The 72,089-nt window shown below is 35.0% G+C and overlaps 3 protein-coding genes and 2 pseudogenes across 4 annotated transcripts; 3 read left to right on the top strand and 2 right to left on the bottom strand.

The window, feature by feature from the left end:
• Positions 1-17,332: 17,332 nt before the first annotated feature.
• Positions 17,333-23,078, top strand: LOC143532278 (alpha-1,3-mannosyl-glycoprotein 2-beta-N-acetylglucosaminyltransferase-like). Its single transcript, XM_077027369.1, has 18 exons — positions 17,333-17,646; positions 17,749-17,799; positions 18,370-18,457; positions 18,562-18,624; positions 18,760-18,794; positions 18,882-18,958; positions 19,629-19,674; positions 19,744-19,806; positions 19,914-19,980; positions 20,051-20,119; positions 21,121-21,190; positions 21,804-21,865; positions 21,941-22,030; positions 22,120-22,214; positions 22,288-22,350; positions 22,444-22,482; positions 22,576-22,746; positions 22,821-23,078. The coding sequence occupies exons 1-18, from the start codon at positions 17,578-17,580 to the stop codon at positions 22,932-22,934; spliced, it is 1,332 nt and encodes a 443-aa protein (XP_076883484.1). The 5' UTR covers positions 17,333-17,577; the 3' UTR covers positions 22,935-23,078.
• A 172-nt stretch (positions 23,079-23,250) lies between these two features.
• LOC143532279 (protein EXORDIUM-like 5 pseudogene) lies at positions 23,251-24,725 on the top strand (annotated as a pseudogene).
• Positions 24,726-33,227: 8,502 nt separating this feature from the next.
• LOC143532265 (uncharacterized) lies at positions 33,228-35,997 on the bottom strand (annotated as a pseudogene). Its single transcript, XR_013135147.1, has 5 exons — positions 35,703-35,997; positions 35,417-35,600; positions 33,869-34,076; positions 33,570-33,761; positions 33,228-33,489 (listed from the first exon to the last, which is right to left on the bottom strand). The product of XR_013135147.1 is annotated as an uncharacterized LOC143532265 (transcript).
• Positions 35,998-50,338: 14,341 nt separating this feature from the next.
• LOC143532280 (DEAD-box ATP-dependent RNA helicase 53, mitochondrial-like) lies at positions 50,339-53,691 on the top strand. The gene is made up of 7 exons (XM_077027370.1): positions 50,339-50,774; positions 50,918-51,045; positions 51,604-52,015; positions 52,109-52,207; positions 52,283-52,507; positions 52,591-52,752; positions 53,278-53,691. The coding sequence occupies exons 1-7, from the start codon at positions 50,412-50,414 to the stop codon at positions 53,587-53,589; spliced, it is 1,701 nt and encodes a 566-aa protein (XP_076883485.1). The 5' UTR covers positions 50,339-50,411; the 3' UTR covers positions 53,590-53,691.
• Positions 53,692-55,728: 2,037 nt separating this feature from the next.
• Positions 55,729-59,181, bottom strand: LOC143532281 (protein NLP2-like). The gene is made up of 4 exons (XM_077027371.1): positions 57,818-59,181; positions 57,641-57,688; positions 56,721-57,567; positions 55,729-56,615 (listed from the first exon to the last, which is right to left on the bottom strand). The coding sequence occupies exons 1-4, from the start codon at positions 58,466-58,468 to the stop codon at positions 56,008-56,010; spliced, it is 2,154 nt and encodes a 717-aa protein (XP_076883486.1). The 5' UTR covers positions 58,469-59,181; the 3' UTR covers positions 55,729-56,007.
• Between the last annotated feature and the right edge of the window lie 12,908 nt (positions 59,182-72,089).

A 72,089-nucleotide genomic window follows, 5' to 3' on the forward strand; every position in this document is an offset into this window, starting at 1 on the left:
CGAATAGGTAAAAACAGCAACATACGTGTATAAAATATAATAATAAATAAATATTTGTGTATATAAACGATTATTTGTGCTTATGTGTATAAATACCTGCATGTATTTTACTATGATTAATACATAAGGATATTATTCTTATCACTAACAATTGTGCAGGAATATGTCAAGATCTACTGATCGCTTACCTAATACCCTACCAACAGGGCCTGAGGAGGAGGAGGAGGATCCGGAAGAGGAAACTGAGGAGGAATCAGAGGAAATGGAAGAAGGTGCAGATGCAGTAATTCCTCACGAGGTACCCTCAGATCAACCCGACTTATCGGGTTACCGTTGTGACACCTACCCCCCTAGGGAATCCCCTAGGAATGTTGCAGGACAGGGAGCTACTAGTGTTTATCATTCACCTGTTAGAGCACCCAGATCCCCTACTCCACCTGTACAGCATACACCAGTACCCCCACCCACTATTAGAAACCGTCAGACCGCTCGCATTTCAGTGCGTCCACCTGAGCACACCTCTCCCCCACCTCGATCTACGTACTATAGGGGAGAAACATCACGTGTCCAGGTCACTGAGATACCTATTCCTACTTGGGGTTTACCCGCCCCGGTACCCGAGCCACCTCGTCATTCTGATTCAGCATGGTTTTGTTTAGCAACTGATCAGCTTTTAGAACAATCACATTCGATAAATAACCTAAACCAGCATAGACATGATATGCAAGATCACATGCGGTACATGCAACAAGAAATCAGAATTGTGCAAAGATCCAGTGCTCACAGCCACGGGCGTCAGGATCGAGCAATGATACTACTGGGGGTATGCTTAGCGGTTAATGCGGCCCTAGTGGCTGCTGTTGTTTGGTTGTGGCTTCATGTTACAAAGAATGGATAGGACATAGTAGTCTAGTCTTATGTATATAGTCTTTTGATATCCCAGACAGCATTTTGTTACAGCGTGTTGGGCTGACTTGGGAGTTGTTTGTGGTTTAGTACTATTTCAAGCACTGGCCCTTATCGGGTTAAGTTTACATGTCACTTAGTGACAAATTTTGATACGCATATACAAGCGCTGCCCTATACCAGGTTAAGCCTATGCGCTAATTTTGGGATGCATATGTACAGTAATGATTATAATTAATACAAACGTGTTTTCTTTGGCATAGTTATGTGTTGTGAAATTGTAATATTGTAAAGTTGTGTTGATCATAGTGAAACGATATTGATTATTTTATAGAATGGCCCCGAAGAAAACAAACCATTTGTCTGAGGCGGAAGTGGCCGCAATGATTGCTCGTCAACTACAAGCAGTGATACCAACAATTGTAACACAAGTCACTGCAGGCATACGTGCTAACAATACTGTTAATCAACCTACGAGCACCACCACGGCCACTGTTAATACACCTCCGCCGGACACTAATGTAGCCCCGGGTGTTACTACCCCGGTGAATACTGATAATGTCATAAATAATAATAACACTCTCCCAACTATGAATGTCACTGGGAACCCAGAACCTGTTGTGCACCCTGATAATATCCCGAACCCTGTACCGGTTGTTAACACAACTAATAATGATAATACTCTCCCAACTATGAATGTCACTGGGAACCCAGAACCTGTTGTGCACCCTGATAATATCCCGAACCCTGTACCGGTTGTTAACACAACTAATAATGATAATACTCGGGCCAATACCGATAATAACAATAATAATAACCGAGAACCCCCGCGTCAGGAGTACTCATACAAACAATTTACATCATGTAAGCCGATTGAGTTTAAGGGTATTGAAGGACCTAGCGGGCTGGTCAAATGGATAGAAAAGACCGAATCAGTAATTAATATCAGTGAGTGTCCACCGAACCGCGTGGTCAAATTTGCTACCAGTATGTTTTCAGACCAAGCGCTGATGTGGTGGAACACGGTAGTCCAAATAAGGGGACAAGATGCTATTAATCGTATGTCATGGACTGAATTAAAAACCCTCATGCTAGAGCATTTTTGTCATAAAAGCGAGATTCAGAGGTTGGAACACGAGTTATGGAATCTGGAAATGAAAGGAGCAGACCATGTGGGATACACAAATCATTTTAACGAACTGTCCCGCTTAGTTCCATGATTAGTTACACCGGAAGCGAAGCGAATTGAACGTTATATCTGGGGACTGACCCGTGCTGTGAGAAGTATAGTGAATTCAGTTGCCCACCCGACATTAGAAAGTGCTGTATCTCAAACGGGTGTCGTTACTTTTGATCTGATGAGAAGTGGAGTGATAAGGATGCCAGGTGAAACAACAAGTTTAAAACGAACTGATTATGGGACAAGAATGCAAGGAAACCCTCAAAACAAGCGGGCTCGTCCGAATACCCGAAGTTATGCCATGACCAGTTCTAATGTAAAACAAGAGACCTATAAAGGGACGTTACCGAAGTGCAGAAGATGTAACTTTCATCATGTGGGTGATTGCAAACCGATCATTTGTCAAAAGTGTGGAAGAACGGGACACTATGCCCCCAACTGTAGAACCCCCACCAACACTGTTAACCGTCCACCGCAATCAACTCAACTCCCTCGACCTCAACCAACCCGCCCACAACTCAACCAACAAACCCCACCTACCACGAACCTCCGTGCCTGCTATGAATGTGGCAGTGCGGAACACTTTCGGAGATACTGCCCCAATTTGAACCCGGGTACAGTGAGAAGGCAGAACCAAGCACAAGCATCAACCTCCAACGCAGCTAGGGGACGCGCGTTTGTATTAGGACCGGGTGAAGCGCGTCATGATCCGAATGTGGTGACAGGTACATTCTTAGTTTCGGGTCAGTATGCTTCAGTTTTGTTTGATACGGGCGCCGATAGAAGTTTCGTATCTGTTAATTTCTTACCTTTAGAAAATATGCCGGTTAGTGAACTAACAAAACCATATACTATAGAACTCGCTAACGGTAAGTCTATACTTGTTAACCGAATAGCCTGAAACTGTTCCCTTATCCTAAACGACCACCCATTCCTTATTGATTTACTTCCAGTGGAATTGGGAAGTTTCGATGTTATAGTCGGTATGGACTGGATATCTAAGTATAAAGCTGAAATTGTCTGTAAGAATAAGACCGTTAGGATACCTCTTCCGAATGATGAGGCGGTGATTGTTCAAGGTGAGAAATCTGGTACAGTACTGCCTCTCATATCTCAACTTAAGGCATTGAGATATTTACGCCAAGGTTGTACTTTATACTTGGCGAGTGTAACAGTTAAGGAACCCGAGGAAAAACGAATGGAAGACATCCCAGTGGTACACGAGTATTCAGATGTATTCCCCGATGAGTTGCCTGGTTTACCACCGACCCGACAAGTTGAATTCCGTATTGACTTGATACCGGGAGCAGCACCCATTGCTAAGGCACCTTATCGACTTGCACCTTCTGAAATGCAAGAACTGTCCAACCAGTTACAAGAATTACTGGACAGGGGTTTTATTCGCCCTAGTTACTCACCGTGGGGAGCACCAGTGTTATTTGTAAAGAAGAAAGATGGGAGTTTTCGAATGTGTATTGATTACCGGGAATTGAATAAAGTGACTATAAAGAATAGATACCCCTTACCTCGAATTGATGACTTGTTTGATCAGCTCCAAGGTGCGAAGTATTTTTCAAAAATCGATCTTAGATCTGGTTATCATCAAGTAAGAATTCAGGAAGAAGACGTACCAAAAACAGCCTTCCGAACTCGGTATGGTCACTATGAATTTTTGGTTATACCGTTTGGGTTGACAAATGCACCTGCAGTGTTTATGGACCTCATGAACCGAGTTTGCAAACCTTACCTTGACAAGTTCGTGATAGTGTTTATCGATGACATTTTGATATATTCGAGAAGTAAGGAGGAACACGAACAACATTTGCGGGAAATCTTAAAATTATTGAGGCAAGAGAAGTTATACGCAAAGTTGTCCAAATGTGAGTTTTGGCTACAAGAAGTACAGTTTTTGGGACACATTGTGAACCATCAAGGGATCCAAGTAGACCCAAGTAAAATTGAGGCCATTAAGAATTGGCAAGTGCCTAAGTCACCAAGAGAAATTCGTCAATTCTTAGGACTAGCCGGGTATTATAGAAGATTCATTGAAAACTTTTCAAGTATTGCACAACCTCTAACCCTCCTAACTCAAAAAGATCGAGCATATGAATGGGGAGAAGAACAAGAAATGGCCTTCCAAACGTTAAAACAGAAGTTATGTGAGGCTCCAATATTAAGCCTTCAAGATGGAACTGATGAATTGGTGGTATATTGTGACGCATCTCGTAAAGGTTTAGGATGCGTACTGATGCAAAGAAAGAAAGTAATAGCATATGCTTCCCGACAATTAAAAGTACATGAAAAGAATTATACGACCCATGATTTGGAATTGGGAGCAGTTATATTTGCATTGAAGATTTGGAGACATTACTTGTATGGCACTAAATGTACCATCTATACTGATCACAAAAGCCTACAACACATATTCGATCAGAAAGAGCTAAATATGAGACAAAGGAGATGGGTAGAACTGTTAAATGATTATGATTGTGAGATTAAATACCATCCGGGTAAGGCCAACGTAGTAGCCGATGCTTTAAGCCGAAAAGACAGAATCAGACCATTAAGGGTACGAGCACTCGGAATGATTGTTCAAAGTAGCCTAACCGAACAAGTTTGCGTTGCACAATATGAGGCCTTGAAGGCAGATCAGCTAGAAAAAGAAGAACTACATGGAAATGAAAGGAATTTTGAGAAGAAAATTGATGAAGTATATTATTACAAAAACCGGGTCTGGATTCCAACACTTCATAAACTCCGAAAGTTGATTCTTGATGAAGCACACAAATCCAAATATTCTATTCATCCAGGTACTGATAAGATGTATAAGGATGTTAAAGAATTTTACTGGTGGCCTGGTATGAAAAAGGATATAGCCGTGTATGTAAGTAAATGTGCAACATGTGCAAGGGTAAAGGCGGAATATCAAAAACCTTCGGGAATGTTACAACAACCCGAAATCCCACAATGGAAATGAGAACAAATTACCATGGACTTTGTGACACACCTTCCTAAAACCTCTCGAGGACACAACGCAATTTGGGTAATTATGGACCGGTTAACCAAATCCGCACACTTTATTCCCATCCGTAACAACTACACCACCGAAAAACTCGCTCAAATTTACATCGATGAAATAGTATCTCGACACGGAATACCTCTTTCGATTATTTCCGATCGAGACAGTCACTTTACTTCACATTTCTGGCAAGCAGTACAAGAAGCCTTGGGAACCCGAATCGACCTAAGTACGGCTTACCATCCCCAAACTGATGGTCAATCCGAACGAACCATCCAAACCTTAGAAGATTTACTTCGTGCTTGTGTACTGGACTTCAAAGGGAATTGGGATCAACACCTCCCGCTCATTGAATTCTCTTACAATAACAGTTATCACAGTAGTATACAAGCAGCACCTTATGAAGCTCTATACGGGCGAAAATGTAGATCACCACTATGTTGGACAGAAGTGGGTGATACTCAAATTTCAAGATCCAATTTAATTCAGGAAACCACCGATAAGATTCACCAGGTTAAACAAAAATTGAAAGCAGCCCGTGACCGACAAAAGAGTTATGCCGATGTTCGCAGAAAACCGTTATCTTTTGAAATAGGTGATAAGGTATTTTTAAAAGTATCGCCGTGGAAGGGTGTTATAAGATTTGGAAAGACTGGTAAACTAGCCCCGAGATACATCGGACCTTTTGAGATTGTCGCAAAAATTGGTCCCGTAGCTTACCGATTAAAACTACCCTTAGAACTGAGCACTATTCACGACGTGTTTCATGTATCGAATCTGAAAAAGTGTTTGACTGATGAAACGACAATAGTACCACTGGAAGATGTTCAGATCAACGAAAAGCTCAACTTCGTAGAGGAACCGGTAGAAATTGTAGACAGGAAAACCAAACAGTTACGACACAACAAAATTTCATTGGTAAAAGTTCGATGGAATTCAAAACAAGGACCCGAATATACTTGGGAGCGAAAGAACGAATTCCGAAAGAAATACCCACACCTGTTCCCTAAAAAGAAAACCGATGACACATTAAATTTCGAGGATGAAATTTCTTAACGGGGGGAGAATGTGACATTCACGATAAAACGAGGTACACCATATTCATTACGTAACAAGTAAACGATAAATCGGTTAATTCGTAGTGCTTAAACGAGTAACCGACCGATACTAATTAGGACCCGTATACATACTGAGGGGTCATATACGAGTTATATATATGTTATAGAGGCTAACATATTGATATTTAGGCCCCAGTACGTTTAAAACTCTTTATACGAAAAAGGTTTCGTTTATCGATACGCTATAAGCTTAAACGCAATCGTTAATATCAAAACAAGCATTGTAGCATCCGTTAAGCCGAAAAAGATTTATAAAACACTTATATGACATGTTCTAAGCAATCCGTGAAAATATTTTGGAATTTTACAACGAGTCAGTACGTTTTTCATATTTTACAAAAATAAGCTGAAAAACACTCGTTTTTGCGCTATTTCTCACACCCGAATTAATTTTCTTGCGAAAAACAGAACCCGAACTAAATTTGAAGTGGGCTTTTCATGTTTGGGCTTGTATAACCAGATTAATGGCCCAAAACAGCCCATTAAGGGCCATTCCTTGATTTCCGATCGCCAGCCCACCCTACACCACATTCTTTTTATATAACTTACTCCTTAAGTTTATTTATTCATTCTAACTCATGAAATTTTGAAGTCCAAGCAGCTCCAACTTCTGCTCTATCAACTCTCCTTCAAAACTCTAGGTATTTTGATCATTTCATCATTTTTAACTTGATTTCATTAAGTTTAATAACATAAAAACATGTTTTAATTGTTAAAAATCATAGTTAACCATGTAAAACTCTTTAAAATCATCCAAAAATATATTTTGATGCTAATAACAGTTTCAAACCAGAAATATAATCTTTTTTGGCCATAAACACGGATTAAGGGGTTGAAACGGCATTTTTACGGTTAGAAAGTTCGGTTTGAACCCAAAACCAAAACCCTAATTATCAAGGCTGTTACATGGATGATTTATGCTTGGTTTGATGTTATATGATATGTAGATATACTGAGTTTGCAACCCGAGACCCGGAGAATTGTTTAAGCTAGCAAAACTCACCGAAAACCAACAAGGTAAACCCGTAACACTCGTTTAGGGGCTGTTTAGTATTAGGTTGTGACGTGCTTGTTGTTAGCTTGTGAAAACTTGCAGGGACATTAGGGATCATATTAATGAGTCCCTGTTCAAATTTGGTAATTTTTCGATAAACGGAGAATATTTGGTGAATTTATTTCCGTTTATGAGCGTTTATTTGGGAAAAATAGCTAAACATATTGAAAAATTATGAAACTTGGTTTTGGAGTTTAATATGTGATGGCAAGATCACTGGTAAATTTTGGGAATCATTGGAAATGCCTAAGTATGGTTTGTACAATCATGGTTTAACCGAATTTTAACAGCCGAAAAACGCACAAAAAGGCATTTTGTCAAAAGAGTTAGGTTTTGGAGATTTTTCAGGGGCTATGTAATAACATTGAGGCCATTTGTAAAAATTATCGGATTTTTCGGAGGTCGTTTGATATAAACGGGCCATTTATTACACGATTATAACCTATTAAATGAATTTTTATAAATAAATAATTAATCATAAAATTTCTGAAAATATTTTTATAAAATTCTCCATGTCTTAATGTATTTTTACAAAAATTTACATAATTTATATATAAGTACATATTTAGTTATGATTAATCAAAGATTTAAATTATAATTGTTTTAACGAAACCGGCAGTTTTGTGTTTAACGGACTGACTGGTATGTCAAAATGTCAAAAGTGGTCAAATATCATATTTTTGAATGATATTGATAAAAACGAACTTTTTACGAAAATTCCGGACAAATCGGGTGGATTGTGCGCGTTTTGTATAATCAAACCCGTGTGAAAACGGAAACGAACCCTGCGATCAAACCAGACACCGAAACCTTAAAATTCTTTCATAAATCAAATTATTTTATCAATCAATATATTTACTTAAGTTTATGTGATCTTACCTAATCCCGAAACGTATAAACGATCAACTGGGCTAGGCTCGGGAAACGGTGAAACTGAGCCAAATCCAGTTTTAAACATTTCATAGTATACAACGTCACAATCTAAGACTATGGTCATGTTCTGGGCCTAAAAGCTATACCCAGATTATCTATACAGCCCGACTTAGCTTGAACACTGTACTAGTAATAACAATACGATACCGTTTATAGGAATCAGGCTATAAACGAGGCATCTGACTTATTGATACGTAAATTCCGTGCGAACTACGATAAGGTGAGTTTCACGACCCCCACTTTCTAAACTGTTTTACGAACTTTTGGGGTGAAAAGCATGTTTACATATACTGATATACTTGAAAACGTGTGATGATGTGGATTATCTAAGTACTAACACTTGACAAGTCCCCACAAACACAAGTGATTAACTTCGTGCCGGTGACGTGTGGATAGTACTATCGGTTTGACAAACCCAACTGACAGAGCCGGAGGGGTATGCCGGAACATATGTAAACCCAGTTGCACATTGTCATTATATTTTTACATACTGCTATGTGGTGTTAGACATAGTACATACTTGGGGCAAAGTGGCTGTTAAATGCCAACGGGAGTGCATGGGCAGTGGAGGCCATGTGTTTTAGCTCGTTTCGGTTTCACTTGTGGCTTAGTATAATATATCATACACACACATATATACATACACACTGTAAACTTTACGAACTCGTGTACTGATTTCATTGACACTCGTGAAACTTGAAACTCACCAACTAGACGTAGTTGACCCGTTTTAACATGCTTTTCAGGTAAAGCGAAAGTGGAATGATTTGCTTACATGCTTGGTGTTAGAAAGAAAGTTGAATAGCTGTGAATAGACGCTGATATAATACTGAATAAGAAGCTCGTAAACCGGTTATGTGATTCTCATCTAGTTTGTAAACTTAGTACCCACCCATGTAATATGATGTAAATTAGTTTATGAATTTCTTTATAAACAATGTTGTTGATACCAGTGTTATTTGTTACATTCCCGTATTACGCTTCCGCAACTACCTAGTCGGGGTGTGACATAATGAAACTACATGGACGAAGATCACAAATTTGAAACTATCGGACGAAAACCGCAGATTTGGACAAGCCATTGGGATGGAAACCGATGTTTAATGTAACCCATTTAACCCAAAACAAATCTGATTATTTTCTTAAATGACATTCACACTAAATAATTACTTACTTAAAATAACTTAAACCCATTGTGTTTGTAAGAGCATTCTTAATGGGTTATTCATCTCTATCTTTAACATGAAACTAAAACACACAATTTCTTAAAACTATACATCATTTTCTAAAAACCTCATCCATCCATTCTTCATTCTCATCTTTATATTCTTTTTTTATTATTTTTTCTTTTTGTTCCATTTATAATTTTAACTAATAACTATTTTGTACTATTATCATTTTCAATATAAGTTGATTCTAATATATTTTTATAATAGGGTAGTTGGAAATGGAGTGTTGTGACAATGCTATAAATTTGGGGGCTTTCTATACCATTTCACTAAAATTTGGAAATAAAATTTGGAGATAGGTAATGGGTTGGAGTGGTTATTTAGATGATTTTTTAAAAGTAAATTACTATTTCGGTAGGTACAAGTTTGGTTCGTTAACGCAACGAGATCTTGTTGGGTAGCGGTTCATTATGGTACCTACAGTTACTATAGAAAAATTTATATTCGCTATAATTTAAAATACTAAAAGTACAAACTTACATAACATTAGCAAAAACAAAACACACACAATGGCGTATTCAAGTTTTTTGTAAAAAAAACTTAACGAACGTAATTGACGTACATAAGGTAGTTGTTAGGGAAATGCTTAAGATACAAAAGACTCCTTCAATAATTTAAAATACAAAAGTGTTTTATTTTTTGTCAACCCAATAATGATCGTATAGAAAGTTATCCTGTTGACTCATGACTTGAATCTTAAATCGTCTAGCCACACTGAAAACGGGATTGGTGGTATTGGAAGAGCTGAGAAAATACTAACCCATTGTCTTTCCTTACGGACCCTGATGTGGTGTAAAATATACAAATATTATATAGATATTGCCTACACTTTTAAGTTGTTTGGAGTAAATTTTGATTTAAATTACACAAGTTTTCGTTTAAATGTTTCATGTGACAATGAATTTGGTTATTCTTAATTTTATTTAAGCTATATAATATACTATTATTTTTAATGATAGTTCAAAATTTTAAATTAATAATAATATGACTAGTAAACAGGTGTTTGGGTTCACAACAACTTCAGTTGGAAAAGTTTAACTTATGGCTCAGTTATTTTATTTGTGAAGGAAATATGTAGAAGTCCCGTGGAGTTGAGCTCGAGACAAACCGCCAATCACTTGTTATAATAAATTATTATATGGGCTAAGGTCACAAAAGTATAAAGAAAAAAAGAATCTAATTTGGCTCTCGTTTAATTCAAGACAAATGGGTCGTAGGTTCTGTTTTGTTGGAGCTTAAAAAAACCCTACGTGCCCATTAATATAATTAGAAGAGAAGGGATTTAATACCCTAGGAGATTTTTCTGGGTGGAAAGAAAGACAGAACACAATTTTGTTCGGTGTGCACCTCCTGTACACAAGCTTGCTAGACACAAAGTCAAACAATTATACATTAATTAATTCTTGGTGGTGCATATTTGGGAACAAGGTGCAGCTCACGTGAAATCGAAGAAGAATATTATTGTTATAAATTTCACGAGGTGGGGTTTTTGGTGCAAACAAGGTCAACTTTATTTTAATATTTTGATGAACCATAATCTCTATTTTACTTTTGTTTCGTACCTTATTATGAGTAGCTAAATACTTTACACTACCTAGGTTTTGGTTGAGTACTATGTTATATTAATTGTTTGACGAACTACTAATGATTATTGGTTGATTTAGTATTATGGTAAAGTTTTTAATTGGTTTGTTCACAATATTGTTGAGTGATTAAATATAGTTTATTACTTTAATATTTATTCCACTTGTGTTTAATAGTTTTTGGTGATTGTTAGACGCATGATTAGGTTGTCTACTTTGTGTTTTCAACTTGTTTGCGGTTTATGGTCGAAATAACCGTAGGAATAATTATTGAAAGTTTATTAGATTTTATTGTTCTTTCACTAAAGAGACCGGGAGGTGATTTAGTGTTGTGTTATCTTTGTCTTTTGTGGGTTTGGGTAATAATTGCACGGGAGTGAGTTATCCTAGGTCTCTTAAGATTATTGTGATACAGGTTGTGTTCAAGTTAATTAAAAATACCCTCTTTATATTAATATATATTGTATTCGAAGAGACCGGGAGGTGATTTGGGTTTTCGGGTACCATAATATTATTAGGCAAGGTGAGACCAGGAGGTGATCCAAACCTTTAACAATTGAGCTTCACATGTCATTAGAGTTCTAAGGTGTCGTTGGTGAGGCCGGGAGGCGATCTAGCGTATTTTAGTGGTCTTTAATGTCATATTTTTAAGATATTGTTTTTCAACCAAGTCAAGTTCGTTAACTATTAGTTTAACCAGTGGGATTCCCTTACCTAGGTAGTCGTTTCTCATATTTGTTTTAAAACTCAATTTTTATAAAGTTTAATTTTTAGTTAATTTTAATTAGTTACGTTTTATTAGTTTAATTAATATAAAGAATTCTAAAAATCAAAAGAAAGTCTAGGTTAGTAATCATTTAAGTTTAATAATTAGAGTTTACCCATAGTGTCCAAGGTTCGATATCCGTTCTTACTTGCTAGCTACATTGCGTTCGGTACACTTGCCGATTGTGTGTGGTTTTTTTAGGTAAATTCGGTAAAACTTGGTTTTTAATATTATAACCGTGTTTCAGCACATCAACCCATATTCCGAGTGACATATTCTGCATGCCAGCTGTAAGGACCATTTAGAGAGTGTTCTGGACATTTGATAGAAGGACTTGGAAGATGCCGGCTGATGGGACAGGAGGGAAAGGCAATTCAGTAATGTCCTCCGTGAGGGTATCAAAGGTAAGGACAATATTTGTGCCGACAACCCAACACTCGCAAACAGTGAAGTATAGGTTGGTGCCACAAACGGTGCCAGGTGAGAAGTAGAAAGCGTGTTTTGCATAATTAGGATTGGTGTCATAGGGGATGTTTCGCCAACCTTCGCAAGTTCCTGGAGTACATACTGGCTTTAATAACAGCTGGTGTTTGTATTATATGAAGAATGTTGTAGTCATTTGCGGGACCTTTGTATAACCCACCGCACTTGCAGCGCCGGAGTAATACCCGTGACCAGCATCTATGGACAGAAGGATGTGCGCAATAGTTGTTGGGTTCCAGAGGACCATCTCACTGGTTTCGTTGAAGCAAACACACAATATACCATCCAAGTGTGCTAGTATTTCTACACCCATGAGGCCATTCTGGAACGGGAATGAAATTATTGTCTGTGGACCATAAGTGTTGTGTTCTAGGTTTATCGAATAAGTTGAGTAGTTGAAATCATGTATTAAAATAGTTCTGTGCTCTGCTGCAATACGCGAGCGGGAGTAGTGAGCGGCCTCAAACTATGGTGTTGATATCATGCCACGCCATTGCCTGCACACAGACCTACATTTAAAAACTTCGATGGCATCCAAGCGTGTTAGTATGTAGAACATTATGATGTCGAGAGATAAGCAGGCGATATTATTCCTGGCTGTAGTGGTGCAAGAAAGGAACATAGATGTTGGAGGAAAGTGAGGATAATAACTTATATAGTGTAGGAAATGTTGAAGTTCAATGCATGCATAAATAAGTGTTAATTGGTGACTTCATGGAGTGTGAGTTTCATTTCATCAATATAAAATGATGAGTTATTTTATTTATTATGACTTTAAGGGATGAACTTAAATACATAGGAACGTGCGAATTAAAAACAGTAAGCCCTCCATTAAGAGCAAATGGAAAATAAGTGTGAATTATGTATTCTCTTATTATCCATTTTTTTAAATACTAAAAATATGGCACCTTTTGTGTCATATCATTTGTTTGATCCATATAATCAGAAACTCGTGGTTGTTCGTTGTTACTCTTTACTTTTATTTTTTTTTGAGAAAATCTTTGAAGTCAATTTTCTTGTAATAAAACCCCTAAACTCTAAACATGTAAACACATAAAGGCCACCTTTAAAGAAAAAAAAACAAAATCGAACTATTAAAGAGTCCAAAGTTACAAGAAATAAAAAGAAACAAACACATACTGCATCAATAAACACAAACTACATCAACAACTGTCTAAAACGGGAAGTTAATAAAATTGAGCTGACTCCATTTCTCTCACTCCAAGCCGGTAATGTGCTAATTTGATTTTAATAGCTTGACGGAATCGAATCTAATTGTTGTTACAATCAAATAAGCAGTGTAAACAATATTCAAATAGCACTATACAACTTTAATGTCAATAATCACTTTAGACTCCCTATCTTCTAAAACTTATAACAGTATTACATGCAATTAAATATGCATAATAGTAACAACGCATATAATCAAAGTTCACAAATTTATAGACAAACAAAGTCTAATTAAAATTAAAACACAATATAACAAACAAAAAAATCAGTAATATTCATATGATAACAGACTATAAAAACCATTTGAATCAAAATGTCAAAAAACAAGCAAGAGTTCCATTTCAATAACACATCATAAATATACAAGATGCAAGTACGTAATACAAAACACACCCAAACTTTTTTTTCCGTTGAGCCCAAAGGAAAAGATACAACTTTAATGTCATTAATCGCTTTAAACTCCCTATCTTCTAAAACTTCTAAAAGTATTAGATGAAATTAAATATGCATAATAGTAACAACGCATATAATCAAAGTCCACAAATTTATAGACAAACAAAGTCTAAAAATCAAAACAAAATATAACAAACAAAAAAAAATCAGTAGTCCGTTAAGCTAACTGAAGGTTTTCATACATTAATATTTTCTTTATGTATTACATATCTATAGTTAATTATTGATATGAAATTCTTGAAGTTTCTGGTACTAAAAGGAAGGCACGGTGCTTCAAAGATGAGGAGTTTTTTATAAGTTCAGTGCCATCAAATCAAGTAGGTTATCATTCCCTTAAATATTATATTCAACACTTTCGATGTAAACACCACTCATTAGGTTATCTATGAATTTGCTTTCCAACTATTAATTTTCTGCACCGATGTATTCTATATTGTAATTTGATTCTTATATATCCTTTTCTCGATGTCAGCATTTTGAGGCAGGCCTCTATGTCAGAAATAATCAAGGCGGCTTTGCTTCCAACATGTATACTCTTATATGCTAATTGCTTATGTCATTAGTTATTGGGCAAGCCGGTAGTTGATGTAAACCAACAAAATGAATTTTACAAATTTCCAACACTATCAAAAGTGTGGTTAGTTTAGTCCGAGCTTTCACAATATTCAACCATTATATAGCATCTTCTTCCTTAGCCCAAATCGCCTAAACATTTCATTATCACATTCTTCGAACCTAGAGAAATAGTGTATAGAGAGCATGATAAGTAGAGAAAAGGAGAGTTGTTATTCATTGGTATCTATGTATGTATATCTAATACAAGCACAAGAAGCCACTATATATAGGCTAACAAAGTTAATAGAAACATGAGAGTTATGAACGTGAATAGTCACCATAATAATAATAACATATTTAAACCATAACCTTTTGTTTTCTAAAGGATTGAAGAGTAATCTCACAAAAAGTGAAGCTTCATAATGTTGTACTAAAAGTTTTAAGAATTGATGTATACATTGACAAATTACTTTTCTTGCCCTATTATGAAATGTCGGTTCGCATGCAATTATGAAAAGACGCTTGTGCCCATCACTCTTCCTTTATATATAATATAGATATAAATAATAAACGAAGACGCATAAGCAAAATTTAATGAACACTTGAAAAATGTAACGTGCAGATTGCATAGTAACACACGAGTTAGACTAACAATAATAACAACTTCTTTCCCTTATTACTTCTAGGATGAATAAAAAGTCACCGAATTTCAAAATATTTTTGAAAATAAATATATAGATTAGTTTACCTAGCAAACATGACATCAAAATTGGCAAACTATGATTTCCTCAGCATAAACTAAACCATCTCTTATTACCACTTAAAAGTATAAGTTGGTTGTGGCTCAATGATAGAGCATTCACTTTACAAGTGAGAGGTAGGGGATCAAACCTCACTACCACCAACTTATATGGGAGATATGAGGGATGACCCTGGCTTGCCAGGGTTCGAGTCCTGATCTCACCCGGTTTTACCGGCTCCTCGCTGTCGTGCCGTTTGGCGGGCGTGGGGGTCGGGTTTTATCCGGTGAATCCCTCAACAGGTGGACCGCTAGGGGCTCCGTCCGTCCGGACTAGTGGCCGGCTCGGGCTACCTTTAGCCATTGAGGGCCGCGTACGGGGTACCCGGCGTTACTTAGTTGGTCATTCAAAAAAAAATTAGCACTCAAAAGTAATATGGAAATTAGAATTATATGTATCGTGAAGACGTCATTCATGTCACAAGCATTTGTTTGTGAAGACTCCATGCCATGCCTTTTTTGTTAGGCGTCATGGATGGAGAGCGCCACCACATTAACACTTCTATCAAAGAAAATGATGGGTCCACTCCACTAACAACCAATTGTATTAATTATATAAATCAATAAAAAATTAAATCTCACCTCACTTTCTCACTAATTTAATTATTATTTAATGGAGTGGTGGCTAGTTATCCCACAACGTTTAAATTAATGGGTGGCTAGTTATCCTACGTGTTAGTGAAGTGACACGATAACTAACTTTTGCTAGTTATCCCACAACATATAGCCTAACATGCATTGAACAAGTTGCAATGTTGGTAACATTAATATTTTGCCTCGTGTTGGTTGTCGTGCATTAATACGCTTAATTGTGTAGATAGTGCGGAATGAATGAAAGTTTTAAAATCAATATTTATTAAAATAAGGTTATTTTTTAATCACTACTATTATTCCCTTGCAAGCATAAACAATTATCGTTTTTCACCCATTACACAATTGACCCGTTTCATTTTTGTTGCTAACTTTGTGCAACCAGAAACACACACATATGTCACACGTATACATACATGAACAAAATACCAAAAACCGAAACCAAATTAGATAACAGTCTAAACTCTAAAGATAATGCCATTCATGGAATGTGAATGCAGAGAAGGGAGGGTAACCAAATCGTATGACTTGTTGTAACGCTATAATGCTAGCCACCTTGAATGATCCAGTGAAAAAATTAAAAGGTAACTTATACTTTTGTAATAAAACTGAAATATTCCTGTTGGAGAGGTCAAGTCCCACAACTTTTTGAAAAACTAAAATGATAAGATACGCTAACCACCGCAAAGTCGGAATTGCAAATACATGGTCATGGCATCGATAACTCGCATAGGGCTAACCATGCAATTGTGAAGTGCGTTAGTGCCGTCTCTGACTCGTTGTCGACCCAACCCGCAAATTCACAAAGAAACATATTTGGTGTCTAATTACATGAAAACACAATAAAAATGGTTAGTTGTGGAGAACAATATGTAATAAAAACATGTATGATTTGGAGCACATCAACTTTAATTGATTGTAGCTTAATACCATTTAAACGAATTTTAAGTAAAAATACTAGTGACAATTATGCAATAATGACGTAAAAACATAAAAATGTAAATTAAAACATCAGTCTATAATTAATTCAACATAGGGAGACAGTCCTACCGTCAAGAAGCAATCAAAGTATTTTAAATCAGTTTTACCTATATTGGCCAACCATCATCACCGCCTCCACGGCCATCGTAGCCCCCTTCTACCATCGCCACTAGGCAACATAAATATAGCAAACAAATGCATTTTGACACTTTCATATTTCGACGTAAAACGTTTTAACCCGAATCAAACTAAAACATCTTCCTAACAAAACTCATTTTAATCCAAACGTATTTTTACTCAAAACGTATACTCCAAGTCGCACCCACCTCACGTGTGACTAGTCTAGTTGATTACGAGACATTAATTTTGCGTTGAAACTAAAAATCTAGGTTAAATTCAACCTATTTGACTAAGACCTGGTAACGTTTTGTTATGGTACAAATATAACAAATATAAATAAAAAATTATATACAATTTAGGGTTTAGAAAAATCCCCAATTTTATCACGATCTGATAATTAGTTGCTGATTCAAACCCCATGATTTACAATCCAGTTGGTGGGTTTGTTGCAAGAAGATTATTGTGATCCTGTTCTGACAGAAAGCTGTGATTTTTTCGAATTTAAGATACAGATCGAAGGTGGGTTTCAGTTCATATGTTGTTCTGAAGCTTTTGATCCTAAGACAAACAAGCAACAATGGCAAGATGGTCTGGTGGTCTCAGATGCTTACTTGTTCTAGCTGCAATTGCATTCATCTATTTACAGGTGGTTCAATCTTATCTAGTTGTTACTTTTCTTTTCATTTATTGTGTGTTGTTGTTTTATCAGCTTAAAAAGTCTTGATTTTTTGTTTATATTTGACACCAGGTGAGGCTGTTCAAGGCACAATCTGAGTATGCTGAAAAGATTTCAGCTGCTGTGAGTAGTTCATCTTATACTATGTGGTTTAAATTTTATTTAGTTTTCCTAGGGGTGAGCATTAACCCAACTGAAATTAACCGATAACCGACCGAAAACGGTTATTGGTTATTTTTGTACACTAGGTTAACCGAAACTAACCAGACCGAACCGACTCATTAATATTTTCATGTATATATTTCTAGCTTTTATATCTCCATTTTATGTAGTTCATGTTTTATACCACCATTTTATGTATTTATACCACTATTTCGTGTATATATATCTCAATTTCATGTATTTTATACATTCATTTCATGTATTTATGCATCCGTTTCATGTATATCTAAGTAAATAGTTTAGCCCAAATTTGGTTTTGGTTATTAACCGGAACCTGAAAAAATAACTGAATAAACAGAATCAATTAACAGAAAAGCGATTAGTTAATTTGGTTGAGGCTATTAACCGAACCGAACCGAACCGTGCTCACTCACCCCTAGAACTTTGCCTATATTCACATAATGTTTCTGTATATAATATAGAGATGGTTGTAAAGAATTTATGCATGAGTGTTAATTGAATATATCACAGGTTGAAGGGGAAAACCTTTGTACGAGTCAGATGAGGTTATTAATTGATCAGATAAGTATGCAGAAGCAAAGGGTTGTGTCTTTGGAGGGTAAGTGACATATTTTGATGTAATTATGGTGGTAAATACTATATTATTGTTATTATTATAAATTAGTTGTTCTCTTACTTGTTATTTTGTTACTTGTATTTCAGAAACATTGAAACACAAACAAGAAGAGTGTGAACAATTGAGGTCACTTGTTCAAAGTCTTGAAAGTACGTTCGTACCTCTATTATACATATTTTTGTCTGTGTGTATGTAAATTGTCATTATTTGTAGCCATTTTCTGCTATTCTTACTGTTTACTTGCACTATATAAACCTGATCTTTTTTGTTATCAATATTTGTAGGAAAAGGTGTGAAAAACTTGTTTCATCAAAATCAGGTTAGAATAAAATTACTTAATAATGTAATACTTTGTTGAAAAATTAATTCTCTGATATGTTGAATTAGCTTTATACTTTATTTGTAGGTGCCAGTGGCAGCAGTTGTAATTATGGCTTGCAACCGTGCTGACTATCTTGAAAGAACTATTAAATCTATCCTTAAGTATGTTTTCCTTCATACCGAATTATGCAAAATGTTTTAACTTTTAAAAGGTCACCCAACTTTCTGTTTTTGTACCAAATCTGGAATAAAATAGATTATTATACCCTCCTATTACTCATGAAAAGTAATTCATATGTGAAACTTAATTAAAGGGTAAAATTTTCATTTCCAAGTTTAATACTTAAGGACCATTTGTAAAGCTTACTCCTTTTTCAAATATATGCTAAATCTGGTATTAAGTTGACTGTTATACTCTTCTTTAGTTATGGTAAAGTATTACAAAATGTGAAACTTAATAAAAGGGTAAAATTGTCATTTTGGAAAGTCCACTGTCCATTTTTTATTCTCAGGGACCATGCCCGTAACTTTAGACAATCTACAGGGTTTATTTGTTAGTCTTCCAAATTCAACCAAATCTCGTATTAGATTGACTATTATACCTTCTTTAGTTAATGAAAGGTAATACACATGTAAAACTTAATGCAAGGGTAAAATTGTCAATCTGGAAATCCACCGTCCATTTTTGATACTCGGGGTCATTTTGTAACTTTAGACAACCTACTGGGTCAATTTGTGAAACTTAATGCTTTTTAAAAGTTTCAAAAATGCCCTTGCATTGCTTTTCATTGAACATCTGATGTAAAACTAAGGTCCATATTCGTTATTTCAGATATCATGCTTCGGTTTCATCAAAGTTTCCAGTTTTTGTATCCCAGGTATATTATAATTGTCGATTATATTACTTTTTATTGCCAAAAAATACCCTCTAAATATTACATTTTCAGGACGGGTCAAATGTTGATGTTAGAACAAAGGCTATGAGTTACAAGCAGTTGACCTACATGCAGGTACATATTTTGTCACATGAATGAAATTAAATGCACATTCTTTAAATCACCGTGCTATAATTTAACATTAATTAAAAAAGAAGATAATCGACTCCAATTTGTTGCAGCATTTGGATTATGAACCTGTGCGTACCGAAAGGCCCGGGGAGCTAATTGCATATTACAAGATTGCACGTAAATGATACAAATTACAATTAGACTAATGTTTATATTTATTTCATTTCTTTAATTATCACATTTTCAGGCCATTACAAGTGGGCACTTGATCAATTGTTCTATAAACATAACTTTAATCTGGTCATCATACTTGAAGGTATAAATGCTCTACTCTGTAATGTATATAACTTCTTTTTTGAGTTAAGTAAGGTTTTATTCTCTGTTGTTGGACCCAAATAACCTTTTTAGTCCAATAGTATTTTTTTTGGATTTTTAGACCATTAGTTTCATTTTTGTCATTGACTCCATGATTTTAACTTCGCTAAATATTTATGTTAAATAGAGGGGCGTTTTAGTCTTTTGATGTGATGTTCAAGTATTAATGTAATTGGTGCATACCCTTGAAACCCAAACCCCCTTTATACTATATCTCTCTTAGGGGTGTCAATCATGTCAGGTTGGCGGGTTGACGGGTTGCAATGTGCAACCAGAACCCGACCCATATTATTATTTGTGTCAAAAATTTCAACCCTAACCCGCACACACAAAAATATTGGTCGACCCGAAAATGACCCGTTTGACCCATTTACCAGTATATTAAAAGATTTTTTTTTACGTAAAATGGATATAATTTAGAGTCGGTAGAGAAAATGAGAAATGTGATTTTTTTATTTTATCTTTAAAAATAATTAGAATCATGAGACTGGTTTGGAAATTGCAAATGTATACTCAGAAAATGGAAAACGACAAAAACAAAAATATAATTATAAAAGTTTAATTTTAATCAAACGGGTTAATGGGTCAAATAAACTGGTCATGTTAGTCAACCTGAACCCAACCTGTTTTTAAATGGGTTGTGGTAGTCAACCCAAAACATGTGTTTTTTTTCGTGTCGGGTTCGGGCCGTGTCAACAGTTGCCCCCCCCCCCCCCCCCTCTTTCTACCTCAAGTAAAAAGACTAAAGTGCCCATATATTCAACAGAGGTATTAACAGATTTATAAGGTGGAGCTGATTGAGACAAAAGAACTAATGGTCTAAGCCAAAAAAAAAATACTATTGAACTAAAATGGTTAATTAAACCAAAGGGATTAGAACCGTATTTAACTCTTTTATTTATTATTTTGCTCATTAAAGTTATATATCTTGATTGTATACAGATGATATGGAGATTTCTCCTGACTTTTTTTCTTATTTTGAGGCTGGAGCAGACCTCCTTGATAAAGATAAGTAAGTATTAATGATATATATTAGAATAAATTACAGTTTTTGTCCTTTAGGTTTATAGCAAGGTTTACGTGTTGTCTTAAACTAAGGAAACAACAGAAATCATTCTTCATGTTTATGTGCCGTAACAGTTTGCGTTCTTTACACTAACTGACATTAGGTTTTTCTGTTAAATCCAGTCATGTGCTTTGAACACAAGGGTATTTTGGTCCTTTCATATGTGTGGGACTATATGTGTAAATAACTTAAAAATTTTAATCACATCTCTTTTAAAAAGAAATAAAACAAATTCTACCCCCCATGTGATATTTTTAAGTTATTTACACACAATAATCCTTGAAAGAGTGAATCAGTGAAAGGACCAAAATACCCTCATATGCTTTGCACATGACTGGATTTAACATTAAAAGCGTGCGTCTTTTAATGGAAAGGACGTAAATTGTTACAGCATATAAACATAAAGGATAATTTATGACGTTTCCTTGGTTTATGGACAAAAAGTGAAAGTTGCTATAAACATGAAGTGCAAAAACTGTAATTTTTATCTTTCATTCTTTAATTTTAAAAAAAATCTTTTATAAATGTTAACAACTTGTTATTATTCAAACAATGATAGATCCATCATGGCCATCTCCTCATGGAACGACAATGGGCAAAAGCAATTTGTGCATGATCCTTGTAAGCCCGAAACAAAATAAATTTGTAATTAAATAAAAAAGTAAAAAGACTGTAAAAATTGAGTGAATCTTGCAGATGCATTATATCGTTCGGATTTTTTCCCGGGTCTTGGATGGATGCTATCTAAATCGACATGGGATGAACTGTCTCCAAAGTGGCCAAAAGCATATCCTTTTATACTAATTTAATTTTTATTGGTTTAATCTTCATAGTTAATGTTTTCTAATTCTCAAATTTTCTTTGACTATTTATTACTTACTGGGACGATTGGCTAAGATTACAAGAAAATCATAAAGGGCGACAATTTATCCGCCCGGAAATTTGCAGAACGTATAACTTTGGTGAGCATGTAAGTATCACATCTCAACATCATAATTATTGTGTTTTTTTGAGTTAATGTAAAATTATAAATGCGTTTTCAGGGTTCTAGTCTGGGACAGTTTTTCCATCAATACCTTAAACCTATCAGGCTGAATGATGTCACGGTATGTAAAAGTTTACCTTATAGTAATTAATATGAGTATAATTTATTGTTAATGGTAACTTGTATTAATTGCTGCTTTTCTTTCTTCTAAAAGATTGATTGGAAGTCACAGAACTTGACCTACTTAATGGAGGTATGAATATCATGACAGTGCTACTTTAATAAGGTATATACAAGTTTAAAAGAGTTGGTCAAACTATATTCACGGTAAATGTTGTCGTTGCAGGATAAATTTGTGACACATTTTGCAGACATGGTAAAAGGCGCAGATCCTGTTTATGGTAGTGATATCATTCTAAAGGTTAATAATTTAAAAGGAGACGCACGTATACAATATAGTGATCAATCACATTTTGAAGAAATCGCACACCAATTTGGCATTTTTGAAGAATGGAAGGTATCACCAATTTGAACATGTATGTTATATATTTTTTTCTGGTAAGTAGTAATTCATGCCGTGTTATGCAATAGGATGGTATACCAAGAACCGCATACAAGGGTGTAGTTGTATTCAGGTACAATACGAGACGAATATTCCTGGTGGGCCCGGATTCCTTGGAACAACTTGGGATCCAAAACTTTTAGAGGTATACAATCAATCTTTCTAATTTGTCACATTTCCATATTTTGTAACTTCAAAATTGTTGAGTTTGTACATTCAGGATATTAGTTCTTACACTGGTTTTGAATTATATAGTTTCTGAAATCGACTTCGACATTCAATGATCTTTGTTCGGTTCAAATTTCGTGTGTGACCGTCACTTAAAGACACAATATTTAAAATTCAAAACAAAATAATAATAACAAAAAGAGAATTTTAAAATCTAACAAGGGGAATGTTATTCTCACAACCCCACCATGAACAGCTTGAACCATGATGGCAAAAAAAAGCCACAGGGGCATTTTGGTCATTCTACCCTATTCCAGTTTTCAAATTTTGTACATCACTCCCAAAAAACCATGGCAGCTGTCACCAGCCCATTTCCTTCTTCCTTTATAAATTCACTCACTTCCATTAACCATAACCCACCACCACCAGTCTCATCCCATACCAAAATGACCATTCTACCCTTCATCTTCCTCACAACCTCTGTATTTTCCACCCCAATCAAAACCCATGATTTAAACACTATCATTAACCCAAAAATTCAACCTTTATCCTTCACCGATTCAAAAAGATTCGAAGGCTCATCGGAGTTCATCAATCTCCGGTACCACATGGGCCCGGTTCTCTCATCTCCGATCAAAATATACTTAATCTGGTACGGCAAATGGAACCCAAATCAGAAACTAATTATCAAAGACTTCATCCAATCAATCTCCACCGTAAACCACCGTGCCGCCGCCGCCCCGTCAGTCTCCGACTGGTGGAAAACCGTAACCCTCTACACCGACCAAACCAACGCCAACATTTCCGGTAACATTACCATCGCCGGAGAATATTCCGACCGTAAATACTCCCACGGGACCCACCTCACACGTCTCACCGTCCAAGACGTCATCGCCGGCGCCGTCAAGTCAGCTCCGTTTCCGGTGGACCATAAAAACGGCGTTTATTTAATCCTGACGTCGGATGACGTCACGGTCCAGGACTTCTGTCGGGCGGTCTGCGGGTTTCATTACTTTACGTTCCCGTCTAAAGTCGGGACACGTTGCCTTACGCGTGGGTGGGCAACTCGGGTAAGCAATGCCCCGAGCAGTGTGCTTACCCGTTTGCGGTTCCGGGTTATATGGGGAGTGGTGGGCCGGGTTCACTTAACCCGCCCAATGGGGATGTGGGTGTTGACGGGATGGTTAGTGTGATTGGTCATGAGCTCGCCGAGCTGGCGAGTAACCCGTTGGTGAACGCGTGGTACGCGGGCGATGACCCGATGATGCCGATGGAGATTGGGGATTTGTGTGAAGGGTTGTATGGGACGGGTGGTGGAGGCGGGTATATGGGGCAGGTTATGAAGGATGGGTCGGGTCGGGTCGGACTTTTAATATGAATGGGAGGAGGGGTAGGAAGTTTATGGTTCAGTGGATATGGAATCCGGTGTTGAAGGCGTGTAGGGGTCCTAATGCTTTGGATTGATTGTACGTTGTGCATTAGGGGTGGTACGAAGCTGGGAGGATTTTGATTTTGATTTTGTTTTTAGTTTTTTTTAATTTTTTTTATTATTTGTTTGTTTTTTTAAACAAGCTTTTGAAGTAAATAAAACAAAGGAAAGCTTTATTTAAGTTGTATTCACAAGTACAATAATTAGTTAATTACAATTATTATATTTTTGATTACTGATTTGCCTTGCAAAGGGAAGCTAACCCTCACCATTCCTCTCATCAATTAAAAATTAAAAATATCTTTGAAGGAAGCACATGAAATATCTTTGTAGCCTATTCATGTTAAGAGTTTACGAATACAACTAAGAGCGTGTTGGTTTTATAAAACTTTTAGAAATATGATGGAATTGTAATATAAATTTGATGGCATGGCGTGTTCGCTTACACCGGAAAAGAATTGGGGTTTAAAACTAATGTCTCGTTTGATTCATAGAATTTGATGGAATTGGAGAAAGTTTATTTCAAAAATATGTTTGGTCGGTCATTAAATTTGAAAATGAAAAACTTTCCATCAATGATGGAATTTAACTTTCATTTTATGGTGTTGAAAATTTCCAAAATGCCAATCATCTTCCAATTAAATCATCCTCATTCATGAAATAAAGTCTACCTAAATCATTGCAAATTTTATCCCGTGGATATCACGAAGGTGGATTGCTTTTGAACGGCTAAATGTCTGGTCGGATCGGGTTTTGACTCGGAACGGGGTTTGGCCCGATCCAAACCAGCCATGACTTGAAACCCGTCCCGACCAAAACATGACCCGAAACCTGTGCCGACCCGCCTTGAATTTGAAACCTGTCTTGACCCGAAATTTGTTTCGTCCCGAACAAAATAACTCTTTTACTAATTGACCAACTCCGACCCGAACCTGCCAAACTCAACTCATTTGTTAATCTTAAGGGTAGGGGATAGGAGGGGAAATTCAATTCCATCAAAATATTTACTAACCAAGCTTTTTTTTTTAAAAAAAAAAGAATTCATTCCATTTCCAATTCAAATTCCAATACTTAGGGTACTAAATTTGCATAGCATATCGGTTTGTTGAATGTGAACAATGCTCCAACTAAATTTCAATGTAGTTTCAATGAAAATTGAAAAGAAATGTTTTCCTTCATGATCTTCATTGGTGCCTCTACTAAATCTTGATGGTTTTGGCGATTAAATACAATATGACAATCCTTATTGGTTGGTTCCATTCTTCATAACCTCTGTAGTCTTTGCACACCTCTAACAGCTTAACTATTTATTGTTAACAAACTACACTTATATTATTTTATACATAGAGTTTAAAGTTTACCTTAAAAATTTAACCAATCAAAGACGAATTTTACTTTTATACATATATAAATGGATTGTTATACGCATTAGTAAATGTTTGAAAAATTCGAATGGATTGGCGCTCCTTATATCACAGTTTTCAACTCTAGTTAAAACAACCATACTTGGTATATAATACTCGTTAAGATATCATTCATAGCAAAACTATTAAGAGGGTAATGTAGGTAAACTATACTTCTATTATAGATAATATACCGTTTTTAAGGAGACTCGCGACGTTAAATCATATATGGCTAAACGTTGTTCCCACATAAACACACAGAGCATTTTTTGGACGAAAACACTCCCTTTGTAGTGGGGTGGGGGTGCGTTTTTAGGCGTCGAGGAAGCCTAATTACGAATGCCATTGAAAAAAATCATGAACCATATTGGTTCTAAAATATGTTTTAAATCAATATCATCCAAAAATTTAAGAAATCATGTGTCACTCATAAAGTAGTTTCCATTGATATTGATTTTTGGAGTTTTTTTCCCAAAAGAGTGTTGGTAGGATAAATATTTACCAAAATGGTGTTTCTTAAAATATATTTATTAAAATGGTGTTGTTGACAAGTTTTTTGGTTCTCACTCTTAATCTTATTGGTTAAACCAAAATGGACCCCATTTCATGTCCTTTTTTAATTATTTATAACTAGTAATTTTAATTTAATTTCAAAATAAATATTTTATAATCTAGTTATACGTTTCTTTCTTTATTTATTTAGTTCATGTTAATCTTTTTATGTAAAATTTAAAATAACATAGATATTTGATCCATAATATTCTTCTCAACTCTTAATTTTTTTTTTAAATATTAGCTTACTAAAAAAAGCAGTTTTTTCATGACTAATAACTTTTTAAAATATGTTTTTTTTTGTTTAGTGGCAATGATGAACTAAAAGAAAATTTGTTGTAAAAATATTAAATCTTACAACAAAAAAAAACTCATGATGTGGTTTAGAATTATGTTTTCTTCTTTCCAATATAGCTTTTACGTTTTTTTTATCAATCTTAGAAAATATTAAAATGTTTCTTTTTTATTTATTTTCAAAATATGTTTTTTTATCAAAAGTATACGTTTATTTAGTCTCAAATGAAATGTATTGTTAGAAATTTTTTGAAGAATAAATCTAATTTGGAAAAAACTTCTTTTGAAGAATATAAAACAAAAAAAAAATTAATAATACATGTTTATTTAATAAAAAGATTGAAATAACATTTGTTCCAAAATATTAGAAACATCAGACAATGTCATTTCTACGTGTATTTATTTTACAAATTGGTTGTATATTAGTAGTAAGAGTACGCGTTTTATGCCTTTCAAAAAAGAAATAAAAGTGCACATGTTATCTAAAACATTTGTTTCAGTTCATAAGTCTATTTAAAAACCAAGTTTTAAAAATAAATAAACAAAAAGCTACATATTTTTGGTAAATAAATTAAGTTTTTATAGAAACAATTCAATCATATACATTTTTTAGGTTTTAATTGAAAAAAAAAACAACAATAACATTGTGAAAAAGAAAAAAAAGGTAGAAAACTTAAAACTGTGCACAAATATTATTTCATTAAAGATTAAAATTTATTTTATTATTTGTTTTAAAGGAGAGAGAACATTTTAACCAATAAGATTAAGAGTGAGAAATAAAAAAGTTACCAAGAACACCATTTTGGTAAATATATTTCAAGGGACACCATTTTAGTAAATATTTATCCCACCAACCACTCTTTGGAAAAAAAAACTCTTGATTTTTGGGATACCAAGAAAAGTTGACAGAAATTCAATGACTTTAAAGTTACAAAACTTTGCCACTTTACTCAAGTTGGTTGTGTATTTATTGGAAATGATGTCGTCTGTTTGGTTCATAAAAACACAACACAGTATGGTTACATACATACAAATCAAATGTACTATGCGACATGAAACATTTAATGGTGACAATTTAAAAACTTACAATTTGGATATTGTTTTTTCAAATATGAATACAAAATTGGGTGCCCTGGTTCTGAAGTAGTATTAAAGAATACCCCAAACCAAAATGTATAAGTTGTATTTTTCTAATGCATAAGACCTACGAAATTGATTTATTTAAAAACGTTTAAACAATGTTGTAATAATATTTTCTATAGTAATCACAAAATTAAAAAAAAAAAATGCTCCTACTAAATTTACGTGGCTAGAGTGACTCGTGAGTCCCATTTTGTTGATTCATGGATCATGATCATGAGATATGAGTAGTGGACGTACTAGTGGTGTATAATGTTTGGGTAAAATCTCGATTGTATCTTATTGGATGGTTATGAATACAAGACATTATTATTTTGTATTTTAGATTGGGGTTGATTACTTTTGTAAAAACCAACAAGTTACCAACAAATTTAAATGAAATACAATGCCATTTGCGATTATTACTTTTACAATATTAAATGCTCTGACTTACTATCTATACTATGCTAACTCTCTAGATTTTTTGATAAAAAAAATTAGCTTACAGAAAAAAGATTGGAAGATCTAAACTGGATCAATCCAAAATATTGTTTGATTGTTTTGTTGTTTTAATATTTAGGCAATTCAGATTTTTCGAATCCAAACCTTAGAAACATAAATCAGCTGGACGTGTTTTTTTTATATATAGATCATGTCATTGGCTGCTAGATATTTGTATTCTTTTGATTATCTTCATCATCGGTACATATTTTCCTTGTGAAAAGGTAAAATACCCTCGTATGCCATTGCATCTGCCACACGCCACAATCACCTGACCATTAACAATGCCGCCACTAAGCATTCCAATGCCGCCACATCTCCCCATCTCTTTCGACTGTCACCCACCTCACACCACCGCCACTTGGTTGTCCTAACACCCCCCACATGCCATTGCCAATGCTTCGACAATGAGAGTGAAGCGATTGTGTGGGTGGTGGGCCGTAGGTAGTGTGGCATTGACACATTCTTTTATAACTGTTTTGTCATCTTAATTCATTAAGTTCAACTTCTTCTAATAGATTCTTATTACTTAAATTGCCAATGTTCTTGGCAAACTTTCAATTCCAAATATAATTTCTTCAAATTCCAATTATTTTAACAAACAATTTCTTTCAAAAATTTCACAAACGTACCAACAACAGCCTTAATTTCTTACAATATCTATTTTAAATTTAAATATTAAAGCACCTTCCATTGTCGTGAGAGTTTTTGGTAACAAAAATATGTAGAAAATGGCCAAAAGTTAATAATAATATAGTAACATCTAGCAGCCCATGGTATCTGATTGGGTCGGTCAAGCACATCAATTTGCACTGAATCGGTAATTTCTAAAACTTATCATTAGTAATGTTGAGTGTCCCTTGTGACGTGAGCTTGAAGTCGTCCACTGCTGATGGGCTATGCGTTATGCTCATTGGTGTGTCTTCCCTAAGGTATTAGCCCGCAATGGTTTCAAGTTTCGTGAAGCAGTGTGGTTCAAGGCTGGAGCCCAGATCTTCAGTAACGCCATTGTGGCGCAACAATAACGCTTGGGCATGTGTTGCTAACTCTGTATCTGGAAGACTGGAAGTGAACTTTGCCTAGATTTTTGTTTCCAAAATCAATTATTGACGTTGGTGCATACTGCATAATATAACTTGTCATTATTGAAGAATATATTATTGTAAAATTAGTTTTCATGTTCAAAATCCGACCACCGCTTAAAAGATTCCTGGCTACAAATTCTATCATGTATGTGTCATCATCAGTCATGAGCACTTAACTACTTGAAAACACCAGGTTGTAAACGACTGGTTGCTCCATGTACAACCATACATGCTTTACTTACAACCATAAGTTGCGTCTCTATCATATGTTCTACGTAACGTATAAACCATTTCATACATAGTAAAGTGTCATTTTCGTCCCTGTGGTTTGGCAAATAATGCGAATTTAGTCCAAAAAGTTTATTTTTTGCATATGGACCATTCACGTTTCCCAGTTCTTGCCAGTTACATCCAAATTACTAACCCCGTTAAATTTAATCGTTAAGTCAGGGGTAGACATGTCTTTTCACCCTCTCTTTATTATAATACTTATTTTAGTGAACTGCGGTTTTCGTCCATTTAGTTTGTCCAAATCTGCAGGTTTAGTCCAGTAGTTTCAAATTTGCAGTTTTCTTCCCTATGCTTCATTTCACTTGCAATTAAACCCGAATTGCCTAATATCGTTAAGTCTGGTAGTTAAACCCATCAATGTGCCTTTCACGTGAGGGCAGCTTTGTTCCTTGTTTTTTTCCTTTTCCCCAAATACACCCTAGCCCCTCACGTGAGGGGGCTTGCGAATTATGACTGAAGTTTATTTAGGGAGAGAAACGACAAAGCTGGTCGTCACGTGAGGGGTGCGCAAATGGATTAACGACCAAAATTAATGAGGTTAATAAATTCGTGTTTGATTGCAAGTGAAATGAAACTACAAGTACGAAAATTGCAAACTTGAAACTATTTGACTAAAACCGCAAATTTTGACAAACCACGAGGACGAAAACCGCAATTCACTAAAATAAGTATTATAATAAAGAAATAGTGAAAAGACATATCTACCCCTGGCTTAACGATTAAATATAACGGAGTTAGTGATTTGGATGTAATTGGCAAGAACTGGGAAACGTGGAGGGTCCATATGCAAAAAATAAACTTTTTGGACTAAATTCGCATTATTTATCAAACTACAATGACTAAAATGACACTTTACTCTTTCATACATCAAGTAAACCTTTTATGATTTCTTCCTTCCTATGGTTATTTTTACGTATCAATCATCTTACATACTGTAATTTTGACCCAAAATTCTCACTTAGACCGAGTTGATTCAAGTTATGCTAATAAGATAAGATAAAACCAGCTAAATATATCAGGCGTGTCAAGTAGGTTGAAAGTTGTCAAATATGAGAAAGTAAAATTTTAAAATCTACACTCTATAATAAAGAATTCATCCACTTCTTATTTTCCCGCCCATGTATATCTTAGGGTTTTTTCACAAAACAAAAAAAATACACAATCTACGGGTTTCTCATCTCTCAGAAGGCTATGGCTAATATGTTATACAAATGTTTGGTTTGGTCGATTTGGTGAAGGATTTCTATTGATAACGAGCAATATCACACCACCTCTTAATCGATATTATACAATTGATCAATCGATTTATTTTTCAACCAAATGTTTGCACAATTTGGTGAAGGGTTTCGATTTTTCAATTTTTTTTATGTGGCGGTGATCGATAATGATGGTGAAGACTTCCATCTGTCGAGAAATTGGGGCAAACTCCGATAAAAAAAATTCATCTGAAAAGAAATAAAACTCCAATAAGCTGGAAATGGAAAAATGTTGCCATTAAGGTTTGGATTTTTTCTTTTTAATTATTTTTATATATGTGTTCATTGTGAAAGTCTAGAAGAAGTTTTTATTTTAAAATTAATTTGCTTCTTTTGCGTTCTAACTTGCATTTGATATGAAAATTAAAACAATTAAATTATGCATTAATCATTAACAAGTTATTTGTGGTTAGACGACATAATGATATTATATGCATTTCAATTTTGCCTAATATCTTATAAAATTTTCGTTTTAATAGCAGTATTTCAGGATCAATTCTACAATGACAAGCTGAAGATTCTGAAGAAATTGGTGAGTATCAACAACCGAATTTTGCTAAGGTTAGGCTATTTAATTTACATTGTTATGTTTGCAAACAAAAGTTTAATGTCTTTCAACATGGATGTGTGTTTCATTACTGGAACTAATTTTACTTCTTTAGCTTCTTAGTCTTGACATACTAGATGGGTCACGAGTTCAGTCAGGTTGGGTAACTGAGTGGGCTGTTTTGGGTTGAACTGTGAGTGTTTTTTTTCCATATTTTATATACATTTCATTTTATCCTTAATTTGAGCTCTCTGAAATTATCAGGGGCATTTTCCAAAATTATCAGACTTACATAGTAAAATTACATATTGACTCACAAAACTGTTTTGACTAAAAAGTCAATTGAGGTAGAAATAATATGTCAAAACAGGAGTTTGCTTTGGGGATAAAGGAAAATTTGATTTCCGGTCGAACTAGTTTTTATTCCTCTATCTAGGCCAACATTCATTCTAAGACTTTCACCAGCAAGGGCTGAAAGAGAAGAGCAGGGGGTGGTAGGCTTAGTAGAGCTCGAACCTACAATATCACCGTTATGAGCGGTACGTTTCAACCAATTAAACTATAAGCCCCTTCAACCAATTAAACTATAAGCCCCTACGGATCTCTACATGCAATTCGCTCACTTTGGGAAGAGCGAACGGAAAGAGGAGGCCTTTGCTCTATCTTAAGTCCAGATGTTCATATTCTGAGCTCATTGAAATGACTATAAGGAATTCTATTAGAAATGTAGTAAATATATGGATTGGAGTAAATCATGTTGTTAGATCATAGGTATAAGGCAAAAACCGAAATTTGTCATTTTGTAAAAAGAACTATAACTTAGAAATGTATACTAAATTACTAATATTCCCTACATGCCTTCCTTCTTAGAATCAAGATTAATTTGTATAATTTTGTCACATGTCATTATTGTAGCTTCTTGACTGCTCTTTCTTTCAATCGGCTTGTTTTGGAGTTGGATATTTATATAAAGGTAAAAAGCTTATCAAATGCTTTTAAACATCTTCTATTCCAAATGCTTGTGGAAATGGTACCCAGTCTAATGATTTATAGTGGAATAATTACGGAAAGATTTATATATATATATATATACACACACCAAATTATATATAAAAAAATGAGTATGCAATATCATGCACACTTAACTGAAAATTATATGTTAATGTGAAAATTGAAGGCTGCAAGTTACACTTTGATCATCTTCAAATTATACTTGGAGCATTTAGAGATATTTTGAATTATACGGGTCAACAAATTTGGGTTAGGTCAAAGTTTTTTTTAATACAAGTGCAACAGTAGGATTTGAATTTGCATATTGGAGATTATACAGTTGAAGACTACAAAAAGAACTAAGAGTCAACACATGCCTTTGCTGCAAGGGTAGTTTGATCGGCATATCATTGTGTTGATTTGAATCAAATAGAAAAGTCTACATTATAATGTTTGTAGATTTCATTTGCCTTCGACATAGTATATTTGATTCAAATATGCAATAGGTATATGTTTGTTAATGTGTAACATTTATACAGTTTTAAAGTAAATCATGCTCAACTGGATAATATAAAGGGTAAAATTTCAGAGCTTTTCGTTCCACACCTTATAGGGTAAAATTGTTCAGTTATTGCCCACATTGCTTCCCCCCCCCCCTAAATATCATTTTTAAGATGACACCTCGCCTTGTAAATGTATTAGATAACTTTATTTATCATTTTTTTTTTATTTATAGAGTTATGACTTATACAATTTAAATTAATTAACCCGTGTACTTAACCAGTTAACCTAGTATGCAATATTCCAATATGAAGAACAGAGATTCTTCATGGAAGCTATACAACATTATTCATATAATTCCATGTGAACCAACTCACAAGAGAAATATACATATAGTATAAACTATAAAAACATAATAATTTACTCACTGCTCCTTTTTCTCAATCACATAACTTTCAGTCTGCTCTTTCCACAAATCATTTTCCAAATGCTTTTCATAAAATAACACTTCGCCGTTTACTTTAACCGCCAATGCAGACATGCTTCTTGTACCATAAGCTCGCTGCATAATATCATTATTCAGAGTCTAATTTCACAGACACCATTAACAGATAACTAAATACGGCTGACTACTTTCTTTACCTCTGTGTATACCGTCTTAACAAATATAGAACTCAACTGGTATTCAAACTCTGGAGAGTAAATACCAGGAAGCATGCTGATGTCATCTTTAACAGTATTTACCATCAGCTTATCAGCCATCTCCTTAACGGGAATTTCACCTTCACCGTATTGATTTAAAAGATTTTTAAAACCCTGCTTTAATCTTTGAGCCTGAGTGGATAATACAGAAGCATATTAATAAATACACGAGAACAATGTTTGTTTATTAATTTGGTCATAAAGAACAGATAAATGAAAAAAGGACTTAAATGTGTTACCTTAGGCCAAGGAGTGTCAAGACCTGCATTTGATAACAAATGTACACCGGGCTCAACTGTAGCCATGTAGCATTTATCCCCTTTTAAGTCTATTTGTCACATAAATCATATTATTGGACATAACATCAGCAATTAGTAAATTAAACCCGTTGTATTGATCCGCTTCATTTGCTACTTCTTCTGCAAACTCCATAGGTTTTTTGTTGCTCTAGCCAATAAATATACCAAATGCATACAAATTTTATAGTGAAGAACAATGAGTGTAGGGGTGCAGGTTGCTCAAGAGCTACTCAAGATTAGCTCGCAAAAAACTCGAACCAAGCCGAGCTTAAACGAGCTCGAGCGCAAGCTTGAGGCTAAAAATAAGCTTGTTTAATAAATGAGACCGAGACCGAGTCTCAATTATCGAGCTCGACTCACGAGCCTAATAGAGCTTATTATTTATATAATTTTTTTATATATTTTTAATATTTATTTATCTAACATTAAAAGTGGCGGAAGGTTAATTAGGCATCATGTGGTGACGTTGATAGCCGAAAGACAAAGGCACATGCACCAATCAGCCGGGGTCTAAGGCTTGATGCAAAACTACTATCGAGCCGGGGGTCTCACCGGAAGCAGCCTCTCTATCCCTATGGGTAGAGGTAAGGCTGTCTACGTCTTACCCTCCTCAGACCCTACCATAGCTTTGCTATTGGTGGGAAATACTGAGTATGATGATGATGATTTATCTAACAATATTATCATATAAAAAAATAACTAATTAATATACCTTACGGTAGATAAAAAATTATAAGTAAAAAATATACAAAAAATAATTATAAATATATAGCTGTAAAAATTGCACCTAAGCACCAATTAATTGGTAGTCAGTACCCCACCGACTAATTACCGATGAATTGCTATTTGGTCAAAATGGTCTAAAACTGAAAATTTATATACAAAATTTGGGGTGTGTGTATTTGATGAATTACATATAAAATTCTGATCTGATTAATCTCTATTAATCCCTAGTCGGTCGGTACCCCACCTGCAGACTAGCACCTAGCGAGTTCTACAAGACTACAACAACGCTGTTAATTAATTAATAAACAATAAACGAGCCGAAGCTCGGCTCAGCTCAGCTCATTTACATGACCGATTTAAAAATGTTGATTGTCGTGGTAGCATCATTAACAGGGCCGGCCATAAGGTGTGGCCAGGTAGTCGACGACCACAGGCCCGACACCCCACTAGGCCCGAATTTTTTGTTTTTTTAAATTATATGTATATTTATTAAAACAATATGTATATTTAGTGGCATGTTTAATTTTAACTTTATACAAAAGTTTTTTACACAACCCAGTTATAACAAAGTAAATCCATATAAAAATTAAATTGTTTAAACTCAACAAAAAAACTCTTTTTACTTAAAAGACCAAAAAAAATTCGCATTCGGCCCAAATTTTTTGCTTTCTCAAAGCCGGGCCTGATCAATAAATTGAACCAGTTCCTTGGTTTTAAACAAAGAAACAAACAAACAAACAGTTGGTGTGCACAAGTTTAAACCTGCAGAAATCGAACCGGGAGATCGCCTCTACTCTTAGCAGCAGATATTGAATTCAATTCACGAACATTGGTGATTAAACCCACTCTTCCGTCTCTGCTTGATGCCAACCACGTTCCACCTGCAGTCACGTCTCTGCCGCCCAGTATCTTACCCCCTTGCCACCACGTCAGCACCTGCGTAGGTCTGACATAATAATATTAATAATACATACATACATATAAGAAAGTTAAGTTAAGTTAGTTAATGCATTGAGATTGAAGGTGAATTGAGCAGCTGCTCACGTACCGGTCAAGAAATTCATCTCGATTGGATAATAGAAGAAGTGGGTAGACTGGGTGAGCTTGCCATACAAATACTGTTATACACATAATAATAATAATAATAATAATATTGTGACCGGCTGGCCGGATGATATATTATCATTATTATTATTCACGGGACGGGAGATCGGGTTCAGCTTGATATTGAAGCGAAGAGAGGAACCTATAAAATATAAATGTCGTAAACAACACATCTATATCTATATATGTTTACTTATCTGTCTTATATGGCGGCCGTTAAAACGACAACCCATTTTTTATTTTTCTTGTTCGGAACGTTTGAACGTGGTTTTGTTTACTCGGGACGTTGCACTGATTTTGAAACTTCATGTGGAAAAGGTCAAACTCACTAATTATTATGGAAAAACTCTTGAGTCACGTTTCAAATCTAAGGTCCCGAATCTTAACAACCACCTCATAGTCTCATATCATTGGACTGAAATGTTTGTCATATCAGCTTATTTTAGTAAGGTTATAGTTACACGAGTCAATTAGCTATATGAAAAATGTTAAGTGGTGTATGGATATTGTGTTAGTAGTGTACGTATAATCTGTCATTTTCAAATTAGTTAAACGTAAGGCGGTCTCAAGTAGCTTTTCTTTTTCTTTTTTTTAGTCTTCTATTTTAATTGTTATTAGATCTGTATAAAATTATATTTTGTTCTTACTATTAAAAAAACAACTAACCCCCCTTGTTCATCGATCGATCTTCTCTCCTCCCACCGACCCTACCCCCTCTTCGTATTTTTAACTGTTTATTAAGATCAAACTTATGATCTTATGATTAGAAAATGCATGCTCTATTGGATTATGTAACAGGTAATGAGCTCTTACGGATTTTTTTTGTATTTTGTTCTTACGTTCGATTCACAGATGACAAATATGATTCATTGGCTTGTAGTCCTAGGAAATATGTATCGGTCATATGAAAGCTTCACGAGAAGAAATTGAAGTTGAAGCTAGTTTCATACATATAATGAAAAGACTGAGCCATTTCCATTTTTATGGGGTGATAAGATGGTTACGGTATGAAATAGGAAGTTATGAGTTCAAACCTTATAGAGTGCAAAATATTTGGTCATTCAAACAAAAAATTGAAAGGCCAAAACATTTTTATAGTTATTTTGATAATTTGTATTGCAATAATAATATAACAGTAATAATAATAATAACAATGGTAAAAATAATAATAGTGATAATGCAGTTTTTTTTAACGACAAAGAATCTCACTTGTAAACATACTCTTTTGGGGCTATGTTCAAGGTCGACTCCTCGACCGTCGTGAGACACTACCACCTTGTTGCGCGAGAACCGATGACATCCGTAAACCCTCGCCCTATGTCGGGTTCAAACCTGGGATTAAAGTCATGATTCGTCCGTTCACCCATATAACCTTCGAAAGGGTTCAAGTGAGAATCAAACTTGCGTTTCCACATTGGGAGGGCAAGTCTCTTATCACTAGACCAACTTCTCAAGACAGTAATAATGCAGTTAATAATAATAATAAAGTGTTGTAATTATGAAAATAAATTACGAGTCAGATGTAGGGATGACAATGAAACCCGAAACCCAACATTAATGGGACGGGTAATACCCGACCCATTAGGGTTTGGGACGGGTTTGGGATTAGTTTTAAAATTTTTCGCCAGTTTGGGACGGGTTTGGGATTTCTAATATACCCGATTACCCGACCCAGTTACCCAATAACATAAACCCATTTACCCGATTATATACCCGATGTACCCGATATAGCTTACTATATTATATATATACTATATTCCAAATACATTATTTTGTCGGAACTTGTTTATGCTAACTATTTGAGACATTTTATCTTTATGGTAACAATCTTTGTAATCGATAAGTTATATTTTGTTAAAACCCGGTAGAAACCTAGCGGGTTTTGAGCCGGGTATAGCCGACGAGTATTTTATCAAAACCCGATAAGAAACCCGAAACTCGATGAGAAACCCGAAACCCGACGAGTAATTACCCGATTAAAACCCGACGGGTTTGGGACGGGTTTGGGATGGACTTTCATAACCGGGTATGGGTTTAGGAATACCTAAACCCGACCCAAACCCTACCCATTATCATCCCTAGTCAGATGAAAAATTTAATATAACATAACATGATGATTATAAATTAAATAGAAAATTATAACCAATATAATTAAGTTTGAATTTAATAGGAGTTAAATGTCATCAATGTTTAGGTTTGAAACAAACTCAGAATCAAATGAACCTTTGACAAAACGTGAACTTTGATCCACCTCTGATTTTGAAACCATTGACTACCAAAAATGAAAATCAACAAATCATATCATCATCAAAATCTATAAATGTAAGATTAAATATATAATTATATATATTTATATATGGCCATTATAATCATTTATCTATACTATATAATAAATAAAACTTACTAAGTGTCATATGTCATCACCAAATTCATCCTTACAAAATTTTTCCCTCCTCTCTTTCATATTAAATACCTTAACAATTCTCTTTCTTATTAATAATCTTGAATTTCATTTTTTTCTACTTTTTAATCTTTCATTCACTCCTTTTAATAATCTTTGCTATCAATAATTTTGTATTTTATTTTTTACTTTTTAATTTTGTTATTTCTCTTTTTAATAATATTTTCCTAATTTAATCAATTAAATACCAACATAAATATGTTTTTTTTGTTTTATGTGAATATATTATATTAGTTATTAATATTAGGTTTTTTTAAGTAACCAATTTTTACGTTGATATTGAATAATGATTTCAAATTTTAAGGTCTTAAATATATAATATTAATTAAGGTTTTATAATAAATGATATTATTAGATGAAGATGCAAGATTAATTTTAAATTAAATTTCAATAAACTTTAACTTATTAAATATATATGATTATTTACTAAATTACAAGTCTTTTTCTTTTAACCTCTGAAAAGACAAATTCACTATTGATGTATTCTTAGTGTTTGTGTTAACTTAAACAAGCGGGTTTCTTTAGCCGGTTAAAATATCAAACATGGTTCAAGTCAAAACAGTTTATGATTAAAATGAGTTTCGGTCCACGGGTTGGTTTAAAAAAGTAGTTATTTACAACTTCTTTTTAGTTAACTATTTTGTAAGGCCCCGTTACCGGTAGCCCTACTTTCGTGTTGGATTTACTCATAAACGCAGTTCTAAATATCAGAGTTAATTAAAACATTCGCGGAATATAAAAGCTTTCGTAAAACATTTCATAACAAAACACATCTTGTCTTTCAAAATAAACAAAACATTAAACCTAAACGTCTTGAGTCTTCCGATGCCAGCCTCTTATTCAGTGCCACGTGTCTCCTCAAGCGAGCTGCCTCATCCTACTCATCTGCGTGCATACTAAAAGTCAGCTACGCTGAGTGAGTTCTAGTTAATCATACATTATATAATACACACAAACTTATATTCTTTCATACTTTCATACTTTCATACTTTCTTTTGTACTAACTTACTTTCATATCTTACGTTATAAAGAGCATTACACCATACATTCCTCGAGTATTATTAGGGCTCGGTACCCTCCTTCCTCGAGTATTATTAGGGCTCGGTACCCTCCTTCCTCGAGTATTATTAGGGCTCGGTACCCTCTTTCCTCGAATATTAGTAGGGCTCGGTTCCCTAGTTCTCGAATATTAGTAGGGTTCGATTCCCTCTTCATTACCATACAACCATACATCATACCTCGAGTATTATTAGGGCTCGGTACCCTTTTCGTAACCATACAACCATCCTTTCCTTCTTTTATTAACTTTATTACGTTCATACACATAAGCGTATGTATCATACTTACCTTATACATAGCGTTACAACCTGACAGTACGTGCAATATCCGAAGATCGTTCACGTACCATCAAGCAATCATTCATGCATTTCACATTATTCACATAAGGCATACACTTATCTCTTAGGATAAGTGTATTAACAAACATATTGAGTATGCACACAGCCCCGAAAACATAACACATAAATGGGGCTAGAAACTCACCTGAATCCTGTTACGCTCTCCGTTAATCGTTATTCCCTTCTTGAGCTGTGCACGGCTAACTGTATAATATTTACATGTATCAATTAACTACTACTACTCATGTTGTATTTCTATCTTTATATAACCCACAACGAACGGGGGTCCGGGGGCAGCGCCCCTGGCAGCGGGGTCTAGGGGCGGCAGCCCCTAGCAGGGTCCAAGGGGCAGAGCCCCTGGCTGGGGTCGAGCTGCCAGGTCAGCTTGGAAAAATTTTATTTCCATTAACTGTCTTAACACATTATTCATTAGGTTTTTTTTTTTAATTTACTAACTCCAGCGAACTTATCATTAAGCGAACTTAACAATAAGCGAACTTACTGTAAGCGAACTTAGTGTTAAGCGAACTTAACATTAAGCGAGCTTAACAATAAGCGAACTTACTGTAAGCGAACTTAACATTAAGCAAACTTAACATTAAGCGAACTTATTATCTAAGCGAACTTATCTTTCAGCGAACTTAAGCATTAGCGAACTTAGCCTTAGGCGAAGTTATCATGGGCGAACTTGTCACCAGGCGAAGTTATAGTTTGGCGAACTTGGCCTTCGGCGAAGTTAACCTTGCAGGCGAAGTTAAGCTTGCAGGCGAAGTTAACCTGCTGCCGTCTCTGTTCATTCTTAATCCCCCACAATCATATCTGTTTTAACGTGAAACTCTTGGATACGATATTTAACCAACTCGCGATCAATCCTATGGTTGTTTTTGGATATGGTTTGACCCGAAAACACGTAAAGTTTGGACCTTTAAGCTTGAAACGTTCAATACTAGTTTAAGGGTTCATTTAATCGAGCCGTTTCCATTTCCGGGTTCATTACACTCATATTTGCTATCAAGTTTACAACTTTATCTCTCGTTTATACTTGATCTATTCTAGGTTCAAGTTTCAAGATTAAAAGTGTATAAAAATGTAAACTTTAAAGGGTCAAGAACATACCTTTAGTGCTCGTTTGGATCTCGTTTAACTTGTTTATGCCTCTAGATCTCGTGTAATAAAGATCTAATACCAACTAACGTTTAATCTCTCTCGGATCTTGCTCGTTTCTCTCTCTCGGCCGCAGGCCGTATATGGTGGTGTGTGGTGTGTGTGTTTTGGATGTATAGAGAATAAGATGGAAATGAATGATGGTTTAGGATTTAAGGGTGATTTAAGGAGGTATTTATACCCCTTAAGGCTCATGGACCTAAGACCCATTACCCTTAACCCATCTTAATTAAATCCAAGTCCATGATCTTTTCCATATTAGACTTTAGTTAATATTATTAACGCACGACAATTTAACGCAATTTTCTTTATTTATATTAGAATATTTTAGGATGTTACATATTTAATCAACCAATCATTTATGTTAAGTTCATAATCTTAAAAATTCACAAAAATTTAAACACTAGACTGCATGTTTTGGTTTTTCAGGTGGATAAAATCACTTATATTTGGAATACACATGTTAGACATTAGCACACTATTAATCATATTATAAATTGACTTTGTATATTCTTCTATTATTGAAGATTTTATAAATATAGTTTTCTTTAGTGGGTGTGTTATACTTGCACCGAAAAATGTGGTCGCTTAAGAAACTATGCGTTCGCTATCCATGTTCTATCAGTCATAAAATGATACGTTACAAGAAAGTATTAGTTTCCGGATGTTTTAAATGACCTTAAAAAAGGTTGTCAAGTTATAGATTAGTCCTAAAAGTCGACGTTGAAGTAATGTTGCTTAAAATATTAACTAGAAAAGTGGTATATGCAATGAAACCGAACTATATGTGAAAATACAATAAGATAACTGTGTTATAGAATCCGAAATCATAGCCGAAAGTAATATTAGAACTCACATTTTTATTCTTAAAAAAATCTTATACCTTTAAATAAAATGATTATTTTTAAAGTATGAAATTTTCACTTTATTTTTATTTTGCATTAAAGATCAATTATTATAGATAGTTGGTTTGTTTTTGAGACAATCTATTTTAACTCATGATAGTTATGTGTTGCATTATTTAGAGTTATAAACATAAACAATGTGAAACTACTATATTTTTATATAGAAAATAAAGTTACAAATAAAACTACAAGTATTGTGTACAAAGAAGTATTTAGAGATTTACGAATTACTAACAGCTTTTTATTTTCATATTGTGTAATGTGTAATTTATTCTACCATATAATATATCTTTCTATTTTTTGAATATATTTTTTGTATTTTATATTGTGTTATTATTTAAATAAATTTATTTATTCTAACCCATGTGCTACACGGGTAATTAACCTAGTATTATAATAGATCAAAATATTAACTATACCTTATTATATATTTGTTTGGTAATTGTTGATGGGTCATATTACCTATAATTAACTAATAAACGGTTCCCCCCTGGGTGTATATAAAGAGAGATAAATATTAACATCATAACCTAATCACACACACATAACAATTTTGTGTGCCTCCTCTCTCATAAAACTGGGTTTCTCTCAAGAACCCTAACACAATCCTTAACTATACATATAAAGGGGAACTCGACCAAGCTGACAACCATGTCGTCTATATCCTAGTCTGTTGCGGTTACTACTCTCACTGCTGTAACAGGTTATCATGTTTTATATTACTTACATGAAGAACAGATCAACAATAAAAATTCTTAATTGATTCATTCAAAAATGAAAAAGAACAAGTTTTGGAACAACCAAGTAGTACTAAATGGGTTACAATAGGAACACAATCAATTAATCAAACAAGAGATGGAAACTATATAATATTGCACAAGCTAATGTAACACGAATGATTTAGGAATTGCTTCATAGTCAACTGATTTAACTATGAACCAAGAGATGCAGATATTCAATTTTTGTGTGTAACGATATGCATTGGATAACCCCCTTAAAATACACCAAGCGAACGTGCCAAATCTTCTATTAACCTGGTGATTGAGCAACGGTCCATAGTTTTCATTTTGGCACAAGACCCCCTTCAACTTGTTTTTATTGTAACAATAAACTTTAATTGAAAAGAGAGAAAAAAAAATTAACAAACAAAGGGAAGAATTGGACAAGTATAATTTTAATGCCCTTTATCAGTTTAATACCCAGAATAACATGTTAATCCCAACTTGTCACTTAAGAAGTTATGTTGTGCGCTTGTACTACACCTAGACCTTTTGTAAGTATATAAGTAGGTTCTTCTGTGGTGTCAATTTTTTTACTTTCAATCCTTATGTCTTAACATTTTCTTTTAAAAATAAAAGATCAATTTTATGTGTAGTGTTTTGTGGAAAATATGGTTAGCTAATATTATAATTGCATCGTTGTTAATTTAAAATATTGAAACGTAGAATGTGTAAGTGTGCAACTAAACTTTTAAGTCTTCTTGAAGCTTTAAGACCCAAATTACTTCTACTCCTGTATGTTGACCCAACATATGATATGGAAAATGCATAATGCTTCTTGCTTTCCAAGAAATTAGACTGTCTCAAAGATATATTGATATAGATGTCGTGCTCTAATAAAAAACAAGTATTTATTAACTTAAATTCTATACCTAGTACGAGTAAGTAAGGTCGTATCCACATGGAATCAGTGAAAAGTGCAAGTTAAACTCATGATTATTAATTATTAAGTTAAGCGGACAGACGATGTCAAACGGTTTCAAATATTTGATTATGTAAACACGGTTACTTTAGTTGTAAAACAATTTAGGAAAAGGGTGACACACTTCAGGTTTCAGGTTATGCAATCCACTAAACAACTATGAATCCTATCAATTGAATAAACACATAGACATTAATCGTCAGTTAAGGTTGATAAGCAATTACTAGACATGGTAGTTTGGTCGTGCAGATACACGTAACCTAATTCGATTAATTGACACAACTGGACATGGTCTACATAATTACCAGTTTGTTAATACAAGAGTTTAGGTGAATCAATGATCAATAGTAACAACTCAATGAATATAAGAACTTACAACTAAATGTTGATGAGCACAATATATCAATTGATGATAAACCCCGATCCCAGACAAACAACCGTTTAAACAATCAAAACTAAAATAGAGATAGATTAATCATGGAATCAATCACACTTCATTCCAATAACAGATAGAAAACACAAACACAATTAGTTTCATACAAAAACCCTACACCTAAAGTGCTCATGATGTATTTGGCATTTCTTCATGATGATCAGCTCGCTTATGTGTTGAATTGATGAAATATAGAATGATTGACAAACCAGGAGCTCCGAGATATTTAAAAATCGGCTCCTAGGTCGTGAATGGTCTCTGGAGTGATGGATATGTCGAATGGGGACTGGAAATAGATAATATCAACGACTAGGGGGTTTTTTCTCGTTTTTTATGTCGTTCGCGTAGCGCGGAGGATTTATCACTCTTTATTCACTTAGTGTGAGCTAGATAACCTCATATTCAGATTTGTCTCGATGAGAAACCCAAAAATCATATATTGTGGGTTCTGTAACTCAATTTCTAGCCCGAGATATGCCCGTTTTACTTCTAAACGCATGAGTATCACTTCCGAACTCCTCCAAACTTCTAAGCATGCATGTTAACAATTTCAATTAGTATCTTTAATGCTCACGCAGCTGAAATTCAAAAACAAGCTTAAAGTACCACAGTTCACTCTAAAAACTTAATAAAAGTAAACAATTAACGCAATATAATACACGATTGAGACCAAACCATCATATATATAATATCCAGTAACCAAGCATTTTCCCTAGTCTGAGTCGGAGTAGGCTTTTAGACGAAAATTTGATGACTTTCTAAAGCTAAACTATTTTCCAACGGAGTCTTTTAGGTATCCTTGTATAGAAGTTGATTCAATTATATTAACCAATCAAACACCATCTTTTTTTGTTCTCTCATACTAAGCGCTACTCTATTCATAATGAGATATTTACCAAACAATACATACTAAATAAACATTATATATAATTTAAACTCGTGCACACCCTAAGGGTAATATCACACATTGGCTAATGAGTTTGCAGCCTTCTAGCTTACTATTCATTTTTACGTGTTGACTTGGTTGGTTGTCTTGATTATCATCAATTTACAATGGGATATTTATCTAATTCTTGAACCCCAATCACATTTGTTGGAGTTTCAAGAATCATGCTCATGCTCACACTGACGTTGAGTTTAAATAGACTACATATGTGTATATCTCTATCTAGTCAACCGATATATGTGTGACAGTATTGACGATAGATATGTAGCAACCATTCCAGTGTCTCATTAGCGTATGAAAACACTTTGAGATTAATCTATATTACATACAAGGCATGGCTGTTACTTAGACTATTCAATTTAAATTCAGTATCTTTATAGTAATATAACATTATATTCCACGTTAGATTATCACAAACACACATCTTTACCAAACATTCTCAAAACCTCTCAAACAAATTGGAAAGTTTCAAATTCAATATGTATCTTTCCTAACTGAAAAAAATTATTTTAACATAATAATTATTATTCAATTCATTTTACATTCCGTAAGAAACAAGAAAAGAAAATAAAAATGAATAATTTTCTTTATTATAACTATATTTTATTTTACTAGGTTATTGACCCGTGGGCGCCACGGGTGGAAAAATATAAATCATGTAACATCCAAACGTAATATGAAAGTGAAAAACATAATTTCATATATACTTGTGGAGATGACAACATGATATATAACTGTTAATAATGCCAGTAACAAAATAAAAGATTATTAAATATAACTTTCAACGAAAATAACATCCATTTTACAATTATCAGATAATAATTAAAACTTCAAAATGAGAATTTCATAAATTATTAAATAGTTCCTTATAAACCACATTTGTAGTTTTATTTTTAATTTTACTTTCCTTGTCTAATATAAGCATTTTAACACCGTCTCTACTATTCACTCATGATAAAGCCATATATAGTTGACCATGTGTAAACACCGGTTCTCGCAGGTATAAACCGTAACAGGGGCCTGTCTTCGTTTTAATTTGAATGACAGTTTCTTATCTGAAGGAGTTAGGCTACTACGAGTTATATAAGTGCAAAAGCCAATGTTAGTACCTGAAATAACATTTACTTCGATAAAACGTCTCCCCAAGTTAATTACTTGTAATCTCGTTCCGTTGCATAAACCGTCCTTATCAATATTCCTTAGTAACATTATTGACACACCAACTTTTAGAACCAATCTATGATTAGGCATACCAGACATCTTTCACCATTTAGAAAATCCGGTGAGTGTAATGTTGGATCGAAACCAAGACTAACATTATCAGATGTGTCTATACTATCAGAACTGAGATATTCAACCTTTTCTTTGAAAACAAAGACATAAATTTGTCATTAATTTCATGGACAACCTCATTTAAAGGTGCGAGTATGACTCTTTCTTGAAAATATGAAATATCATTAAAATTTTCCAATAATGTTGGATTTACAAAATCAATCGGATCAGAAATAGGATCGGATGAATCATCAATCAAAAGATCATCCGATATATCTATAATGGCATTGTTGTAATTATAAATAATGAAATACAAATGTTGTATTTATAAATAAATGATAATTTTACACAAATTATAAGACGTCATAACTTATTTGAATCAAATACAAAAACATACAAAGACTAACAAAGATAAATGAAAAATTAAAATATTTATAACTTATATCATGAGAACAATAATAAGCAAACAAAGAAATAGTCTCCAGATCAACAAAACAATTTTACACGTCGATTCGACAAAACTTCTATCTCAATGTTGATTCAAAAGATGAACTTTATCTAAGACATTCATTACACATCAATAAGCGTAGTGTTTATTACTCTAAGATAGTACCCGTGTTTATTTACACATTAATTTAATTATTTGTTGCACATCAATGTTAAAAGATGAACAATATCTAAGACATTTCCTTTTATAAGTATTTATAAAATTATGTTACAAAACAAACTGTTATGACAATCTAAAATCTAAATTTAGTCTTTGATAATAATATAATTAATTGATCTTTAAAATAAAGTCTTAATCAATATTCAATAACATATTAGTTTTCTTTCAAGTATAGATGACATATAGTGGATTCCTAATATATATCATTTAGAAAATTAGGCAAAGCTCTCTCATCAATTTTTTCATAACTCCTTTAAGGATAAATTATGTTAAATAATTATTGAATACATATAATAATAATCTAATATTGTTTTAATAGATTGTGCTTTTAGTTTTTATGTTTTTTTCAATGTGTATCCGTTTAACCCGTTTTCTTTATAGCTGTATTTTTTACCCATATAGATAAATTGCATTTACTCAGGATATTAAACTTTTTGCCATATTTCGTACATGCTAATTTAGTGGTGATGAAATAGAAATTTAATTTTGTTAAAACTTAAACATATAAATAATCAAAAAATGTTTTTTCATTATGGGAATAATATAAATAAACTAATAAAACATTTCATGTTCACTAATGGTTATTTTTCGGGAAAAATGTATAAATTAAGGAGGAAACGTGTTTTATTATTAGGAACCACTATTTGTTTGACAATTATGTTAAAATCATTTTATGTATTTCTTTTAGGTGTTTAAAAATATAAGATTTAATGTAAATTAATGTTTGTCAACTTAAAAATTGATTTGAAGTCAAAACTTATATTAGGTCAAAAAGGTATTATCATTTTGTATAATAAAATAGTGATTAAAATACGTATTAAAACATAAATTAGTAGATGATGTATATGAATAAGGTTGATAACTATTAAAGAAACTTTATAATTAATTTTATTTAAACGAATATAAGTTGAAAGTTAAAAATACTTTTTATTTATAGTTAGACATAAGGTATTGATATATTTTGATACCATAATTAAAAGTGTAACAATTATTAAATAAATAAATAATTAATACGAATCAATTTTTTAAGTAATTGTATTTAATATAACGATAATTTTGGTAATACGATTATTATTGATATAAAACGAAGATTGATTTGTGACTCTAACAATAATGGTTTTTTATTTTATAAAATACTATAATAATAGAAAGTGAGTTAATTTGGTAATAATGATGAAATAACAAAATGCTTAAGGTATAGAAATTCAGGAAGTCAGTTGATGTTATTTTTAGGCATATGCATATTGACATTTAGACATAATTATAAAATTGTTAAATAAAAAAATGTAAACTTTTCTAAGATTGGAAAGTATCACAATATTTTAAATGTCAAGGAGAACTGGTCAAATAATGTTTGCTAAGATTGAGATACTACTACAAATAGATTATATTGTTAAAATTTGACCATTTATAATTGTAGTGTTTGTTAATTATATTTTGAATGAAGAAAAAAATACATGCTGTGTATATGAACAAAAACATATAATTATATAAAAATTGTAATCTATAAATATACAAATTATTGTAAAAGAATTTTCATTTTAACTTTTGTATAAGAAACATTCAATAACTTTTTTGTTAGATCTATTAAATTCAATGCTAGAGTTCACTTTTATGAATAAAAAAATTATTAGTAAACTTCAAAAAAATACTAAGTACAATTGTATTTTAATAAATAATTTTGACATAATTACATTTAATATCAAATTCGTTAATTAGTCAACTTTTGACATTAAAATGTAAAAAATGAAATTTGTTTTATTTTTGTAATATTAAAATGGGGGTTTATTTTATACATTAATTTTGACATTCAATTTGTAAAATTTTGTATTTAATTTGTAAATTCCGTATTTAATCGATTATAGAAAATATGTGGGTTTTACTAAAGGTATGAATCTTGAAATTTAGACATAACTAAAAAACGATCAAATATAAAAAATAGAAATAAGGGTTTAAATAAGTTATGGATATTAACCATAAATTAAAGGTATTATATAAAACCAAACTAAATAAATGTACATTTTATTGTATATTTTATTTTTGATGTTTAGGAATAAATATATTAATAGATTTAGTTGAAATTGACATTAAAATCATAATAACTTGAAATATTTAGAAATGGTTATTAAAAATAATTTTTTTTATTTAAGGAATTAATATTGAAAAATTATGAAATGGTTGAATTCGTTAAATTTCGGTTTTTGAATAACTGGTGGAAGTCAAACTATATATCACATTTTTGTAAAATTTATATTGATAATGAAAATCCGAATTTGAATGTTAAAATTGATTTCTAAAATGTCATATTAAATGTGTATTATTTTAAAATGTTAAATACGATAATATTAGAAAGTATAATAATGTTTTAAACTGCGTTGACATTAGTGATTTAATTGGAATTTGACCAACAACAATATAAGATTGATTATCTTACTATAACTAATTTAATGTCTTATAGAATGATCATTAAATTTCATTTCCAGATTATATAAAAATCAAATAAATTACATGAATTGTGAAAAATAAATAAATACATGAATAATAACAAAAATATACATTAACATTAAACAAAAAATAAGACATCTTGTCTACAAATCCTCAATCCATTATATCAGGTTGGGGGCAATAACCTTAAATGATAAAATCAAATATTAATAGTAATATCAAATAATAAATAAATTACATATTATGGAATATTTGAATTATGTGAACAAATGTAAACATTACTGGAAAACGATATAACCTTACCGGAAAAACATATAAATGTGTATTAGTACAAAATCGGTGAAAACTTAACCAATAAATATAAAAACATTCACCATCCAATAATTACTACAAAATTGTGTGAAAAATATACTAAAATTAATGAATATGTAATTTGGAATAAAAGTAGAAGTCCGGATTATGGTAAGCTATTTAATTTTATGTAACAATACCATTTCGTCTTGCAAAATCATCTCCATCGACCAATTTTCTTCGGGCTTGTTATTGAGCTTAAGACGTCATAGTTTCAAAATACAAACCTTGAAGACAAAATCATTGTTAAGCATATCCAACTGGTTCAACATTGTAATGCTTGTTGGCTCCATCTTTCTGGTTGTGACAAATTAAATAAACAAACTATTAATTTTTGAACAGTTATTGTTTGAACCAAACAAGTAAAAAATGAATTATATAAGCACGACAAAAAAAATATACCTTACAAAAAAACAAATACGATTTTGCTAAATCCGGTGTGATGGTGTGAGAATTATCGTGTGAATGTTATAGTATATATACATAAGTAGTATATGTAATTTATTTATATCATAAAATTATGGATTTTGAAATAGCTTGAAATATGGAAGAAAATTAGGAAATATAGTAATTGAGTTTTAATGTTTTGTTTTTAACACATTTTATCAAAATTTAATTTGATTTGAATGGAAAATAATATAAATTAATTAATAGAAATTAATAATCATTTAATAGGAATGAGTTGTCTAGAATTTTAATTTATTTTAGAATTATTTTATTCATATGAAAAATAGAGAAGTGGTAGATAAGAATGAAAATGTTAAGAATAGACTAGTAGGAAAAGACAATGTTGACTTAAACTCTATTATTTTAATAGTATATGCAGATGTCCAAAGGTTCTCATTTCATAAACCCTTGATCCCAAATTAGGGTTTTACACTCCCACCACCAAACCCTCTCCACCTCCAACCATGAACACTCTCATACTCTTCAGATCTTCTTCCAAAAGACTCACCAATCTCGCCTCTTTAACCTCACTCACACACCTTCTAATCCCATCACCCACACCAACCCACAACCACTATTCTTCTAACCCACCTCAACCATTCAACCCAAATGCTTCTTTTTCAAGAACCCTTCATGGGTCTCCATGGATTAACATCCGGCCGTCCGTTGCTTCAACGCAGGTCGCCGGGTACGCAGTTGCCGCCAATCTTGCTTACGAGGACCCGGCACCGGTATCGTATGATCTTGAGATCGCTAACCTTGGGATTTCACAAGAGATTGTTACCGCGTTGTCGAAAAAGGGTATTACTAAGCTTTTTCCTATTCAGGTAACTTAATTTGATTTGGGTTTGTTGAATTGGTTATAAATTATGTATTTTTATGAATAAAGGTGTTTGATTTGGAGAATTAAGTGATAAATGTGTTTGCTTTGGTGAATGAATGATTTAAAAATGTGGTTTTTGTTGATCAGAGAGCGGTGCTGGAACCGGCAATGCAGGGGCGGGATATGATTGGACGAGCGAGGACGGGAACGGGGAAGACACTTGCTTTTGGCATTCCTATTATGGATAAGATTGTTCAGTACAATGAGAAGCATGGGTAATTGCTTGTTTTATTGTGTTTTTTAGGGGGCGGTAGCTTCTCACACGACACGAAAAATCCGTTTAATCAAGCTGAGTTGTTTAAGTGTTATCTTTTTTAAAAAAAATTTGTCTCTGTTAGACTAGAATAATTTTTGGTTTGAAGTTTTTTTCCAAACTTTTTGGACACATTTTTTGGTTAAAATGAAAGTTAAAACCTTGTTAAAAAATTAATTAATTTAAAGCGAGAAACTTATGTTTTTTGAATTATGGAGATAATATTCTTGTAGTTTAATTTGTTTTTGTTAATATGAAAAACTAAGTAAATTAATCTTGGGTTTGGATGAAAAGTTTAGATTCAAGTTAAATGGTCATTTTTGGGTTGACTTGAATTCGTGTATTCCAAGTCAGGGTTTAAAACTTCAAATCTTTGACATTGTTAAAAATACGGGCCATGTTCGGGTTCCACAATTCAGCTCTCCAGCTCGTCATCCCGACACAATTGGCACCCCTAATATTTTGAATCTTTTAAAAACCGGTTATCAAAGTACACACATATTTGGTCAAATATTAACAGAAGAGGGAGAAACCCGTTAGCCATTGTTATGGCTCCTACTCGAGAGCTTGCTCGCCAAGTGGAAAAGGAATTCTATGAGGCAGCACCAAATTTGGATACTCTGTGTGTGTATGGTGGTTCACCAATTCAACGCCAGATGAGTGCTCTTGACCGCGGTGTTGATATTATAGTTGGTACTCCGGGACGTGTTATTGACTTGCTTAAACGAGGCGCTTTGAATCTATCAGAAGTTCAGTTTGCAGTTCTTGATGAAGCAGATCAGATGCTCAATGTCGGTTTTGCTGAAGCTGTTGAAACCATATTGCAATATTTACCAAAACAACGTCAAACGCTGATGTTTTCAGCTACCATGCCAAGTTGGATTGTGAAACTTACTCAAAAGTTTTTGAAGACACCTCTAACTATTGATCTTGTAAGTCGGGTTTGCACAAATTTGTTTTATAATGATATTTTTAATACTTAATGTTATTATGTACATTTGGTTAATGCAAAGTATTGATTTCAGGTTGGTGATTCAGACCAAAAGTTGGCTGATGGAATTACACTTTATTCTATTGCGTCTGAAACGCGTGAGAGAGCATCACTTCTTGGACCGTTAATAACTGTATGGGTCGACATTGTCTGCTTGAAAGTTTTGATTTTTTAATGTTGGTGTGAAATAATATTTGTGTTTTTTCAGGAGCATGCGAATGGTGGGAAATCTATAATTTTTACTCAGACAAAACGCGATGCGGATCGTTTAGCATATGCGTTGCAAAAAAGTTTTGGATGTGAAGCTTTGCATGGAGATATTTCACAGCATCAAAGGGAGAGAACGCTTTCAGGATTTAGAGATGGTCGGATTAATGTATTGATAGCTACTGATGTAGCGGCTCGTGGTCTTGATGTTCCTAATGTTGATCTGGTGTGAATCTTTTTGATTGTTTTAGTTTTGTTTAGTTTGAGTTTTCGTTTTCTTATTGTAAGCTTGATTTTGATGGTGGTTAGGTGATACATTATGAGCTACCTAACTCGTCTGAGATATTTGTTCATCGATCGGGGCGAACGGGTCGTGCTGGCAAGAAAGGAAGGGCTATTTTAATGTATTCGTCTCAGCAGTGGAGGGATGTTAAAGGATACGAGAGTGAAGTAGGATGCAAGTTTACTGAGGTAACTGTTTTTACAATTTATAGTTTTTTTGTGTTTGTTCGTTAATATTCTACATGAACGGTATATAAACATAAACGATTGTATTAACAAAAACGTAAAGGTTACAAGTTCCGGGCCTAGCCCTATCTCACCGCATACGCGGGAGCCATGGCAATGCCATCTTAAACATAGACATACTCTAAATCTCCCTATTAGCTATTAATATCTATTTATAGACATATAAGTTGCACTTGACCCCCTCCCAAAATAGACAAATGACATTTAAACTAGAACTAGAGCATGATTCCTATCAAATACCATAAACAAACACAGGCGAACATAAACGAATACTAATAAAAAATCTACGTGAATGTTAAACATAAAGTTTAATCATCATCATCATTACATCCAACATTTCAAAAGTAAACAAAGATAGCTAATTTAAAGCCTAAATAACATTAAAGCTTATTATTATTGAATTATTCATACTTCATAGTATTGGGTTTACTGGGTGCTGATTATTTTTTTTTTTCTGATTTATTAAAGCTTCCTCCAATTGCTGTGGATGCTGGATCCAGAATTGAACTGGGTGGTGGGCCTGGTTTTGGAGATAGATTTGGCTCATCATCTCGTGGTGGTTTTGGTTCACCGTCTCGTGGTGGTTTTGGTTACATTGGTAGACCTAGTTATGGCAGATCAGATGGTGGTGGGTTCAGAGGTTCCAACTTTGTGCGTTCTAGTGGCTTTGGTGATGATTCAAGTCGCTCTAGCCGGTCAAGTGGATTTGGTTCGGATCGTTCAAGTGGGTTTGGTGGATTTGGTTCGGATCGTTCAGGTGGGTTTGGCAGTCAGCGTTGAGGTTCAGGTTGTTCTGGGGGGGTTTACAGATGATACCGATTTTTAATCTGGTTGTAGGCGAGTAGTTGACGAGAGAATTTGGTTTGTGTTTACATTATTATTATTATTATTATTATTATTATTATTATTATTATTATTATTATTATTATTATTATTATTATTATTATTATTATTATTTATCCTCGAGGGTCGTATGAGTTGCTTTTTCATTGTTTTGATACGTCATTTATATCTAGTAAAAACATGGTGGATCTGACATTTTAGTGAAAGACGAAGAACGGAATCTGTTTGTAAATTTATTATGGAACAATAATCTAAACATGCTTTAAGATTTTTTTTTATTTTTTTTGGTTGAGCGGGATATGGCTATTACTTCGACTATCAAGTAGTGACGGTTTTGTGCTTGCAAACGTATTAAGCAAAATTCCACTCAGCAGGGTGAACTCTAATGAGATTGTTTTCATTGTGACCATCGCCTGTGAAAAAACTCTGGCAAAAGAATCAACAAAGCTGCAGAACAGTTTACACGCCTCAAATGGGTTCATTGATATGCTTTTCTTTGAAACATGCAGCGTGATAAGCAAGCTCTCAAATCTGTACCTTATATAATTTTCTTGGATATGCCTTGAGCTGTTGATATATGTTCTGATCCTTAGCCCGTTTCGTACCTACACTTCCAGTCGTATCACATTTCATGGAACAATATTTTTCTGTCCAATCGTTTGATATTGTTTTTGAGTTATTCTCATTTACCTACTACTGCCATTTCCTCTCTTCAAAATATTTCCGCCTTTTGATCCACGTCTTTTCTACTTCTTGTGGTTGGATTATTACTTTACTAGTGTCTTTAACTTTGACTGTGTATATGGCACAACCTCATGTCTTTGTTAACTGTACTGACCCACATGATTGCTCTCTACAAAGGGCATACTATGGTATTAAAAACACTGAAGTGTTTATCTAACTATTTTTAACCTTCATTACTCATGGCTTTGCTCATTGTATCCGATACTACTCTCTTTCTTTATTTTGGAGCTTCGACTACATACTATCTTCATGTATATGTTTATGACATCATTATAAGTTTATAACTGAGAGCTCTCATCTCCCAGGCTCTGTGTGGAAGCGGTTCAGTGATTACATTCTCAGTTTGCCTTTAATGATTTGAGTTATTTTCTTGGGATATATGCCACTTACTCTCATGATAGTCTACACCTGTATCTGCAACATTATTTGTTAGAGATATCGCGGCGCACTGATTAAGTTGTTGCAAATTGAGCTATATTATGGAGTACCTGTGGATGATCCATTACTTTATCAGCATGTTGGGAGTTTATAGTGTTTGGTTTTGACGTGGCCAAATATTGTTTTGTTCTAAGGAAGGTTTCTTAGTAGTTTCAGAAACATGCTTTCGACACTAGTTGGAAGTCAAACATGTCCGTAGGAACCTTAAGGGGTGTATCTCACTCCTCTACCACAACTCTTCCAAGGATATGTTGATGTTGATTGGGCGGGTTGTCTTGTTAATTGTTTCTTGACTTCTGGTTATTATGTTTTTTATTTCTATCACTTATGAGTTCGAGTTCTGAGAAACAATACATTGTTGTCTGACTATTTATTAAGGCCGAATATTATGATCTAGCTCATGTTGTTGCTAAGGGTTGTTGAATGATGTCTTTTCTGAATGAGTTACAATTATCTCCATGTAACATACCTACTCTTTAGTACTATATTTGAGCTACTTATATGGTTGTAACTTTCCTGATTCACTGCACACAGATTATTTGCATCTCATTAGACACAGTCTTGGCTCAGAGCCTTAAGGGTGGCTAAGCCTTTACCACTAATTCACTTGCAAATACTTTCACAAAGAAGTTGACCTCTACTCGTTTTCTCTAACTTCGGTTCAAGTTTCACATCGATCTCGCTGTTCCACCTGCGGATGAGTGCTAAGATAGTCATTTAGTCATATGTAAAAAGCAGCTAATATGTTATGGTAGAGTCAATGTTAGCAGGTCAACCTGACTAGTTCACAACCCAATCAATTCGGTTAGGTAGTTATGTTTAGCTCAACATAAAGGAATCATGTACCTCAACCGTTTTGTTTTTATTTAGAAATTTAAGATTAATCGAGTGTTAAACCATCTTCACTCGTTACAATTTTCATTTCTCAAAAGAGTTCGAGCATCATACAAAACGATTGACACTATTTAACTACACAGAGCAACTTCTGAACTCTCAAGTCTCAACACAATCCCTAACATATCAAATGGGAAAAATCCCCAAATGGAACATAATACCGCCCATGTGGGGCACCTACATATGACAAAACTACCACATGCGAATGTCGTCATTTGACTGGATCATTGGCACAAATGATTGGTGGGCCGACGGCTGATGAATCAAGAGTTTGATCGCCTAGTTCTTGCTTGATGTTTGCAGATCCATACATTCCTCAAGATCAGCATCACATGCCAACAGTACCCATTCAGAATCATCATCCATGTATTCTATGGTACTATTCATATCATATACACTGAAACGCCTCGCGATCTCCTGCAGCAGATCCCCAAATCCCCAGTTTTTCAACATTTTAAACCGAATTTTCTCATGACCGTAACTAGCTTTGACTCTAAACACACCTTTATCTTGTAACATGTTCTTCGGTTTATTATTATTATTATTATTAGATGTTGCTAGTAACTTGGTTTCTTCATGAACCAACTTTTCTGTCCCTGTAAAACAGCTGGAACCGCGGCTGCCAGAAGATGAAGAATTGGTTGGTGTTGCTTGACTTTTCAAGAGGTTGACCGGGCCGTTGACTTTTGGTTTGGGTGGAACAGGGGAGGTTAATTCTGGGAAGTTTGTATAGAATGACCCGAGTTTAATCATGCCATCAGCACCTTGCACCGAGTCAATAACGAGTTGAAGTTTCTTTAACGAATGGCTTACTTTCTTGATCTTTCTAGAAGGCCACCTCATTATTCCATGCTGCCTGCATATCCGTTTCAAGGTTGTCGGGCACACTGAGGACAAATATTACAGAACCATGGTTATTTTCAAGAAATCTTTACGGTAATTGTCAAAAAGTGGATTAAACTATAAAAGAAGTTAAGTGTCTAGTGTCTAACCGCCGATACTCTTGGCAGCATCTTTAAGACTCCCGGGGAAATACTTCTGGAGAACTTGCAAAGTGATGTTTCTCTCTGTTATGGACCGACCCTTTTCGGTTGACCGTTTGGTGGTCAATGGTTGACCGTTTGTCTTCAATCCCCATCCAAGATAAGTTTGATTTTCGGGATCAGAGAATGTGAAACCATGACAGAACTGGTTTATGACATTATATTCATCTACCGGTTCTTCCTTATGACACCCCATTGACAAAATGACGTTTTCGCCCCTGCGTTGGGCTTCCAACATATCGGAAATCCAAGATTCATCATGGGTTTTTGGTTCTTTAACCGGAAACGTAGCTTGATCCGTTAATTCTTCATCTTGGATCTCGTGCAAGCTCCAAGAAAGATTTTTTAGCATTGAAAGTATCGAGCTTCTCGTTTGTTCTTGTTCTTCATGGCTTTTGCAGTCACGAGGTAAGAACTCTAAGACGAAATCTAACGGGCCTGTGTACGTGCTATGAACGCGTATTGCTACAGCACTTTGGAGTCCAAACATCTCAGCTTCATGAGCTGCAGGATAATCAGCCCTACAAAAATCATTAAAGTCAGTAAAGCAAGGTTGGTTTGTACCCAACGCTTTACCAGCAATACCTTCTCCTGGTACAAGCTGCAATGCTGAGCATGCTTCAAAAAAGCCCAAAACTCGGGGATCAAACACATATGAAGCAGATTCAATGATGGCGATGGATCTGCTTTCACATGGGCCCCATGTTTGAGCCAATGGTAGATTGAGTGTGTTGCATATCGATCTCAAAACATCTCGTATCTCTGCAAGCGCCACCTCGTATGGCTCATTGAAATCCTGATAAAGAAACATATATTTGATAAGAAAACGAGTTGACTGGTCAATGAGTTTGTTCATGTATGATCTTTACCTTTAGCTTTGGATGAATCAAGAACTCCGAACTCCTTAGATCAACAGCCTGCACACGAAAGTTGATTCAGAACAGATTTAACTAAAATACCAAAATCATTAAACTTTACACCAAGAATTGATTGTGGGTCTCATTAACATGATATCATGAGTGTTAAAAGTAAAGTTAAAAAGGGACCTCAAGAGCTTTAGAGATGTTATCAAGTTCACCACGGAAGTTGACTTTCTGGGAAGTTGTCACAACTTCAATAACACCAAGGCACGTTTGACCGTCTAGATCGAACACAGGGATGTTGAGACACCCGTAAAGATTGAGCTTTTGAGCGTAGATCGCGCGTGGATCACTTTCCGCCACGAGTTGAAGATCCGGAGTGCAAGTGGGAAACTTCTTTAAATAAACAACGGCCGGTAAACCGATCATCTCGGTTGAATCATACTCAGCAGCAAATTTACAACTCTTGGAAACCTCTCTAAAACTCAAGAGATCTGCACTATCCGAGCTGATTATGAACGGTTGGTCCTCGGATGTCAGGACTCGTTTGCCCTGTGTCGTTACAGGCATCCATAATTGAACAAGAAGGTCTGTGTCAATCACACATCTTTCGTTCAGATATTCAATCGCTTGAATCAACCGATCGTCAAAGTATTCATGACAATCATCAAGAGATTTCATATCGGTTTCTTCCGGAGATATGTTTGGATCAAAACATGTCATGTAAGATGATGAAAAGTCCTCCAACCAGCCACCGTCCGGTGAATGGTCATCAATAACAACATATTCTAGATTGGTTTCTTCCATGGATCCAAATATGGTGGTGTGATTATCCATAATTACTATTATTATTATTACTACTATTATTATCCCTTTTTGTTCTTCAAATTAAAATTTTATAAAAAAAACTGCGATTCGGGTGATAACGAAAAGGAACTCAGGAACCGGAACGGAGGAGGTTAACGTATATGTAAAACAAAAAGAGCAACTTCCACGAGTTCTTATCGTCTTTCTTCAAAAACCAGATATGCCCGTGTCTCACAAACATTGTTAATTTGTCCGAAAAACTGCACATTTACGAGCCAAATCAGCAAGATTTCAAGAACCCACAAATATTCAAAAGCTATTTCAACATGGGAAGTTAAAAAAACAGCAAAACAGAGATTGCCCACCAGGTGTTCGACGTAATGCCGCAAAGACGTTCATGCAATTAAAATATGAAATTGAACATGCAGATGGAAGCAAGAGGGTTAACTTACTTGAGTTTGAGTGGAGGATGACCTGATGGAGATGAAATTGAATATCAATTTCAGGAATTGATTGGAAATCTGATATCCAGAGATGATTAGACATACAAAAGTTTCCGCTTCTGCTGCATTTTTATAGAGGGAAGTACGAATCAAAAAGCAGGACCACAACATGACGTTGCAATGTACAATAATAATATTAATAATTAATAATGCCAAATAATATTATTATTAACTTTTTTTCAACTTTTTCTGACTTTATTTTTTATAAAATAAAATATCAAATTAAGTTAAACTAGGTGGGTTCGTGTGTAAGCGTATGAAGGATCTAGAATGCGAAATGTGTATTTATAAACAGGCCAGTGTAAGTTAAATTATTTGTAGATAAACACTTTTGTATTGGCTTGAAATGAACCATTATAATGGTTTGAACTACAATTTATGACACGAACATGTTAACACGATACAACATGACTTGTAACTGGTTTGAAATTGAGATTAACATGTTTCGTGTCTTAAACATGTTGACTTGTTGAAAACATGTTTAAATTCGTGTCTTAACATGTTAAAGACTTGTTAACGTGTTAGTTACCTGTGTTGATTTTTAACTTAAAATAAAAAATAAATATAAACACTTATAGTCCTAAACCTAAAGTCATACTTATATAAGACATTTCACTCATGTCTGATAGAAGCCGATATTTTATTTTTAATAAATGTTCTTATTTGCTTCTTTTGTTTTATTGTCTTAAGTATGTTATGGATTTGTGTTTTTTTGTTTCAAATATGTTATAAATAATGTATTAATTAAGACTTGAATGCTCGTTTTGAATTTTTTTTGTTTCATTACACATGTATTTCATTATGTTTTTAAACAAGCCCCTTTACAGGTCTTAACAGGTTAACCTGTTACTATACATATTCGTGTTCGTGTTTGAAAAAAAATGATTTTTGATTAATTATCGTGTCGTGTTCGTGTTCAATACTACATGTCATCGTGTCGTGTCTTATCGTCTCGTGTCCGACATGTTATATATGACAACCCTAGTTTGAACGCAACATTATTGGAAGTTAATTTTGAAACGATTTATCAAGAAAGTTGAAGGGGCTAAGTGAAAAATTTTTAGTGAGTTTATTTTGGTACGTTTATTTAGTATGGTAAGAATAAACTAGTTATTTAGTTTCCTAGAATGAGTTGTCTTGTTTTGCAAGTTGTTAGTTTAGTATAAATAGATAGTTAGGGTTTATGTAATTTGTAACAGTCAAGAATTATAATAAATATAGAAAGAGTCATCTTGGTTGAGATAAAATATTGTGTTCTTGAGCATGATTTCCAATAATTCGTATCAAAGCGGTTTGACAAGAAAGCGATTTTGAGAGTCGTTCATGGGAAAGGGGTGTAGCCCCGTTAGCTGCGGTGCGGGATGAGAAGAGGAAGCAAGAAGGCAAGGAGGAGAATTAATTAGGAGCGTCGTTGTGATTGTGTAGTTTCATGGAAAGACTGAACCACGTAAGCATGCATACAAGCTCCTCAATTATTTCTTAGGCTCCATATAGAAGGTGAAATAAACAAACACGTAAGGCATGGTGGTGAACCAAGCAAGCAAGTGGGTCCATACATTTTCATGTTGAAGTCATCGAGATAAAAGAAAAAATAGAGAAGGCAGAAGGAAAAGAACAAGAGTGTCTAAAAAAAGGTGTTTGTATGAAGCAGTTTTGGTTTGAAAGTGTTGGCAACAAGTTCAGTTGTTGTTCTTTGGTATAAAAGTCGAGAAGAAAAAAAAACTAGGTTGTAGTGAGTTTTTTTGCAACAAGTAATCAATTAATGAATGGTGGTTACTATTAAGATCCATGGAGTAAAAGAAGCAAGTTAGCATGTGAAGAAAGTCAAAAGGGTATATCAAAGAAGGAAGCGGGTTGTTTTGTGGAGATAAAGTCCCCACTTGGATTTGAATTAATAAAGCAAGAAGAAAGTAAGGTTGGTCACGATTTTTGTGATCAATGAGAAAGGAGCATCAAGTAAGTGATCTCAGTTTGATCAAAAAGCAAAAAAGAAGAAGCCATGTACAGGGTTTTCCCGACAAGTATGCACATAAAGAAGGTCAAGTAGGTAATCAAGAATGCTTTTCTTGATGAATTTAAAAGGAGAGAAGGAAAGTAAGAAGGTAAACGACCACTCGTTTCTCGAAGAAGGTAAGTCAAGAACAAGTTTCTTGACGTAAGAAAGAAGGTAAATCAAGAATTTGTTTAAAGTATAAGGTAATCAAGAACTCGATTCTTGAAAGAAGGTAGAAAGGCAATCAAGAGTCAGATCAGCAAGTAAGTCTGTAGAAAGAAAATCTGATCAGCAAGTAGGTCAGTCAGATTAGCAAGTATGCCTGTAGCAAGAAAACATGATTAACAAGTGGTTAGGAGCAAGAAAACCAGTTAGCAAGTAGGCCGGAAACTGATTAGCAAGTTGGTTAGTATAATGGTCACCAAGAAACTGGTTAGCAAGTTGGCTAGAGCAAGCAATATGATCATATGATCAGAAGTAAGAGCAAGAAATCCAGTTTGGGCTATAGCAAAAACAAAATTAAATTCGCAAGAATTTAAGAAAGAGAAAGAAACTTGTTTTCGAGTTAAAGCAAGATCGTTAGCAAGAAAGAAATAACAAAACAAGAAAACTCAAAGCGAGAAAGTTTAGCAAGAATTGATCAAAAGAAATAAGTAAGAAAGAAAGATCGGTCTCAACAACAAAGAACGAAATCTAAGCAAGAAGAGAAGAAAGAACGATAAGAATAAGCAAGAAGCAAGAAAAGAAGAGAACGTGTCGGTTTCAAGATTAAGGGAGAATATTAGAAGTTAATCTTGAAACGATTCATCAAGAAAGTTGAAGGGGCTAAGTGAAAAAATTGTAGTGAATTTATTTTGGTACGTTTATTTAGTTTGGTAAGAACAAACTAATTATTTAGTTTCATAAATTGAGTTGTCTTGTTTTGCAAGTTGTTAGTTTAGTATAAATAGATGGTTAGGGTTTATGTAATTTGTAAGAGTCAAGAAATATTATAAAACATAGAAAGAGTCATCTTGGTTGAGATCAAATATTGTGTTCTTGAGCCTGATTTCCAACAAACATTATAGTTATATACTTCATTTATGTGGTAGATATTTATAACTTGAATGCCTTGTCGTACACTGTAACAACGTGAAAATTTCGAGTTCAAAGTATCAACTTTCCAAAGTCTGGGGACTAAAATTGCTATGTGCTGCCACGTGTCACCACGATGGGGTGTCTGACAATGTGTGACACGTGTGCCACCTGGCACACGGTGGCACTATGTGCTACCACGTGGCAACACTGCTGCCACGTGTCGCCACGTGCAGCGGTGCCTGCCACGTGTTAACACGTGGCAGGTCTACGCTATGCGTCAGCAGACCTATATCGCGGTACGCGATAGGTCTGCTCAAGGACCCATCGCGTACCGCGATGGGGTTCCAGAAATCGCCAATAAATAGCGGCCATGGGATCTCATTCCAAGCATCCCAAATCAGCTCTCTAACCTCTCTCTACAAGTATCACTCTCTCTCTAAAAATCCTCGTAAAACGTGCCACGACAAACATCGATAAGCGTGCCCGATTCCTCGAATTCCGTGTCAAACGTTTCCTCGAAGTGTGTGCCAACTTTCCACCCACATTCAACCAAGATGGTGTTTGTTCTCGAAGTACGTGCCAACGAGTATTGAAGATTTGGCGTTTCTCGATTTGCGTGACGAGAAAAGTAAAGAGACGTCGAAGGGCTGCTCAAGTCCCTAGGGTTTCTATACGCCATTAAGGTTAGGCGTAATAATGAATTCAATATAATTCAAAACCGTTATAACTATGGGTATAAACCTAGCCCTCAGGCTGTGGTATACGTATGTCTGGATCCTTACATAGGTGGTACTATGCGATGTATGGGCATGATCGCACCACCCTTGGTCGTAGGACGCTCTCCTGCAGGGAGTACGACCTTATGTGTATATTTACGAGTACTTAACTAAGTCGAACGCTGCGGTGTTTGCTGAGGTGACCTAGAGTAGAGGCTCTAGTTTATAATGTGTTATTTGACTTTGTTATTCCTAATCCACGTTGGGCCGAGGCAAGCGTAGTCTCAAGGGGTAATAAAGTAAAAGAAGTTATTTTGCGTCAGCGTGTTCACCAGCATTCGTTGCTGACGTATTTTCTTACATTTTGCAGGTGAACAAGTTTAGCACTTGGAATGACGAAGTGCTTATATATCCGATGGCTCGGATTTTATTTTGTATAAACTTATATGGTGGTTTGTAAACATAAAGAAGCAATCTTTTGTTAACAACTCTAAACGGGTGTTTTATAATCCCGTCTTTTAATGTATATATAAAAGTTATGTTTTGATCCTTAAAGTTTTATAAGTCTTCCGCAAACTAACGCAACTCTGATTTATTTATAATATTGGTACCAACTATTGGGTCGCACTCCTAGGCCTAAGATGGAGGTGTGACAGGTTGGTATCAGAGCCATCGATCTTAGCGAATTGGGTATCATAAAACAATACCCAAGCTTCGATCCAAGTATAGGAAATAATTGTTTAATTGTTATAAGGATAAGATAGGCTGGTAACCTTTCTTTTCCCACTCTACATTCTAAACCACCCATAATATTAGATGTCATTCAAAGCTCACATTGAAGACTTTGTGCGCAAGGCAAAGGAGGCTGGAATTGCCGAACCCTACCCCGAAGACAACATGAGTGATGGATACTATGAAGCAGAACCCGAGGAATAAACTGAGGAAGAACCAGAAGAAGAGTATCCTGATAACCTTCATGAGATGTCAAGCCCAATGGAAGGATCACTCACTTCCCAAAACGCAAGTTATGGCTCTGTGGATCCGTATGTCCAACACCTTAAGAAACTTAGGAATCAAGCTTCGTCAAGCTTCCCACCATTCCAAGGAGAAATTCCATCAATTCAAGAGCAAGCCGACGAGATCCGAGAGCAAAACCAAGCTGCCAAGACCTACCTCTACCTTTCATCCGACATGGACTATGTTCCGTATCCAGAACCAAGGAATCACTACGAGATGGTGACTTTGGGTTACCGCGACCCACCTCCGCAGTATGGATACCCCAATGTAATCCCGCAATCATATGAAGAACATCTGGATCGTGCATTGCACGAAACTGACGATTGGGGGAAGAAGGTAGATGAGGAAGAGAAGAAAAAGAAGAAAGTTGGAGAGACACTCCTTCGTAAGTGCACCAAACTAACGAAGGTTGTGAAAAAGTTCTTGAAGGACTGAAAATGGCAAGAAAGAAAGTTGTGTGTATAATGTAGATTATCTATGTTATGTGATGAATAAAAGAACGTATGAAGCGTTCTTATGTAATGATAAGGCAAACTATATATATCGTTGAAACGATATATATACTTATGTGTAATATATATATATATATATATATATCCTTGTGATATATATATAAATGTGAATAAATAAAAATGTGTGTTTGATAAAAGAAATGTTGTTAAAATTTCAGACTTAATTGAAAAAGAAAGAGAAATATGTCTGAACAAAGTAACAACAATAATGCTCGTAGAGAGAAAGATAAAGGGAAAGGCCCCGAACGAGAACGAGCGAGAGGAAGATATTCCTGAGAAATATATGAATAAAATTCAAATGATGATAAAGAAAGCTGTTAGGGAGGAAACCGAGTTTAGATCTCAATCTAGACAATCCAAACTTTCCCGAACTGTTAATCCTTCCGTTCATCCTTCGAAATCCGTAAAATCTCAATCTAGCTTGTCCATGAGGCCCTAGATGTATCAAGTCTCGTCTCGACTTCCCGAGAAACTTGTTTTATATAATAACGCTAACTCCTAAGATGACGCTCTAATGCAACACATCTATTTATCATTACCCACATGCATTCAAAACAATTCATATCATAATTAATAAACATCAGTCTAAATAACAAGCATTGAGTCATTAATAAGTCAATCATAAAATAAAACAAAATAACTTATGGCTAGTAGCTAGCCTTCTTCAGTGATCTTTTCCAAGCATGTAGAGGAAACTGTTAAACCTCAAGCATTCTTCTCCACTTCACGCCCTTCCTTCGGTTTTCTGCAGTCCCTTGCTAGGTGTCCACGTCCTCCACAGTTGTGACACCTATGGTGATCCTCACACTCCCAAGAGAGATATCCTCCTTTTCCACACATGAAGCACACACCTAGTCCCATTCTGCACTCTCCCGAGTGTCTTTTCCCACATTTTCCATAGATCGAGAACTCATCTCTCCTTGTTCCTTCCACCGTTATTGCTCCCCCACAATCTCTAGCTAAGTGACCCGACCTACCACACCTGTAACATTTCTGGTCCTCAGTGCAATCACGAGTTATGTGTCCCTTCTTCCCGCATCGGTAGCACTGGTTTGAACCAGCCTTGCATTCTCCCAGGTGCATCTTCCCGCATACTTTGCATGTTTCCTTCCCCGTATCCTTTGGTATCTTTTACCACGCACACTCCACGTTATCTGCTGATCTTTTGTTTCCTTTCGCTCCACCCTTATTATCATCACCATTCTTACCGTCTTTCCCTGCCTTCTCAGTGCCCCTTGCATGGCTTTCAGCAGACTTGCCAGGACGAAATTTCTTCTCTGCAGCAGCTACAGCGTAAGAAATGGCAAATTGAACAACAGGATCCAGCTGGTACCCTTCATCGCCGTTTGGTCCTTGCAGAGTTTCACCCTTCTCCTTTCTCGTGGTAGTAACTGGTTCTTCAGAAGGTTTCCGGATGACACGTGGCCCATAAGGACGTCCAGTGTGACCTCCCTTACCAACAAACCTTCTTACTCCCGCCATTCGTATTCAATAAGGAAACACAAACGTTGTCACTCGAGGAGTTATCTAGCACATGGTTCGTAAAGTAAGTAGTTAATGACATTGATCAAGTGTAATTAACTATTTGCATTACTCCACAAGTTCTACATACTTCCTTTTATGATTTCACTTGTGCTAGTTTCTACTTTTAAACAGTTAATCAATCAAACAATCAATTAATCCTATCCCTACCCTGCATCTATTCTCCATTTAGCAATAAGCTAACATTAACATACATTATTTACCATACACTTTACCTTTACTGAGCTTGCTTGAGTGACACATGGCTATCTTGAAATAGCATCTTCTTTCTTTCTCATTTTAAATTCCATTTTCTATTCGAGTCAAAGCAAGTAGGATGCTTAAATCTCTCGAACTTTGCTCTGATACCAACTTGTAAGGCCCCAATCCCGGTGCCCTACTTTAGCGCCGGATTTACTCATAAACGCAGTTCTTCAAATCAGAGTTAATTAAAACTTTTCGCGGAATATAAAACATCAATCATTCGTTACAAAACGTTTAATCTTTTCTTTAAAACCAACTTAAAACATAATATTTTAAACATCGTTTCTTCCATCTTCAGATGCCAGCCGTTCAATCAATGTCATGTGCCGTCCTCATGCTAACTCTATAATCAGCTCACCTGTGTGCATACTAAAAGTCAGCTACGCTGAGTGAGTTCTAGTTAATCAAGCAACTTATCAATTAACCACTACAGATATTTATACACGTGTCCGAAGACGCATAGTCCACTGTCTAACCTGTTACTGCATAACCACTTAATTACCCCTACAGCTTAGCCACTAAAGTACCCATACAGCTTATCCACTAAAGTACCCCTACAACTTAGCCATTTATGCCACTTTATGCCACTTCATGCCTCTTATGCCACTTTAATAACGAAGGCACGCATAGACTCACTCTACCACGTGCTCACGTTATGCCCCTAACACTATCACTAGACTCTTGCCACTTCTAACACACTCTACCTCTACTTGTCTACAACACACTTCATACCATAACATAATAAGCAAATCACATCAAAACAAACACACACACTAATAACCACTTGACAGTCACTATCCTTGGCGATACGTTCAATATCCGAAGATCGTTCACGCGCCGGCAAGCATTATATATTAGCTACCTGTATAACATCTATAGCATACACTTACCACTTAAGGTAAGTGTATTCACACTTCATATCGAGTATGCACACAACCCCGAAAACATAACAAGGAAAATGGGGCTAGAAACTCACCTGGATCCTGGTTACTTCTTCCGCTAATGGTTATTCCTTCTCGAGCTGTGCGCGTCTAACTGTTTAATAATTGAATATCAAATACTACTCTAGCCACTCTCATTGCTACTTAATCAGTCTTACACGTCTAAGCCGGTTTTACTTCATTGAATCATTACCCGGTTAGTTAATCGTTACTCGTTAGCCTTTAAGGGTGTCTTTCATAATTTATCAAAGTCCAAGGGCTAATATGTAACTATCTCATTCTTTTCTAAGTCCAGGGACCATTTCTGCCATACATGTAACTTAGTTCGTTATCCAGTTATCCGATTCGTCATTCAGTTCCTTAACAAATTCTATAACGAATCACCACTTATGGACCATCTTAACGAATCGGTCCTCTTCACGAACTGGACCTTCTACAGCGAATTGAACCTTAACGAACTAGTTAAAGAATTAGGTTTAATTCGTTATTAATTCCTTAACGAACCAGAGCTAGTTCGTCATTCCCCAATCAACGAATCAGCTTAACGAATTAAGGCTAGTTCGTCAACCCTCCGTTAACGAATTACCTTTAATTCCTTAGTTCCCATAGAGAATTAGGGTTAGGTTTGGTTAGAGAATGTCAGAAACATTCTCTGACATCCCTAAATACCTGCGCCGTCTTTCCAGCGCTGCCGTTCCGGAAAACCGTGCGGTGGCCGGAAAAACGTATTCCAGCACCGTTTTTACCGTTTTTCATCCCGTTCGATCCAGATCTGAGCTAGGGAGACCCCTAAGCTCATCTTAGGTTCGGTTTATACCCGAATCCACCCGGATCTCGTGACTTTAACGGTTTAACGGTGTCGGCTCGTCGTTTCGCGTCTAGATCTAACGGTTTGGACCTCTACAATAACATACTATCATTACTCGGGTCGAAAATCGGTCCTCCTTCTTCTTCTTCTTGGTTTCGGCTTAGAGAGAGAGAGTAGGATGAGAGAGAGATAAGTGTGTGTTTTGGTGGTGTATGGAATATGTGTAAATGAATGATAAATGGGTGATTTAAGGCTTAAATATTATGGATCATGGGCTTGAGCCCATGGTCCATCTTCATTCCTTATTAACCCAAGTCCATAACCCATATCCATTACCCAACACTAGCCCGACCCATACTAACTCCTACTTTATTTATTATTTCTTCCGCTAACTCGAGTAACCTTCCCACTAATATTAAATAATATAATTAATATTATTTAAAAGTTTCGGGATGTTATAAGTCTTCCCCCCCTTAAAGAGGTTTCGTCCCCGAAACCTAACTTATTCGTTGTAAAAGGAACACTTCTTATATTTACACACTTTATTGAATCGCCTTCGCTTTCTTGGTTATCCTTCCTACTTCTGACTTGCAGTCATCGAGCGGTGATCATGTGTTTTAGCTATTAAGGTAGCTTGTCCATGAGGCCCTAGATGTATCAAGTCTCGTCTCGCCTTCACGAGAAACTTGTTTTATATAATAACGCTAACTCCTAAGATGACGCTCTAATGCAACACATCTATTTATCATAACCCACATGCATTTAAAACAATTCATATCATAATTAATAAACATCGGTCAAATAACACGCATTGAGTCATTAATAAGTCAATCATAAAATAAAACAAAATAACTTATGGCTAGTAGCTAGCCTTCTTCAGTGATCTTTTCCAAGCATGTAGAGGAAACTGTTAAACCTCAAGCATTCTTCTCCGCTTCACGCCCTTCCTTCGGTTTTCTGCAGTCCCTTGCTAGGTGTCCACGTCCTCCACAGTTGTGACACCTATGGTGATCCTCACACTCCCAAGAGAGATGTCCTGCTTTTCCATACCTAGTCCCATTCTGCACTCTCCCGAGTGTCTTTTCCCACGTTTTCCACAGATCGAGAACTCATCTCTCCTTGTTCCTTCCACCGTTATTGCTCCCCCACAATCTCTAGCTAAGTGACCCGACCTACCACACCTGTAACATTTCTGGTCCTCAGTGCAATCACGAGTTATGTGTCCCTTCTTCCCGCATCGGTAGCACTGGTTTGAACCAGCCTTGCATTCTCCCAGGTGCATCTTCCCGCACACTTTGCATGTTTCCTTCCCCGTATCCTTTGGTATCTTTTTCCCCGCATACTCCACGTTATCTGCTGATCTTTTGGTTCCTTTCGCTCCTCCCTTATTATCATCACCCTTCTTACCGTCTTTCCCTGCCTTCTCAGTGGCCCTTGCATGGCTTTCAGCAGACTTGCCAGGACGAAATTTCTTCTCTGCAGCAGCTACAGCGTAAGAAATGGCAAATTGAACAACATGATCCAGCTGGTACCCTTCATCGCTGTTTGGTCCTTGCAGAGTTTCACCCTTCTCCTTTCTCGTGGTAGTAACTGGTTCTTCAGAAGGTTCCGGATGACACGTGGCCCACAAGGACGTCTAATGTGACCTCCCTTACCAACAAACCTTCTTGCTCCCGCCATTCGTATTCTATAAGGAAACACAAACGTTGTCACTCGAGAAGTTATCTAGCACATGGTTCGTAAAGTAAGTAGTTAATGACATTGATCAAGTGTAATTAACTATTTGCATTGCTCCACAGGTTCTACATACTTCCTTTTATGATTTCACTTGTGCTAGTTTCTACTTTTAAACAGTTAATCAATCAAGCAATCAATTAATCCTATCCCTACCCTGCATCTATTCTCCATTTAGCAATAAGCTAACATTAACATACATTATTTACCATACACTTTACCTTTACTGAGCTTGCTTGAGTGACACATGGCTATCTTGAAATAGCATCTTCTTTCTTTCTCATTTTAAATTCCATTTTCTGTTCGAGTCTAAGCATGTAGGATGCTTAAATCTCTCAAACTTTTCTCTGATACCAACTTGTAAGGCCCCAATCCCGTGCCCTACTTTAGCGTCGGATTTACTCATAAACGCAGTTCTTCAAATCAGAGTTAATTAAAACTTTTCGCGGAATATAAAACATCAATCATTCGTTTCAAAACGTTTAATCTTTTCTTTAAAACCAACTTAAAACATAATATTTTAAACATCGTTTCTTCCATCTTCAGATGCCAGCCATTTAATCAATGTCATGTGTCGTCCTCATTCTAACTCTATAATCAGCTCACCTGCGTGCATACTAAAAGTCAGCTACACTGAGTGAGTTCTATTTAATCAAGCAACCTATCAATTAACCACTACAGATATTTATACACGTGTCCGAAGACGCATAGTCCACTGTCTAACCTGTTACTGCATAACCACTTAATTACCCCTACAGCTTAGCCACTAAAGTACCCATACAGCTTATCCACTAAAGTACCCCTACAACTTAGCCATTTATGCTACTTTATGCCACTTATGCCACTTCATGCCACTTATGCCACTTTAATAACGAAGGCACGCATAGACTCACTCTACCACGTGCTCACGTTATGCCCCTAACACTATCACTAGACTTTTGCCACTTCTAACACACTCTACCTCTACTTGTCTACAACACACTTCATACCATAACATAATAAGCAAATCACATCAAAACAAACACATACACTAATAACCACTTGACAGTCACTATCCTTGGCGATACGTGCAATATCCGAAGATCGTTCACGCGCCGGCAAGCATTATATATTAGCTACCTGTATAACATCTATAGCATGAACTTACCACTTAAGGTAAGTGTATTCACACTTCATATCGAGTATGCACACAGCCCCGAAAACATAACAAGGAAAATGGGGCTAGAAACTCACCTGGATCCTGGTTACTTCTTCCACTAATGGTTATTCCTTCTCGAGCTGTGCGCGTCTAACTGTTTAATAATTGAATATCAAATACTACTATAGCCACTCTCATTGCTACTTAATCAGTCTTACACGTCTAAGCCGGTTTTACTTCATTGAATCATTACCCGGTTAGTTAATCGTTACTCGTTAGCCTTTAAAGGTGTCTTTCATAATTTATCAAAGTCCAAGGGCTAATATGTAACTATCTCATTCTTTTCTAAGTCCAGGGACCATTTCTGCCATACATGTAACTTAGTTCGTTATCCAGTTATCCGATTCGTCGTTCAGTTCCTTAAAAAATTCTATAACGAATCACCACTTATGGACCATCTTAACGAATCGGTCCTCTTCACGAACTGGACCTTCTGCAGCGAATTGAACCTTAACAACTAGTTAAAGAATTAGGTTTAATTCGTTATTAATTCCTTAACGAACCAGAGCTAGTTCGTCATTCCCCCATTAACGAATCAGCTTAACGAATTAAGGCTAGTTCGTCAACCCTCCGTTAACGAATTACCTTTAATTCGCTAGTTCCCATAGTGAATTAGGGTTAGGTTTTGTCAGAGAATGTCAGAAACATTCTCTGACATCCCTAAATACCTGTGTCGCCTTTCCGGTGCCGTCTTTCCAGCGCCGCCGTGCCGGAAAACCGCGTGGTGGCTGGAAAAACGTATTCCAGCACCGTTTTCACCGTTTTTCGTCCTGTTTGATCCAGATCTGAGCTACGGCAACCCCTAAGCTCATCTTAGGTTCTGTTATACCCGAATCCACCCGGATCTCGTGACTTTAACGGTTTAACATTGTCGGCTCGTCGTTTCGCATCTAGATCTAACGGTTTGGACCTCTACAATAACATACTATCATTACCTCGGGTCGGAAATCGGTCCTCCTTCTTCTTCTTCTTCTTGGTTTCGGCTTAGAGAGAGAGAGAGTAGGATGAGAGAGAGCTAAGTGTGTGTTTTGGTGGTGTATGGAATATGTGTAAATGAATGATAAATGGGTGATTTAAGGCTTAAATATTATGGATCATGGGCTTGAGTCCATGGTTCATCTTCATTCCTTATTAACCTAAGTCCATAACCCATATCCATTACCCAACACTAGCCCGACCCATACTAACTCCTACTGTATTTATTATTTCTTCCGCTAACCCGAGTAACCTTCCCAATAATACTAAATAATATAATTAATATTATTTTAGAAATTTCAAGACGTTACAACTATGGACCGAAAGAGTTCCATAGTGACAAGGGAGCTATCACAACCGTGAGATGGCTCGAGGAGATGGAGACTATCGTT

The sequence above is a fragment of the Bidens hawaiensis genome, unplaced genomic scaffold (assembly GCF_021521415.1).
Source record: "Bidens hawaiensis isolate Kalapana, Puna unplaced genomic scaffold, B.hawaiensis_p1.1 tig00009425_1, whole genome shotgun sequence".
Classification (NCBI taxonomy): Eukaryota; Viridiplantae; Streptophyta; class Magnoliopsida; order Asterales; family Asteraceae; genus Bidens; species Bidens hawaiensis.

Bases quoted from the DNA above. Each gene is read 5' to 3' on its own strand.
- LOC143532280 (XM_077027370.1), top strand. From the start codon at position 50,412: ATGAACACTCTCATACTCTTCAGATCTTCTTCCAAAAGACTCACCAAT. The intron at 50,775-50,917 runs GTAACTTAATTT...TTTGTTGATCAG, and splicing joins CTAAGCTTTTTCCTATTCAG to AGAGCGGTGCTGGAACCGGC. The intron at 52,508-52,590 runs GTGTGAATCTTT...GATGGTGGTTAG, and splicing joins ATGTTCCTAATGTTGATCTG to GTGATACATTATGAGCTACC.
- LOC143532278 (XM_077027369.1), top strand. From the start codon at position 17,578: ATGGCAAGATGGTCTGGTGGTCTCAGATGCTTACTTGTTCTAGCTGCA. The intron at 18,458-18,561 runs GTAAGTGACATA...CTTGTATTTCAG, and splicing joins AAGGGTTGTGTCTTTGGAGG to AAACATTGAAACACAAACAA. The intron at 22,747-22,820 runs GTATCACCAATT...GTTATGCAATAG, and splicing joins GCATTTTTGAAGAATGGAAG to GATGGTATACCAAGAACCGC.
- LOC143532281 (XM_077027371.1), bottom strand. From the start codon at position 58,468: ATGGATAATCACACCACCATATTTGGATCCATGGAAGAAACCAATCTA. The intron at 57,689-57,817 runs GTCCCTTTTTAA...TTTCGTGTGCAG, and splicing joins ACATCTCTAAAGCTCTTGAG to GCTGTTGATCTAAGGAGTTC. The intron at 56,616-56,720 runs GTTAGACACTAG...ATTTGTCCTCAG, and splicing joins TGCTGCCAAGAGTATCGGCG to TGTGCCCGACAACCTTGAAA.